Below are 72,089 nucleotides of genomic sequence, written 5' to 3'. Positions count from 1 at the left end.
TGGTATCAGAGCTAGGTTGCTCGTGCGATGATTGGTTTTCTAATTGTATGCTATGATGAATCGTGTAGAATCGGTTTTTTGCGTAAAGTAGTTGCGTTTGTTATCGATCCTAGATTTGTATAGCATATGTTATGGGGGCTGAAAGGTTCTGTCGGCTAGTTGTTTATCATCAAAACAATTGACAGAAAACTAGGAAAAAGGGCAACAATTGTTGTAGCCCTACAACATTGGCCGAGAGCAATACTTGCAACTCTCGGCCTAGCCAAAGGCTACAAAGCCGAGAGCAGCTAGCCTTGCGGCTAAGGATTCCTGACCGCAAGGGCAACCCTAGCAACCAAGGTTTCCTGGCCGATCAGGGGTACTTGGCGGCCATGGTTTCCTGACCGCTTGGGGTACCCTGCAATGTGGATATGGCAAGGTTTCTCAAATTGAATTATGGATTAATTTAATTAATTAATTAATTTAATTAATTAATTAATTAATTTAATTAATTAATTACCTAGTTAGTCCTATATATATACATATACATGTGATGTATGATGTGGACAGATGATTATGAGCCATTTGAGATGATGTGTATGCGTGTATGTGATTATTATTGGGGCTTACAAGCCTCCCTCTCTCTCTCATTATATCCAACATGTATTTCTATCTCCCTTAGTGTTGTACCTCCCCTTGATAAGATTAAGGTTTCTCATTTATGCGATATGTACATTTTTAGGCCTGCGTACCTATAATTAAGTTGTAATTGCACGAAACGACGCAATGGGAGTGTGGAGGTGCCAACGGGACCCAGGAGGACATGGAGATCATCGGGCTTGCAGATACGCCGAGGTGCCGACAGGACCGATGAGGATGAGATGGATGATCACCGAGCATCGAGATGCGCTCGCTGAGATACACATAGAGATTTTGTACATGATTATACCTTTTGGCTCAGGCCTTATCAGACTAGGTTCTGGTACATAATCATATAGTGTGGATGCCTATATGTGATATATGTTTATTTTTACACCTACTAGGTGTTTTTGTATATATATATATACATATATATATGTATACATATACATATTTATATATATATATATATATATACATATATATATATATATACATATATATATATTTATATTTATATATATACTTATATTTACATGTGATGTAAATATATATTAAATATATATATGTGACGCATCATATTTAACTACAAGACCATATTAAATAAAAAAAAACTCCAACAATAATAATATTAAGTCGGTAAAAGTGAGGCGATTAAATTGATCCACACGGCCTTTCATCATTATAGGTAAAAATCATTTTTCGATATGCGCTGAGTTAGTCAAATCCCTCAAGACTCACCTATATTGGGATTTGAGATCTTGCCTACGACACAAAGATGTCACCAGTGACCTGAGGGCATGGTATGCTTGGTCAAGTCCCTCGAGAGCATATCATCAAATCAAACTCATCTTGTAATGATGGTGCTGACTTAACCGAACATCATGGTCGATCGAGTCACTCGAGGTCATGATGGTTTGGAGGCCGAATAGGATGGGATTTTAGACTTAGTGTGATTGGTTGATCAGCAAGAGTTGCCTATATTTTGGACTTAGTATGATTGGTCGAGTCCCTCAAGGTCATACTAAGATGCCAACTAGATCCCGATCCTTAATAGAAATCCGTCGGAGATTTCCGATTCACATGTCGAAGGGTGTCGTGTGTTTTGAGAGAAAATAATAGGAGTAGATTAAGATAAAAGGTCATGTCTTAATTGTTCTTCGCAAAATCTAAAATCTGCATGTTATTTATTTTCTACTACATCTTTACTTTTTAGAAATATGTTGCTTGCAAATCCCTTACATGGCATACTAGATGTCAACCGTTTCACTGGTCCAAACTATACGGATTGGCCCCGCAACCTCAGAATTGTTTTCATGACGGAGAAAATTACGTATGTCCTTGACACATTTGTACCCGTGTATGCGAAAGGGGAAAATAAGGATGAGAATGCTCGCTACGTGAAGCATATAGATGATTCCACTTTTGCTCAGTATTATATGTTGGGTTCTATGACTCCCGAGTTATAGAGGCAGTATGAAAAGATGGATGTCGGATCCATCCTCCATCTCTGAAAATTGTTTGAGGAACAAGAAAGGACTCAACGATATGAGATATCCAAAAGTTTCTTCGGTGCAAAGATGACTGAGGGGACATCGGTTTAAAATCATGTCCTTAAGATGATTGAGTAGATTGAGAAGCTCACGGGTCTAGGAATGGTCCTAGAGGATAACCCATGTGTATATCTTATACTTCAGTCCCTTCTGGATTCCTTTTCATAATTCATAATAAATTTTAACTTAAACAAGCTTGAGATGACTCTCCTTGAGCTCCTCAATATGTTGAGGAAGGCTAAGAGCACTATCAAGAAAGAGAAGCCAATTCTCTATGTTAGTGAGACCAGAAAGAAAAGGAAGGTAGAGAAGCTTCTTAAGAAGAGCAAGGGCAAAGGTTGTTAAAAAGGACCCGGCAAAGGATAAAGGATAGTGCTTCCACTACAATAAAGACGAGCACTATAAGAGGAACTGTAAGAAGTACCTTACAGAAAAGGCAAAACAGAAGTTTGGAGAAACTTTAGGTATATTCATGATTGATCTCTATTTATCAGAAAGTTATGATAATGCATGGGTATTGGATAGCGACAGTGCATCTCATATCTGCAATTTGTTGCAAGTTCTAGCAAGGGCTAAGAGATTAACGAGAGGGGAGGTGGATCTCAGGATGGGGAATGGTGCAAAGGTTGCTGTTGTTGTCGTTGGCAAGGTTACCCTACAATTGCCTGGTGGAGTCATTCTTGCATTAAATACATGTTATTTCGTTCTTTCGATCATCAAAAACATTATTTTTATTTCTTGTTTGACAAATAGTTGATATAAATTAGTTTTCGAGAACAATGATTGTTTACTAATTTTAAATGATGAGATCATCAATAGAGGAACATTAAATAATGGTTTATTTATGTTAGATGTTATTCCACATGTCATGAATGTTGGTGTGTCTAAGAGGAAGCGAGATGAGGTGAATGATGCATACTTGTGGCATTGTAGGCTAGGTCATATCCACGAGGGAAGAATTCAAAGGTTATTAAAGGATGGATACTTAGATCCATTTGATTATAAATCATATGCAACATACGAGTCTTACCTTTAAGGGAAATTGACCAACTTTCCATTTAGTAGAATTAGAGAGAGAGCCATTGAGTTGCTATGACTCATGCATACTGATGTATATGGTCTTATGTCAACTCAGGCCATAGGTAGTTATTTATATCTCATTACATTCATTGATGATTTCTCTAGGTATAGACATGTATACTTAATGAAGTACAAGTCTAAAGCCTTCGAGAAATTTAAGGAATACAAGAATAAGGTAGAAAACCAGACTGGAAAGAGTATCAAGACTCTTCGATCAAATCTAGGAGGAGAATACTTGAGTACAAAGTTCACCCAGTTCCTCAAAGACCATGTGATCATATCCCAATGGACCCCTCCTTATATACCACAGCTCAATGGTATATCGGAAAGAAGGAACCGCACGCTGGTGGACATGGTGCGATCCATGATGAGTTTTGCCGACCTACCCGTCTCTTTCTAGGGCTACGCTCTAAAATTCGCAACTTACCTTTTGAACAAAGTTCCATCTAAAGCGGTAGTGTCTACACCATATGAGATATAGAAAAGAAAGAAGCGCAATCTTAAGGTTGTTAAGATTTGGAGCTACCCTACCCACGTTAGAAGACACAACCCCAATAAGTTGAAATCAATGATGAAACGATGCAAATTCGTGGGATACCCCAAGGAGACTTGTAGGTATTACTTATATCACCCCAAGAACCAAAAGATCTTTGTTGCCAAGAAGGCAGTGTTCCTTGAGAAGGAACGCATTCTTAGTGGAAACTGTGGGAGAGTGATAAAGTTGAGCAAGATTTGAGAACCTAGCTCAATCGTCATTCCGCATGACGAGTCTGTTCAAGTACTTAGCACACAAGTTTCAACTTTGCGTAGGTTCGGTAGAGTGTCCAACCCTCCTGAAAGATCTGCTGGACATATCAACGATGATGACATTGAGGATATCGATCCCGAAACCTATGAAGAGGCTATTATAAGCGTAGACTCCAAGAAATAGCAAGAGGCCATGAATTTCGAGAGGAATTTCATGTACTCCAAATAGGTTTAGAACCTAATTGATGCACCTGAGGATATTATACCCATTGATTGCAAGTGGATCTTCAGGAAGAAGATCGAAGTAGATGGATAGGTAGAGACCTATAGAGCAAGGCTAGTGGCTAAAGAGTATCGTCAAAAGCAACGTGTTGCCTATGATGAAACCTGCTCGCCCATGGCCATGCTGAAATCCATCCGAATTTTGTTAGTCATTACAGCATACTTTGATTATGAGATCTGGCAGATGGACATGAAAATTATGTTCTTCAATGGCAACATCGATGAGGAGGTATATATAATACAACCTGAAAGATTCATGTGGAAAGTTCAAATAAGGTATGCAGATTGCTCAAGTCCATCTATGGACTAAAGAAAGCTTCCCGAAATTGGAACATAAAATTTGATGAGGCAATTAGATCTTATAACTTCATTAAGAATAAAGAAGAAACTTATATGTACAGGAAGGTAAATAGGAGCACTATCATCTTCTTGGTGTTATATGTAAATAACATCCTAATCATTGGGAATAATAATATATGAATGCTCTCAACAATTAAGGCTTGGTTATCTCGACACTTCTCCATGAAGGACTTAAGGGAAGCATCCTACATTTTAGGGATTCGGATCTATATTGATAGATTCAAGAGGATGCTTGGCTTGTCCTAGTCCAGGTGCATAGATACCATTGTCAAAAGGTTTGGCATGAAAAATTTCAAGAGATAACTCATAACAATGAGATATGAAATATCACATACTAGGAGTATGTCCTTAAAGACTCCTGTAGAAAGGGCAGACATAAATAGGATATTCTATGCCTCTGCGATAAGATCTATTATGTATGTTATGTATCAAGCATAATATAGCGCACGCTCTAAGTGTTACAAGCAGGTATCAAGCAGATCCAAGTTTGGAACACTGGAAGGCAGTAAAGTATATCCTTAAGTACTTGAGAAGAACTAAGGATCTATTACTGATATACGGAGGAGGTAACATCAAGGTTGAGGGCTATATAGACTCAAGTTTCCAATCCGATGTCGATAACAGTAAGTCAAACTCAGGGTATGTGTTCACCCTAAATGGATGAGTAGTAAACTGGAAGAGTTTTAAGCAAGACACTACTACTGACTCGACCACTGAGGCGGAGTATATTACTACGATAGAAGCAGCAAATAAGGCAATCTAGATAAATAAGTTCATCGTAGATCTAGGAGTTGTGCCGGGTAACGAGTCGATTCCCTTATATTGCGATAACAATGGGGCGATTGCTCAAACAAAGGAACCCAAGTCTCATCAGAAGTCCAAGCACGTTCTGAGAAGGTTCCACTTGATCAAAGAAATCGTAGCCCATGGTAATATAACAGTGGAAAGAGTTTCATCCAAAAATAACATTGTAGATCCACTAACAAAACTATTGTCTCATATTATTTTCGAGCGTCACCGGAACCTGATGGGGATCAAGGTGATTGGCTTTAGGTCAAGTGGGACATTGATAGTTACAGGTGCCCTGCAAGTCAATCACATGAGTGATGGCACATGTGATACACTACACAATCTCTTTTGATTATTATTATTATTATATTTTCTCTCTTTATATTATATTATGAATATATATTATGATGTTTTTGGATCTATATAATGGGAATTGGATTATGATGAGATCATGATAATGAGACCAATTTACATTTAAACACATATCCTAAATATTCCTAATCATAAGTTACTCGAGAAGGACATCAAGATAACTGGACAAACCGGTATACTATATACTCATCCATATGATTGAGGCAACTGGTCTCATAGTTGCTTATATGGGGACACTAGGGATATAGTACAAGTGCTCATTAGAGAATGAGTTCACTAAATGATCCACTTACGGAATGCTAATTAGTTAACGATATCTCATCGTCAGACAGTAATTTTGTAATCATAGTTGTGTATCTGTTCCTTAGACTTGAGATACCAAGGTTGTCTTGTTTAAGTACTATATTCTTTTATACTAGACTTACAGGTATAAAAGTTCCGGATCTAGTACAGATGGTCACTAGGAATTGTAACCAACCTTACGAAGGTAATTGGGTGCCAATAGAGGATCATCCACTCTCGATATTATGAGAGGAATATCCTGTGTGTTCTCACTCCGGCAAATCCCTGGTCAGGGCCAATCGGATCGCGATGAATCCGATAAGCGTGAGATTTATATTGATAGAAAGAGTTATCCAAGAGAATCTGTTTAGAGTGAGACTCGGATGGATTCTATAGGCCTGACAACACCATGTCTGGTTTACGGATTCTGGGATATTAGATAGATGAAGGACTATAGATACAAGGTAACTGAGGGCAGACAGATCCAATGGATTAGATTCCCCTATATCATTTAGAGACTTTGGCGTAGTGGTCTAGTACGTCCATAGTCGATAAGTTGAGTGAATCATTATAGGAATAATAATTCACTGAGTCAGAAAGAGTTCTGAGTCAAAAAGAGTTCTGATAGGTGCAACTCACGGCCAGCTTAGCATTGAGCCTAAAGGGTCACACATATGGTGGACAAAGCAACGAATAAAGGATCAAGTATGGGATATCCACTAAGCCCCTATTTTAATAAATCCTTGGGAGAGACCTAATAGAGCTTAGAATGGTTATTGGATGGGCATCCAATATCCATTAAGACAGGGGTAATTGGATAGAGATCCAATACCCAATAAGAGGGATCCATTAGGGTTAGTTAAAGGAGGCTCTTTATAAATATAAGTTGCGACTAAAAGGGTCATAGGCTAGACCCCTATTGTCGCCAACCTCCTCATCTCCTCCCCCCTTCTTCCTCTAGCCGACTACCCCCTCTCTAGTGCGAGAGGATAACAAGACAAACTGATCCCTAATTGTGCGCTGCTACGTGGTGGTGTACAATCACGAGGAAAGAACGAGCCGTGCGAGCTGTGTCGTTATGGCATTCGTCGTATGGATCACTGCTAGAGAGGAGTTTGCGAGAGCTCCGTCAAACAAGGATCTACAATCTTAGGAGACATACGTGTTCCCCAAGGTGAAAACGTCTCAACCACTTTATGCAGTTTTCGGTTTCATAAGTTTTACGCTCCATATCTTCACACAACGATTCGATTAGATTATTTTGGGAAACCAATTTTTGTTTTTATACTTTCCACTGCACATGTGATCTCCCCAAGGTTTTCCAACACTTTGGCCCTTGGTTCATAAGTACTTAGCTCAGGGAAAGGGACAACTATAGCAATTACCACTCCAACAGAGATCCTTAGACTCATCTACTATGGGATTTGGTCTCCTTGGCTCAATAGAAATAAGGTCAAATTCCACAATCATGTCAAACCTCCATTCTTAGTATTCAAGGCGACTAGCCCTCATGAATGAGATTTATCAAGGTGATCCTGATCCCGAGGGGAGTAGAACTATGATCTCTATGAATCCACTAGGGAAGGAAATTTTGACTACATTTTATATTGTGATGGTTCTTTCACCTCTCCCGATTCTCTTGCAAGTATGGCTTCATCTTCATTTCCCCTCTTACTGGAACTATTGTTGTAGGATGCTCTTCCTACAATGCACAACTCAACGATAGCTGAGGCTATGCCCTTTTTTGAAGCTCTAAAACATGAGGAAGCCCAACAATGGAACCACCTATGGGTCTAAAGTCTAAACTAATGCTCACTCACAGGAAACCCCTTGGTTTCTTTGTGAAATTATATATGATGTTAAGCTTTTTTTAAACCATCTGCAAGTTTCATGTTTTTCCTATATCCCTAGAGCTATCAATTGCAAAGCTCACCAGCTCGCTTTTTGGGAGAACCTCTGAGTTCTCCACTTTTTGTAAAGTGGACGATGCTTGTAGATCATCCAACCCTCCAACTAAGTTCTCTAATTTTCAATGAAATTCCATACTTCAAAAATAAAAAACAATGTGTAGTATACTTTTTATGTTTCCTGTTATCTTACAAACAAAGTGTTATTTAGTACAATTTGGCAAAAGACCACTTCTTATCTTCTCCACTCTCTGACGGTGTCTGATACTCAATGCCCGCTCATTTATCTTCTCCGTCATGTACATTATTCTCTTTTGTCTATTTGAACAACAGACATTGCTTGTCTACTGATAGGAAAATAGCATGATAACCCTATATCTGTTCAGTTTTGGTCACTTTCTGTTCATAGCCCATTACAATAAACTCACACAATCCACTACTTATTGAGCACTAACTCAACTATCAGCATATAATTTCCAAAAGGATATGTTCTAATTGAAAATCTGCAGAAATATCAACCTTCTCAATAATCCATAGGTCATACAACTTAATTGGTATGGACTTACAAGAAAAAGTTGAAATGTAACAGACTAGATGCTCACTAACTTATTTGACCCAACCATCTGTTACTGAAATTAGTTTGGTTGGTGGACTTAAATAGATTGTTTGAGCAAGCAGGAGTACAATAATTTTTCAGGACCTTATCTATGTATGCAGAAGTTATGATAACTAGAAAAAGGAAATAAAATAAAATATTCAATTCACCTCTCTTTTGGTTCAGTATACTGAAAGAAGTTTTCACCATTTTAATAACATATGACCACATAATATAGCCTATCAATACATTGTAAAATGGAACCTAGTATATTAAAACAAACAAATAACTTATGATGCATGTATCAGTCATACTGGTTTCCCTTTGTGCAGAAGGGCAATAAGAGTACCAAACAAAGGTTTCCCTGCAAATCATAACAACACAGACGCATCAGCTCAAACACTCTCAAGTTTTCTCATATTTCTTGAATTGAAGATTTACTATTCAAGATCAAAGAAATCACCCGTAATGAAGCTTTTTGTGCCATCAATTGGGTCCAGAACCCAAACATAATCAGCAGACTTCTCCTTACACCTCCAACCATTCTCCTCGCCATAACTACACCAAAACATTTCCCACATCAAGAAACTCCTTTTCCCCCTCAACCGAAGCTAAACAACACCCAAGAAAAGAGGCGACTAACTAATCTTACACAGCATGCAAAGGAAAACTCTCCGATATGATCGAAACCATGGACTCCTCCGCTTCCCTATCGGCAATCGTCACCGGGCCTACGAAGAACCATTCGTTTACAACGAACAACCAAAACAGGTGAGAAAGAAAATGAAAAGTAATACGAAATCAGTAATCTTAGGAGACGGTGGACATACGTACTGAGATCCTCCTTGTCGATGATCTCGAAACTCTGGCGGAAGTACTTGCGCAGCACCTCGCCTGCGGCGTCGGCGACCGTGTTGGCCACCTCCGCGAACCGCTCCATTTCCGCCGTCACTGACATCCGCTTCGCCGGATCTGTTCTTGGGATGGAACAAGAAGCAGCGATCGGGCTTCTCTTCTGCACGGATGCAGGCCTCAGGAAGGAACCGGAATAAATGTGGAGGGAAGGGAAGGGGAGAGGGGAAGAGTTAAGGTTAAGGCAAGGAGAGCGGAGACGGATATGGGAAGAGGAGGAGAAGACGAGGGAGGGCTGGGGTCGGGCGGCGAGCGAGCGGTGGGTTTGAGAGGGCAGCATCGGTCGCAGTGGGGTTTAAAGAGAGGAGAGGGAGAGACCGAGAGTGAGAAGTGACGGCCACAACCAACAAATGGAGACGGACGTGGAGAGCAATGGCTGCCCGTGAATGGAAACAGGCAATTCAGGCTATTTTTCGTCGAACCGGGGAGGGCTACACCTAATAATAATAATAATAATATACCAACAGAATAAAAAGCAAAACAAAAACTTAGCAACACTATGGATTCTGTCTTATGATTACTGATAAATATTAACAAAGATATTTTTTAGTTAGGGCACTTAGATATATTAGATATATTTACAAAAGCAAAGACATAATTTTGTTGATAATAGGCTAAAGATCGTTCCACCAGCTAACAAAGTGCCTGTTGAGGTCATTGAAGACTTCAATGTCATATCAAGTTGAATGAGCCTTACATACTGTTATGCCTTTTCCTAGTACGAAAAAGTTAAATCTAGCAAAGTTGAAGAAGTTTCTCCTGGTACTCTAGACAGTAAAAGCACGAGGTTAAATCAAGTTTCTAATCTAGCAAAGACGCTCGACACTTCCAGCGGCACCTCATCTGGCAAGCAGGAGCAATTCATTACTTACCTCTACCTGAACCAACATAATGAACACAATTTTGAACCACATGTTCACCTTCGCCGAGATGGACATATCTATCCAAATTGAAAACATCATTTACCCACAAGTTGTTCTGCGATCATTAGATAGGAGGCAAAGATGAAGTGTAAACCAAAACAAAAAGAGAATTCAAGGAAACTACTAAAGGGTAACTCCATTATCATATATTTTTATTTTTTTACCAAAAGAATGATCTGTATAAGAGAACCCAAGACATGCAAGGCCTGAGGCTTGAATGCCATTTCTATTTATTGTTGCCATAGCTTTCCCTTTTACACATTCCATAAGTCAATATAACAAGGCAAATTCAAACCACGCTGAGCTCGACGAGGCAAAAATGTGAGTCTGAAAATGCAATGATCTTCAGTATTGGAGAATGTGAATAGGCACAGAGAAAATCAGAAATTCATTGCTTGTGCTTGTGTTTAGTGCCTAAAGATATCTCTTGTTAAGTGCTTCTCTTACCAATTAATGGTTTCATAAGGTTCTGCGCCTAATTTATTAGAAGCTTTATTCTTTCACCTCATCTGATTTACTAATAATTATAAGTGACTACCATTTCAGACAAGAGTCCTTTAACCCTTCTCCAGGGGTAATTTTGTCATGTAACTGTGTTAATGACCTTGAGCTTAATGTAGACCTCATCTGTGGTCATATTTTTTCGATGGATTCTCAACAATCACCTCTATTATATGCATCTTCCCTCTGCCTAACACTGAGTGAGTCTATTTTCGAACAATTACGGCTGTAGTTGGTCAGATATCTATTTACAATTGTGCTAAAGCTCATGATCCAGGGTGTAGTTGGTAGAAGAATTATTTTTCATCTGCGCTCTGTGACAAACTCTTTTTTTCCCTAAATGCTGGCTAAATCATCCAGCTTTTTAGTGGTCACCTCTTCATAATCACTCTGAATACCAACTTCTGCTTCCTAATCACTAAGCTGAAAGTCTTTCCTCCAAAACAAAAGCAAAATATGTGCTCATGTATAATTGTACTTTTATATCCTCCTTGCACTCACCACTGGAAAATGCAGGTTTCTCTTAATCAGCAGCACCACTATTCAATCTTCCAGACTATTCTCATGTTTTTTTTTTTGGCTCGTTGTGTTTGGCAGTCATTTCACAGAGTGCCCCAGGAAAACAAAGAGGTTTATGACTCATCAGGCTTTAGACAAATGAAACAGTAGCCAGTCACCTTTGTTTGAACTTTTTCTACAACCTGTAAGAGCTTGCCCCCACCATTCTATTATTCCAAAGTATTCTGAAGCTCCCTTGTATCCCAGCCACCATTCTATTATTCCAAAGTATTCTGAAGCTCCCTTGTATCCCAGCTCATTGTCTTTTACACGCATTTCAACAACTGCTTGAGGAAAACAATGAAGCCCCTTTGCATCAATCAGGCTTTAAGTACAAATGAAATGGTTCAACCAGTCATCTTCGTTTGATCCCTCTCTCCATCCTGTAAGAACCTACCACGGTCAGAATTTTCGATAGCTAGTGCTACTACTCCTGAGGTACTTGGCTCACAATATTGGCCTATTTTGGTATTTGTGAGGTGTGCATTATCATCCATTATATCCTCAAAAAGATCAAAAATTGAATGCAGATAAATCTTCCTGCAAGAACTTCCCAGAATCATGCTTCAGGAGCTGAGGTTTTATGCCATTTCAAAGTGATGACTGCTAAGTTGTGGTGCAGTCAAAACATATATAGCTGAGCCTATATGATATACTAGTTAGAACTGAGGGACTACGTCAGTTTTCAAGTAACCTGAATCACCTCATACAGAATAAGGATTTTAATCATTAAGTCATGAGGTCAAGATACAGAATAAGCTTGTTCAACAGTATTTAAACAATGGCATAAAAATTTTGATAATGTTATATTTTCCTTTGGTTTTCAAGCTAGCAAGAGTTTGTGACAAATTTCTTCTTCTTTATCTTTATTTATTTTGATGAAATTTTCTTCTTTGTCTTCATGTGGTAGTTTTATCTCCTAGCAATCCACTAAGCAATCTATTATTACTAGAGATACCAAGGAAGCAAAATTGATTGCATTAGATACATTACATACCACATGTTCAAAAGCTGAATGACTAAAAGATTTTTTATTAAATCTATCTTTGATTTCATTGCCTTTGCCACATTTTAATCCACTGTAACTCAATTGCCATAGTAGAACTTTGTAAAAAAAAAACTTGTAAATTCAAATGTCAGTACAAACATTAAAGTTATAAAATGGCAGAATGTTCACTAAACTTTTGCATTGCATTATATTAAATCTAAGCAAAATCTAGTTGATTGTCTTAATAAAGATTTAAATAAGGCAAAGGTTTTAGAATCATTGGAGGGGATGAGTCTTTGCCTATAATAGATTTTTTTTAATAGTGAAAACCCAATCTTCATATTAGGCAATCTCTTGAAGGAGGTTTAATATGATAATAATAAGTTGATTAGTTGACCAAGAAGTACACTTGTTAGCACTTTTCAAGTGTATAATATATATTATGGTGAATAACTCTAAACCCATCCAAGTGGTGATTATTGTTCGTATGTACAAGGATAAACAAAGTATTACTCTGAAATAGATCCGAAGTAATATTTTCGATGAGATGTAACTTTACACTTATCCCTAATAGGAGCTCTCGTATAAGAGTATCTATAGATAGTCATAGCTAGGGATTTGGATAATATCTAAAAATTCTCAAAAATAAATCAATATACAAGTGTATGACCATATATATGCAACCCTACGAAAGGATATTCTATATTATATATGTAATAGTAAAAGCTTGAGTCAAAAAATATAATTCAAGACTTATTTTACTTTGTTTCCTTCGTATATACATAATTTACACTAAGATTTAAGACTATAAAGGTATCTCACTGAGCATACAGTATAAGTTCAAATAGTACTTCTTAATTGTATCTTGGGGTATCTTCTCGACACCATCCTACATGATTCCAAATTATTTTTTAAAATTATTTATTTATTTAAAATATTATTGGTTTATGTTCTAACAGAGAAATCCATATCTAACATCAGGAGAACTTAACCAAATATTTTCTTGTCAGCTGTAGTTTGTCAAACATTGTGCCCAAGACATCTGGCAAGTGTGTCAAAGATATAACACATGGTAGTGAAAATAGAGGAATAGAGTGCTGTAATATGTCAAATGTTTCAGATTTAGGGAACAAGTTGTGGAAAGTGTTGTGACATCAAAACCAGCATTAACTCTTCGTTATCAATCTATGCAAACAAAGAATGCACAGAATTCAGTGGTGTTAGATCCTTTAATGACCTCTCTAGGTACTGGACTCCCTTTAGACTCAAGGGTGGTAGTGTCATATGACGTGTAGATGGTTTTGTAGCAGAATATGAGAGGTACAAACGCTAGATAACATATGTGAACTGCATATATTTATTTATATTTTAAGAGTGTTTAACTCCTATTGTACTTTGATATGAGAATAAATCAGAATATCATAATCTCTCATATTTAAGAGTGTAACTTTCTTATCAAATCATAATATACATTTTCATTATCCAACTTTATATGATAACTGATTCGTTAACTTTTTGAGTCAACCGTTTTGATACTTAAAACTAATAGAAGAAGTAGATTTCATCTTCTACATCAAATATGAGAGTAAATTAAGCTACTAGAATGTTTGGCATGGTGATGGGCATGACAGATGGAGGTAAAGGGAGTGTGGCAGCACTTCAAATACCTCCCTCTTATCAATAGTGTTGGCCCTTGTCGCACTCAATTTGGTTTAAATGTGCATGTTGGGATCTTCTTGTTTAGTTTCTTATCAACAATTTACAGTGAAAACTAGAGAACACTGATGAGCAGATGTTATTACATGTTGATGTTGGACAGTAGGGGGTTGTGCTTATGGTTGTAGTTTGTCTTGTTGGTTTCTCTCCCTCACCCAATGCTTCTGTCTAGTTTCATTAACTTTCTTTGTCCTACTTCTTTCGCTTTCCTTTGGTAAAGCATGTTTCTAAAGTTAAAAAGGGAACTTCCCCCAATTTTTCTCTCACAAAAGGAGCCGGCAATTAAGACATGATATGATCAAATTTCCTTTGGTAAAGTATGTTTATGAAGTTGAAATATAATTTCCTCGTCTTTCTCTCACAAAAGTTGACAATTAGGATGTGATAGGATCAAACTTTAATCATCGTTAAGAAAAGAGAGAGAAGTTTGAAGGATAATTTCACTTTATGACAAATAAATACTTATTTCTCATATTTCATATCTCGATCCAATGCATACGCGTTAAGTCAAATTTTAATTGTCCAAGTGGGTGAGGAGAATTGGATCCAACCAACACCCGTTCCAAATTTATATAAAGTTCAATTTGAAATTTTTTGATGAGCCAAACCTAAGAGACTGAGTGAAAGGTATTCCTAACAATAACTCCTCCAATGATCAAATCAGTTTTTGAAGTTAGAAAGTTTAAAACTAATTAGAGTGGTTAGACTCGTTAGACTAATCGATAAGATCGAGTAGGTGAAGAATATTTATGATGCATACATTGGGTTCCTTTTTATAATTGGTTGAGGCACGATTATATCCAAGATCATCGGGTATTAAGAGGGGACGTGCGTTGTTTTGGGTGAGGGTACGATATAACGTTTGCTATTCTTGCAACCTAGACCATGCCTTTTGTAGAGTCGGGCATTTGGCCACATGTGATCGATAGAAGCCATGTGTCCTAAGATCTGACTGCCACTTGTTGATGGGACATGATAGATATGCCGCTAGGATAGCTAATCTATCAGCCACATTTAGGCTTATGTATTTGCCATGTCAACTTTTCTCTATCACTAACCCCTCCACTCTAGAGTTGCTAGGTCATAGAGTCATCAATATATGGAGCATATCAATCTTGGATCTTTACTCGAACATTGGGTTGTTAGTTTCGAGGATACTTAGCCAAGTAATGGCGCATAGTAGATTTTAAGAGATGCAAGTTTGAGTCGATTATTGTAGTAACGTGTTATTAGCCCGTGGGTTGTGCGTCATCGTAGTGTACACTTAGTTTATGGGCTATGCGTAATCAAAATGTGCATTTGGGCTATAGGCTACACATCTTCAAAATGCATGTTTGGCCTATAGGTTGCAGGTTATCGAAATGCATGTTCGGTCTATAGGCCACATATTGTCCTTCAACCTGTCTACATGAGGGCCAAGCGATCAAGTTCTCGATTGATCGACACTAGGGCCCTCATCCAGATAAGGGCATTCGAAAGTTTATATCCTTGTTGTTTTCTCCCCTCTAGGATAGTGACATATATGACTGCATTTGTCATCTCTACCTTGATTCTCGATGGGTGCATCGATTCTATCACCCAACAAGTTTGGTTGAATATGATGTTTTGATCATCAAACTACCCACATAGCACTCATAAGAGGGGGCCACATGGGGGTTGCATGTATTGTTAGGGATTCAATGGATTATGATAATTTTGGTTGATTATCTATTGCCAATGGTGTAGAGCCATGCATCCAATCAATTAAAGTGTCGATCAGTGAGGCGGTAAGGTAAATGGTCACTCAAGCATGATAAATAGCCCCGGGGTCTACTAGCCATTCCCATGCTTTCAAGCCTGTTCAGAGCCCTTGGACCCTTGAGCATACACAAACTCCTCGAACCTTTCACTAGTCTTTTGACTTCTTTATTAGATTCATCTTCAATAATCGACCTGCGATCGAAAAATTCTCTGATTCTCTCAATGGCTTCAACGTAACCTCTGCTACTTCCTCCTCCAGTGAAGGGGTAGAAATCAATCCCAAAAGGAGATTGTCTCTTTTGAGGAGAGACCCTTGAGTGGTCAAACCTCACAATCTATGGCAAGGTCATGTAAGAAATTCTATGAAGCCAACTTGTGTTTCTAAATCATTGTAATAGAAACACAATAAACTAATGCGGAAACGAAATAGCGTACCTCCAGCCATTGTCGCCAAGAATTTCTGCAGAGATTTCTTCTTGAACTTTGGTTCTTCTCGGCTCAGAACTCTCGCTTTAGATGGTGTAGGAAAGCCTTTCGCTTCAAAGAGATGATTGAGCCAAGGGACCAAAATCCTCATGTATATATAGATGTTCTCCCATCAAGAACATTTATCATCACCAACTCATAACGTTCAAGAATTAATTCAAATTTGTAACGTTTGGACCATAATGAAGAACTTAATGATATTAAATATTTAATTTATTAATAACGGTTTCATGCATAAAGAATAAGAAACTGAAATCATTTAAACAATAATAAATGAAGAAATTCATGATAATGAATTATGAATCTTAATAAGAACGGTTACGTTATTATTAAATAACATATTTAATAATAACCGTTACATTCTCCCACTTGGTCCATACGTTTATCTTAATAATTTGAATTAATCTTTCTCGAACAATTTTCTTAAGAAATAAATACATGAATCATAGCGATAAGTCCTCTAAGAGCGAGTATTATCATCCATGTATCACGATGTATTTAGTTTCTTAATCTTAATGTGGTAATATTACTTTATGAATAAACCTTATGTTTATTCTTGGTCCAACAACAATATATTTTCTCAAAATAATATGCACATAAATGAGAAAATTTCACAATATATAAGAGTTTCAATATCATTACAAAGTGGAACTAAGTCCCATTTTCTTTACATGATCCTTGAATTTTAGATGTGGCATGCCTTTAGTCAAAGGATCAACAATCATCAATTCAGTGCTAATGTGCTCAATGACCACTTTCTTTTCTTTTACACGTTCTCTTATGGCTAAATACTTAATGTCGATGTGTTTACTTCGACTTCCACTTTTATTGTTTTTAGCCATAAAGACAGCAGCTGAATTGTCACAGAAAATTCTTAATGGCCTAGAAATAGAATCCATGATTCTAAGCCCAGAAATGAAACTCTTAAGCCATACACCATGTGAAGTAGCCTCAAAGCAAGAGACAAACTCAGCTTCCATGGTAGAAGTAGCAGTCAAGGTCTGCTTAGCGCTTCTCCAAGAAATAGCTCCACCAGCCATCATAAAAATATATCCTGATGTTGATTTACGAGAATCAACACAACCGGCGAAGTCTGAATCTGAGTAACCAATCACATCCAGATTGTCTGTATGTCTATACATAAGCATGTAATCTTTGGTTCCTTGTAGATACCTCATCACTTTCTTTGCAGCTCTCCAGTGGTCCATACCTGGATTACTCTGATATCGACCTAGCATCCCCACAATAAATGCAATATCAGGTCTAGTACAGACCTGAGCATACATAAGGCTTCCTACGATAGAAGCATATGGGATGTTTTTCATTGATTCCCTTTCAAAATTGTTCTTTGGGCATTGGTTCAAATTGAACCTATCACCTTTCATAATGGGAGCAACACTTGGTGAACAATCATTCATCCGAAATCTTTCTAAAAGTTTATCAATATAGGTTTCTTGTGATAGACCTAAAATGCCTCGAGGTCTATCTCTATAGATCTTAATGCCAATGACATAAGATGCTTCACCCATATCCTTCATGTCAAAATTTTTAGAAAGAAATTGTTTCACCTCATGCAGCAAATCCTTATCATTGGTTGCAAGCAAAATATCATCTACGTATAAAACAAGAAAACATATTTTACTCCCACTAACCTTCTGGTATATGCATTGATCCATGAGATTTTCAACAAATCCGAACGAAGAAATTACTTCATGAAATTTAAAATACCATTGGCGGGAGGCTTGTTTTAAGCCGTATATAGACTTCCTAAGCTTGCAAACCAAGTGCTCACCAACACTAGAGGAGAAACCTTCAGGTTGTTTCATATAAACCTCTTCCTCTAGATCTCCATTAAGAAATGCTGTTTTCACATCCATTTGTTGCAACTCAAGGTCAAAATGAGCAACTAATGCTAAAATAATACGTAGAGAATCTTTCTTAGATACAGGAGAAAATGTCTCCGTATAATCGATTCCCTATTTTTGAGTAAATCCCTTTGCAACAAGTCTTGCCTTGTATCTCTCAATGTTACCTAACGAATCTTTCTTAGTTTTAAAGACCCATTTGCAACCAATGGCCTTTGCTTCATTAGGCAACTCTACAAGATCCCAGACTCCATTGCTCATCATGGAATTCATCTCTTCTTTCATAGCATCATGCCACAAATTTGACTTTTTGCAACTCATGGCTTGTAAAAATATTTCAGGATCATTTTTGGCTCCAATATTATAGTCAGATTCTTGTAGATATACAACATAATCACTAGGAATTGCTGATCTTTTATTTCTAGTAGATCTTCTTAATGTTGTACCAATGGTTCCTTGAGGAACTTGTGGTTCAACTAGTTGTTCAGGAGCTTGTTGTAATTCCTGAACTGCTTGATCTATTAGAATACTATCAACAACTTGTGGAATTTCAATGATTGGTTGTTCAGCACTAGTTTGTACTTGAGGAGTGCTATGAACTATAACCAATCTATCATTTGATGTGGAAGGTTGAGATTCTATATGATCATGTGCGGAAACTATGTTCCTGAAATGTTCGCTCCCACTAATCACATCATCCTCAAGAAATTTAGCGTTTCTTGATTCCACAATCCTAGTTGTGTGAGATGGACAATAGAACCTGTAACCTTTGGACTTTTCGGCATATCCAATGAAATACCCACTAACAGTCCTCGGGTCCAGTTTCTTCTCTTGTGGATTATATATCCTAACTTCAGACGGACATCCCCAAACGCGCATATGTCGCAAACTGGGTTTCCAACCTTTCCATAGTTCAAATGGTGTCTTTTGGACAGCCTTGGTTGGAACTCGGTTTAATATATACACAGTCGTTTTTAATGCTTCAGTCCACAAGAACTTAGGAAGATTGGAGTTGCTAAGCATACTCCGCACCATGTCCAATAATGTTCGGTTTCTTCTTTCTGCAACACCATTCTGGTCTGGAGAACCAGGCATAGTGTATTGGGCAATAATCCCATGTTCTTGAAGAAACTTAGCAAAAGGACCAGGTGCTTGTCCATTTTCAGTATATCTACCATAATATTCTCCACCCCTATCTGATCTCACAATTTTAATTTGCTTACCACATTGGTTCTCAACTTCAGCCTTAAAGACTTTGAAGGCATCCAATGCTTCATTTTTATTATGAAGCAAATATATATACATATATCGTGAGTAATCATCTATAAAGGAGATGAAGTATTTCTGACCATGTATGTCCATGTCTGGACAACATATATCAGTATGAATTATTTCTAATGAGTCTGAACTTCTATTAGCACCCCTTTTGGACTTATTGGTTTGTTTTCCTTTAATACAGTCCACACAAGTCTTAAAATTAGTAAAATCAAGAGTACTAAGTACCCCATCTTTAACTAATCTTTTAATTCTCTCTATGGAGATATGTCCTAATCTCCGATGCCATAATATAGAGGAGTCCTCATTAATATTACACCTCTTAATGCCAGCGTGAACATGCATTGAACCTTGAGTATTATCATTTTGTAATAAAATACGGTAAAGACCGTCAGACAAAATACCATTCCCAACATAATCAGATTTATATAATAAACGAAATGATGTGTCTTTAAAATTAAAGGAATATCCAAATGGTACGAGTCTGGAAACAGAAATTAAGTTTCGTGAGAAACTTGGTACATAAAAGGTTCTTTCCAATTTTAAAACAAAACCACTACTTAAAGTTAAAATGCATGTTCCAATTGCTTCCACATGTGAGCCCATCTTATTTCCTGATAAGATGCTTTGCTCACTTCCCACTGGCTTCCTTAGGTTTTGCATACCCTACAAAGAGTTTGCAATATGGATTGTTGATCTAGAGTCAATCCACCAGGTGTTAATATTAACATTGACCATATTAGATTCATAACATACATATGAGGTTGGTTTACCTTTCTTTTCAAGCCATTGTTGGAATTTCGTACATTCCTTCTTCATGTGTCCCTTTCTTTTACAAAAGAAACACCTTGCTTCTTTCTTGATATCAGCTTGGGATGGTATTTTACCTTTTCCCTGCTGATAAGCTTTTTGATTGGCTTGATGTTTGTCAGTTTTGTTCTTCCCTCGAGTGGTTACCATCAATGCACTCTCACCCAATTCCATTACTAGCCTCTCTTCTTCTTGAACACACATGGTCATTAATTCATTAATTGACCATTTGTCCTTATGTGTATTGTATGAAATTTTAAAAGGGCTATATTGTGGTGGAAGGGTGTTCAGAATATAGTGCACCAGGAAGGATTCTGACATATTAACCTCAAGTTTCTTAAGTTGAGCCGTAATATCTCGCATTTGCATTATGTGCTCACGCACACCCTTTATGTTGGTGAGTCTAAGGGATGAAAATTTCATTATAAGGGTGCTTGCTAGTGCCTTATCCGAAGTGATGAATTGTTCATCGATAGCCTTTAGCAAGTCTCGGACATTTTCATGCTGGTCAACAGAACCACGTATGCCAGCAGTTATCTTAGTTTTGATAAACATCACGCTGAGCCGATTGGATCGCTCCCATCGCTCATATAACGCGATCTCAGTTAGAGTGCTGGTATCAGTGACTATAGGTGGTTCGTCTTTTCTAATAGCATAATCAATATCCATCCACCCTAAATGGAGGAGAACCCTCTCCTTCCATATCTTATAATTATCACCACTAAGTTCGGGAATATCACATCGAATATCAGAGAAATTAACAGTTCGAGAAACTGCATAAAATCAAACATGCTTATGTCAAAATTTGAAGCTTAATAGACTAAATTACATGTTTTACCAATGTGAAACATGCCAAAAATATGAATCTCATGACATAAAAATTGCCTGTGGGCTAAATTCTTAATTCAAATAGATTCATATGGTCTTTATGATAAAACTATCAAATTATATTCCAATTCATAATCCCTATGGGTAAATTATGAAAATAATCTGATATTTTATCCTGATTAATTATATTAAATATAATAAAAGATCCTGTGGGATAACAATTATTATACGAAATATAATCAATCACAATATGATGTCTAATTACTTATGTGATCCTTATTTTAACTTTATATATAATTTTAATTAATTAAGGATGCTGTGGCTAATTCTTAATTAATTAAGATTATATGGATCACTAGACATTTTAAACATAAAAAATTTGCTCATAAACATAATTTAATATAACTAAATATGCATACTTAATATGAGCATTTTACCGACTAAAAATGTTGAAAATGATATTTCCTCATGATTTTCAACAAAATGTATCAACAAGTTTTCAAGAAGAAACCAAAATCAAATCATTTTCATGGCATAAAAATGAAAACTTTTTCATATCAAGGCAGAGGTCATTCGGCTCTGATACCAAATGTAAGAAATTCTATGAAGCCAACTTGTGTTTCTAAATCATTGTAATAGAAACACAATAAACTAATGCGGAAACGAAATAGCGTACCTCCAGCCATTGTCGCCAAGAATTTCTGTAGAGATTTCTTCTTGAACTTTGGTTCTTCTCGGCTCAGAACTCTCGCTTTAGATGGTGTAGAAAAGCCTTTCGCTTCAAAGAGATGATTGAGCCAAGGGACCAAAATCCTTATGTATATATAGATGTTCTCCCATCAAGAACATTTATCATCACCAACTCATAACGTTCAAGAATTAATTCAAATTTGTAACGTTTGGACCATAATGAAGAACTTAATGATATTAAATATTTAATTTATTAATAACGGTTTCATGCATAAAGAATAAGAAACTGAAATCATTTAAACCATAATAAATGAAGAAATTCATGATAATGAATTATGAATCTTAATAAGAACGGTTACGTTATTATTAAATAACATATTTAATAATAACCATTACAGGTCATACAACTTCAACTCTAAGATCTTTGAAGTCGACTTGTTTCACATCATGAATGCTTTCAACTTCCCTTTTAAGTTCAAATTGATAGCCCCTTAATATGGTGACCGACTATATTGTTGAATCTCAGATTTTGATGATGAAACCAATTAATAAGTGTTTATGAATTGATCTACGTTTTGAGTGATGCAAGATGCTTCGATCTGGATGAGATAATTAAAGCAGGAAGAATCATGTTGGGCCGGTGGAACATGTCAGAAGATTGGATGTCTAGCCAGAGGATCGGATGATGTATCGACAGAAGGCTTCAAGCCATGGATTCGGGCATCGGGCTAAGAAGAGCAAAAATTACGTCAAGGATATCGGAGTTGTGGAGGTCAACTGGCCGATTGGGCAATAGACCGTAAGAGAGGACGATGGGTCGAAGAATCGGTCAAAGCGTCGATGGACCAATGACATGCCGGACAACATGATTCACGCTTAGTAATAATTGTCTAGATTGAAGTGTATTTTTACATATGTAGGATTAACTACGATAGCAAGACATAAAGCAAAATAAAGTCCTAGAATTAAGAATACGATTTCATTAGGAGTTTGAGAGTTCGTCGAAAGTCCGGACGTTCGTCGGAAGTCTAAACGTTCTTCGAAAGTTCTATCGGAATTAACCGAGAAGTCCTAGAGCTTGCTAAAGAAGCTCATTGGAACTCACCAAGAAGGTCATTATGAAGTCCAGGAGCTTGCTAGGAGTCCATTGGAACATTGTTGAGAGATCGTCGGAAGATCGCCGGAAGCTCATTGGAAGAAACCTAGACTTACAGAATTTGTTTAGCTTAGTAAATATCTTAAAATTTGTAGTTAGCACATAATAGGAATTATAATTGGGCTAAACCAATTAGAGGACAGTTGGACCAAGTTTGGGTTATGTTAGGCTAAGAGAAAGACCCAAACAGTGACCAAACAGGTGAAACCATCATGGCACAGTCTCCGAGACTGTGTCATGCGATGGAACCACTAGTCTGGGAGGTGGTACCACCCAGACTCAGTCTCCAAGACTGTTTGGGCTGTGGTACTATCATTTTGGATGGTGGTACCATCCAGTGTCAGGATACAGGCTGTGGTACCGCCTAGTGCAGGCGGTGGTACCGCTCGTACCTTGAAATTTTGGGCTCCAAATTTGAATCCATTTGGGGCTTATAAATACTCCAGCTATTTCTACATAGATTAGTAAGAAATATTGAGCAAAACCCTGTGATTCTAAAGTTGTAAACCTTAGAAAGTTAAGTTTCCTCCTCCCAAAGCTTGGAGAGAGTTCTAAGGGAGGTGTGAGAGGGATACCTTGTAAAAGAGGGTTGTAAAAGGTTGTCTCCTAAACCTATAAAAAGGAGAAAAGGGGTGTAAAAGGGTAGTTAGTCTTCACCCATTAAAAAAAGACCGATAATGGATGCCGATGGCCTCGACAGAAGAGGAATCGGCGAAGTGGATGTAAGTCACGACGACTGAACCACTATAAAAATCTTGTTTGCGTTTCTCTTGTGTAATTTACTTTAGTACAAACCACTTTACTTGCTTTACATCCACTATGCTCTTTTGTACGCTTTCAAAGTTAATACCTCTATGAAATGGTTTTTCGTCGGAAACAGATTTAATCACAACGAAGTTTTGCACCGACGTATTTTTTACCGCTGCACTAATTCAGCCCCCCTCTTAGTGTCGACTCTTTTCCTAACACATATGAGTCGTGTGACCCCTATACTTTCCTTGATGCCTTAAAAGCAGGGATTAGATTCTCTCTCCATCCTTTTTTTTATTGAAATATAAAATTTTTAAAAAATTTCTCCCACCCAAGTGATACTGAACTTATGGCGCTATTTAGTTGTCTTTGTTAGAGAGTGTGCGACTCAGTATCTCCCTATTGCCAATCTTATTACATGATTGTTTTATCATAAACCTTATGGATTCAACTTATTTTCTCTTAGTCACCTTGTTTATCAAGTTATTAAGTGCCTTCTTCCAACAAAAGTTAGAAGTAAAGATACTTTTTTTGTTTCTTCACAAAGGGGGTGACTCGTTAACTTGATGTGGTCCACTAGGAAGTTTTGGAATTTGAATTTCAAGTTAAGTGGATCAGAGCAAGAGCAACGCCATTAGTGTTAGGATCAAGAGCAGTACTAAGAGGGGGGGGTGAATTAAATTCTTCAATTTCGTAAAATATTCATCTTGATTCAAATCGTTTCGAAAAGATGTTGAGCTGAAAACTTTTGTATGAATGTAAGGAGAAGCTCAAGGAGGTTTGTAGTAATGTAAATTATACAAAAGAAAAGCAAACCAAAATTTAGAGTGGTTCGGTCAATGAGACCTACATCCACTTTCGGATTCCTCCTCCGTCAAGGTCACCAGCGTCCACTAATGACCTTCCTTCAATAGGCGAAGACCAACCACCTTTTACAGCACTTTCTCCTTTTGTCGAGTTTATGAGATAACCCTTATAAGCCTTACTCCTCTTTCTTGAATGGTTACAAAGTTAAGAGAGGAAGGAGGAAAACTTCAACACTTTTACACCCCAAAGATTCAAGATTATAATCACACTTAGGTACCCTTTCATGCAAAAAAGGATGGGGTATTTATAGGCCCCTGTGGCTTCAAAAATGGAGCCAAAATGTGTCTCATCCCGGATTTTTGGAGTACCACCGCTTAGTTTGGGCGGTACTACCGCCTGACAGAGCTCGAAGACTGAGCTCTGGCGATACCATCGCTTGCAGGTAATAACTGCCGACGGTACCATTGCCCAGACTACTTAGGAGTATAGGTCACCAGGCGGTGCCACCAGCGGCCATTATTTCAGGTGCTAAATGGGCTATTTCAATCCGGCCCAATTCAGCTCTATTAAGGGCCCAATTGGCCCCTAATTAAGTTAGTAAGATCACCTCCCAATCCTAACTTAATTTATGATTCTAACTATGATTAAGACAAGCAATTAGTCTGATACGTCGATTTCTCTTTCGGCGATCCTCCGGTGAACTTCTCGGTGAATCTTCCGACATGCTTTTAGTAAACTCCCGACGAACTCTCGGTTAGTCTTCTGGCATGCTTTCGGTGATCTCCCGATGAGCTTTCGGTGAGTCTTCTAGCATGCTTCTAGTGATCTCACGATGAACTCTCGGCGAGCTCCCGGTATATCGTCCAAATTTTTTACTTCGGCCCATCATCTGCTTTACGCCTTATTGCTATCATAGTTAATCCTGCACACTTATCTCAACACATGGATTGGATCAAATAATTTACCAATTGATTTTAGTATCAAAATCTGAGATTCAACAATTAGTTGTCTATTGCTTTGTTTGAGTTTATAGCCATCTTATAAATGAGCAAGACCTAACTCAAAGAAGTTGGAATCAGTCCCTCTCCTTGGGTCAGTGTTTGACTCTCGCACTCTATTCTTTGTTTAAGTGGGTGAGACCAACAACCTTTTATCTTATAGAAATAAATCTATGCAGTATTATTTTTTGGGTAAACAAAGCATTCAAGACTCCTTAGCGCCAAGGAAAAAAGAGAATGGCAAACCGACCACCCCCAACCAGAAGGGCTGAGGTGGTAATCCAAAGTCAAAGAAGGGATGAACATCCCCTAGAGGTTTATGAGGTAGCCCATCCGATAATAAATAGCTAGCACCATACGACTATCACCAAGGCATGCCTCAATAAGCATCCTGCCATTATCGCCTCGCCCCTCTACTACCATTATCGAGCCAACGATGGATGGAAGCTAGAGCTCCTTCATTCTCGAGCCCCCGAAAGATCCCAAGATGGAGTCAAGAGGGATAACGTCACTCAACTCCAACACAGGGCAACCAATCAACATCACCCCATCCCTGTGTCTGGGGAAGCGTCCCTGATCAATACATATGACATTGTCCCATTGACCAAGGCTCCCTCTAGTGCGAAGTTGTCACCGCTTGGCTCAAGAGGAGGGAGGGATTTCCCTTGGTCGACCTGGTGATTATTGAATTTCATATTTTGATGATGAAACAAATTGATAAAGTTATGATCTAATGTGCATTTAAGTGATGCAAGACTAGCTTCGATCATGAAGAGACAATTAAAATAGGAAGAATTAATGTTGGGTTGAAGTGGAACATGTCAGAAGATTGGACGTTGAGCCGGATGATAGGTTGACATATCGGTAGAAGGCTTCATGCCATGAGTTCAGGCATCGGGCCAAGAAGATCGAACATTGTGCCAAGGAGATCAGATATTGCGAGAAGGCAACATACCGATTGGGCAATACATCGAAGGAGAGGACGATGCACCGAAGGGTCAAACGAAGCGTCGAATGAATCAATGACATATCGGATAATATGTGATTAATGCTTTATAATAATGGTCTAGATCAAAGTAGTTTTAGTTCTAATTAGGTTGGTTTAAAATATAATTAGGTAAACTCAATTATAGGCTAATTGAGCCTATGTTGAGGCTATTTTGGGCTAAGAGAAAGCTCATTCAGTGAGCCAAAAGTTAGGTCAAGCGGTGGCATCGCTAGAGGCTCAATCTCCAAGACAGTCTCCAAGACTATGTTAAGCAGTAGTACCGCCAGATTTGGTGGTACATAGTCTTCTAGACTATGTCAGGCGATGGTATCATCAGTCTTAGCGGTGGTACCACCTAGTGTCAGTGCTACAGGTGTTAGTACCACTCAGCACAAGCGATGGTATCACTAGGACTCGGGAAACCCGAGATGAGACCTTTTTTTGCTCCATTTTTGAAGCCATTTGGGGTCTATAAATACCCCGGCTATTCCTATATGGAAAAACATGAAATTGAGTTGAAAAAGAGGGAAATAATTCTTGTAAAAAAGTTATAAATCTTTTAGTATAGAGTCACCTCTTCCTAGTATTTAGAAGTTCTTCTAAAAGGAGAAATGAGGTCTAAGTGTAAAAGAGAGAAGTGTACAGTTCTCTCTTGAACCTATGAAAAGGAGAAAGATGTATAAAAGGGTAGTTGATTTTTGTCCATTGAAAGAAGATCAGTAGTGGAAGCCGGTGGCCTCGAGCGAAGAGGAATCGAGAGTGGATGTAGGTCACGATGACCGAACTACTATAAAACTCGATTTACATTTTTTTTATGCTTTTCATTTATATTGCAAACTGATTTACTTACTTATTACTTTCACTATCTTACGAACATGCTTTCAAGTCAAGCATCTTTCCGATCGGTTTTTATCGAATGAGAATTTAATTTTATCGTAAGCACTAATTCACCCCCGCCCTTCCCATTTAGTGTGACTTGGTCCTAACAACAGCGATAGATGCCGATCAAGTTTGGGAGATTCCTTGAGAGGTAGCTACCTAAAATTGTGACATGCTCCTCCTGAGTCTAATCAAAGGGGTGTCCATGAGGTAGACCGACAACCTCATCAGTGATGCTCACAATTCCTTTGTTATGGTAAGCGCTAGTGATGCATATGACCTTTATGGTTCTTTATCACCCTAACAATGGGTTCTGCTTTGCAAGGACAACTTCTGTCATTGACTCTCTTGAATCAGGTCAAGGATTCCTCAACTACCCTAGCTTGAGTAATGAGAGAAAGGGATGACTTCGTAATGAGGGCTACGAAGACGAATTGCTTTGTTGACAAAGCCGAGATGCTCCGAGTGCAAACAATGGACGTGGAGAGAGAGCTAGCAATAAAGAATCATCAGTCAACAAATCTGGCCAATCAACTACATTTGATGCTTCGAACTGTCAACAAAGTGAGAGCCAATTGCCTCCAACTCAACAAGGTAAAATTAAAGTCAACCGAGGAGATGGTGATTCTCTGCATCAAGAATGTCAACTTGTAGCAAGCAGTGGAGTGGGTGATGGGGCAACTTAGGATTGAGGAAGAGCGAAAGTTAGAGTATGAGGCGATAAGGGTCACCAAATAGAAGGTATCTAAAAGGTTTGAGAAGGGTCTAACCCAAGTCTCATTTAATGTCTGGCACTTTAGGTATCAGCTTGTGATATCTCAAACGTTTTATGACCACCTTGGCCTCAAGCTCTTAGAAAGCTACAATAGCAAGTGGCCCACTAATGAGGAGTTTGTCTTCATTGAATCCAATGGACTCGATGACCATAAGGAATATAAGTGACCATAAGGAAGTTGAGGGATAGCTTCTCGAGGAGGGCACCGAGGTAGCTAATCCCGAGGGCGTTCCTCCAAACCTTGAAGGTGACAAAGCTGTTAAAAGGGGCTAAAGGAGCTCTGGTGGATCCTCCTACTATCGCACCTATTGAGATCGAGGATGCCGCCCAACCCACCAATCTCGCTGACGTCGAGATTTATGCATTGCGGGTCATAGCTATTGCTGCAATAGGAATCAAGCTAATCCAACCTCTTTCTTCCAATCTCTCCCCTTCGCCGTCGTCAGAGGATGGTGACATGGTTGAGGTCAAGATTGAGTAAGTATTGAGATTAGGCTTGGCCTTTACGCTCCTTATTATTTTTTTTCTTTTCCTCTTTAATCGATGGATCTTTTTAATGTAACGAACTAATGAGCATAATATAGAAGCTTTTTTTTTTTTTTTTTATGAAAACCAGTTTTATTTTATTTACAAAGCATGTAAGTTACTATATTATTGAATTGGGTTTTTCTTCATGGGTAATACTTTTGAAGATGTTGAATATTCCAAGTTTAAGGGATGTCCGAGCCCCCTAGGGTCTCGGTCAGACTTCCTTGGTAACTTGATAGAGATCTTCTCAAGTTGGTGCCAACTTTTCTCAAGAGTAAGTGGGATCACTAACTTTGGCCCAAGTCCCAAGGCCTTATATGTCATTTTAGAGCATTTTTATCTCACATCTTAGGTCCTCCATTTCTATAAGATATGCATTTGACAAAAACCCCTTAAATCAATTTTGATTTTGTACTTATTGATCAAAAAATCCATAAGCAACTTAGGAGCTCGATTTCAGCCCAGTAAGTTCAAAATAAAGATATTTTATATAGTGTCAATTATATAAAGATAGGTTTAACGAGACTATTGCATTTAACATTACAACTTGCAGCCAGCTTTTGCAAAGCCTCACGCAGACATGATTTAGCCGTAGGCAGTACCGCAAGCAAACATATCAGTTGGGTTTACAGACGACGAACAAACACATTTACAAAACATTGCATTTGGATTTGCAAGTGCAAATCGAACTATTAGATCAACTACGACAGCTCAGAGAAAGAAGACGAATAAAGGTAGAAAGTGAGAAAAGTAAGAAGAATACGAAAAAGAAGAGTAAGAATAAAATGAAAAAGATTAAGAAGATGATAAAGTGGAGAAGAAATATGAAAAACAGAGAATGAGTAGAAGAAAAAGATGAGGAAGAAAAACAAGAGGAAAAAGAGGAACAATAGAAAGAAGAGGATGAAGAAGAAAAGGAATCTTAAATAGTAGTAAAAGAGAGGAAAGAAGAACGAAGAGAAGTACAAATGAAGTCATTTATAATGTTTCCATGGGTTAGTTGACCGTATGTTACTACGGCTCCCTCAAAAATTGCTTCCACTTTATTTGCATAAGCTGTAACACAGTCGGATGTAGCAAACAGAGTTAAAAGAATTTGTTACCATAAGCATAGCAAGTAACAAATGCGATCTCCATACTGATCCCGATTGCCCTTTATCCTAAATACCTTTCAAATGACTTAAGTATGTCCTAAGCCAATAAACAATTCTTCAGATTTAGCAGCCATGAGCCTTACTGCCAGTGTAGCTCTTCCAAAGCCTGTCTGTGGACCTTAGGGTCCCCTGCTGCTACAACGTTAAAACCTGAAATGAAGTTACAGCATCATTTGTTTATTAATTGGAAACAAAACAAGCTGAAAATGTCAGAGATGCATAAGAATATGAAAAGTTCTAGTTCCCTAAACACACTACTTGGATTTGAATTGCTTGGATGGAAGGTACCAAGACTAGTAATTGTATCAGAAAAGTTATGGGTTCACCACAAACAAGAATAAAATACACAATTGTGTCACAGGAACGAGATGAAACAGCACAACAGCAAAAGAGCCATACTTGTTGGACGTGACTCGGGGGAGACCTTCCAGTAAAGCATATGTCCTTTCCAATCAGTTATTGATCCCCCAGCACCTTCTATTACAGGTACCAACGAGAGAAAGTCATAGGGCTGTCAAGCAGTAAGATTTTACATGAGCAACAGGCAGTTGAAAGATATATTCTTGAAAATGACATTAGATATATATGTTTTCATTTACTTTCTAATGCTAAAGTGACTGGAAGTTATGAACCCCAATACCACAATGTTATAGGATGAAAACACTCCATTTGTTTCAGGAGTTCAAGTTGGAATACAGAATCCATCCTGTCATCCAGATAGGGGTAACGAGATTCTGCTTCACTATGTCATGATTACTAGTCCACATTGATCACATCAGGATTGACAGAGACCTCAAGTCCAAAAGAGGACCAAGCTTGTAGTACCCCAATCGGTACTACATTAAAAGTGGATGATGGGTTGAGTTGGTTTCTAAGACTAGATAGATCTGGTAATACTGAGCTTAACCATTTCAAACCATGTGGTAAAGTTCCACCAATGTTCTAAGCCAGTTAAGTCTATTGTTTTAGATTGTGACATAACTTCGATTAAGCATGACTTGGGACACCAAGACGGTATTACCATAATGGCTTATGACTGATGAGTATATGACAAGTCGAATCTTGAATACCCAAGAAAAAAATGGGCCTAGCAGTATAAATGGAAACAGTAAACCAAGGTTGTGCACTATTAAATATTGAAGCAAATAGACTACCCAGTGGAAAAAGCTGAACTGATATTAAGGTCATCCTAAGAGAGTTATTCGGACTAGATATCTCACCTTTAGCCCAGACTCAATTACAAGATCAACATATCCAGAAGCCAGAAGAGCATAAGCATAACAATCGCAACCATACAGTGGAACTTTGACCTAGAATTAAAATATATAAACAAAGAGGAAATGAGCAAGTATCAATAAGTGTGCGTCACATGGACTTTGACACATTTAATATTTTTCTTATCCACTGAAAAATCAAGCAAAAAATACAGTACATGACCAATTCGCATTGCTCACCTTATCTCTTACACGACAGAAAGCTTTTTCAGCATCGCCGCTAAAGAGATGTGGACTTGTTGTATACCTGAGAAAAGAAATAATATAATGACAAAATATTTTCATATCAAGGTAGAAAACCCATAAATTTCACACAACTGAATGTAAAATCACTGTGATTCAACTAATATTCTATCAAAGAAAAGAACCCATACAAGTAAGCTTGTGAAAGTTTGTTACAATCACGTGTTGAAACTTCCCGTCCATTCATTGTTGTTGTTCTCCCATCAATCCCAACCCATCTTTCTCTTAAGACAGGTTGATCAATGATGCCAATAATCTGAATGAAAAATAAAGATGAAAAGTAATTCAGTGTGTGGAAACAAAACAGAGACCTACAATAAGTACGTAATAACAACAAATATAAGTTATTCCATGTTCATTCGTCACAAACTTGATAATATAAATGTGAGAAAAGTCTGTATAGAAATTATATAGAAATGCATTGGCATACAACAGAGATATGTTGATTTGCTTACAAGTAAAATAGACATTGTATTAAAGCCACATTTATAAGGTGTTTCTCAAGCAGCCAACGAGAAATGGGACTTATTCGAGTAAATTGTTTAATAAATAAATGAAAATTTGCTGATATATCCCTGCATATATCCTATTCACCTCTTCAAAAATTGCAACTACCAATCAGGGCACTTCAAATTTTACAATTCTTTACATAGCTCCTTAAAGTTAAAGTCAGTTGTTGACTTACTAGACTCTGACACTTGTACCACGAAATGATTAGATACCTTCAAAGAATTTAAAAGATTAGAATGATGTGGAACAAAACCTTCAAGAATAATTTGCAGAAATTGGTTTCTGTATGCATACAGTTGAAGATAAAACTATCATTGTTCCCTCTCTTTAGTAATAATATATTCAACAAATATAACAATATAGGTAATTTATTTAACATAAGTCTTTATGCCCAAACCTAACTCAGCTACCTTCTTTTACCACTTTAAGTCTCCACCGAGATTTCACACATCTGCAAATGGGTTTTGGAAAGAATCCTGGCCACAACTGCTTCAATGTCGAATTACATCGACATTTCTAGGATGTTCTCAAGTATCCCATTCCTTATCTGCTTTCCACACCTCCAGGCATCTCCCCCAGTTGAGGAAAAACTCTTTTTGTCTTTATTCCTAAGAAAGACAACCCCTACGTGGTCAAGGACCTTAGACCTATCGCCCGGTCAAAGACTTTGGACCCATTGCTCTTTGTGATGTGGTTTATAAACTCCTATCTAAGGTTCTTGCCAACCGGATCAAAACTTCCTTCAAAATCTTATCAGTCTTGAGCAATCTGCTTTTGTCTAAGGTAGGACTATTCACAATTTGGATCAATTATTCAATAAGATTGAGAGATCGATAAAGATATTATTCATAGAATAAAAGCAAGATGGTTAAAATGATGAGGGGCAACAGTCTTGTGTGATTATCGAATATCTTTGAAATAAAAAAAAATTTATAAAACAATTATGAGACCAATAATGCTTTATGGGTCTGAGTGTTAGGTAGTTAAGAAAAAAAAATACAAAAAGTTTATGTTGTCGAGATAAGAATGTTGAAATGGATGCGTGGAGTTACTAATCAAATATAGGATAAAAAATATTTTTATCCGTGAACAACTAGGTATTGATTCGATATAAGATAAGATGAGAGAAAATCATTTAAGATAGTATGAGCATATGCTGAAGAGATCTCTACATACGATAATCAGAAGAGGTGAAATAATTAATGTTAATGATACGAAAAAAGATAGAGGAAGACCTAAAGAGACTTGAATAGAAACTATAAACAAAGATTTAAGCACTCTGAACTTAACTAAACATATGACTTTTTACAGATCTCAATAGCGACAAAGGATCCATGTAGCCGACCCCAAATAATTGAGACTTACGACTTTGTTGTTGTTGTTAAGGACTATTCATAATAACATCCTTATAGTCGACAAACTAGTTCATACACTTTCTAAAATCCAAAGGTTAATCTCCTCTTATCCTCCTGAAGCTAGATATAAGAAAGGAATTTGACCCCCTCTCCTAAGAAGCTATTCACAAAGCACTCCTTACTAACTTCCCCCTATTTACAAAGGGACCCCCTTTCCCCTTGTCTATTTATTTTCGCACAACAGATCCTCTTCTCTTTAATCACATCTTTTGGAGCTCAAAAGCTTATTACTCCTTTTAATCTCAAGAGGGTGCATTTGTCATATTTAGTGTTTGTTGGCAACCTACTTTTAGCTTTTTGTGCTAATTCACAATCTTGTGTCAACATCCTTAAGGCCCTCGATATCTTCCAAAATCTTATTAGTCTGAAAGTCACTTTGCACAAATATAACATTTACTTCTCTAAGCATGTGTCCCTTACCTCCAAATACTCTACTTGTAACTCTTTGGGTATTAGGGCAAGGCGTTGGCTTATGAAATACCTTGGCTCCTTCCTTTCTCTTGGTCACCTCCCACAAAACTATCAAAATATCTCTATGGATAAGACCCTCTCCCATGTCCAAGGATGGTATAAGGGTCTTATTTCTCAGGCTAGGTGGATGGTTTTTATTACCTCTGTATTTAACTCTATTTTGACTCATCTCCTCAATTACAACATTAAGATTCCATATTTAACCATATGACCCGCGTTACTAGGAATTTTTTTTCTGAAATACGAACTCCTCCGCTTCTCATATGATGATTATTAGTTGGGACACCATTTCTAAACACAAATACTACGAGGGTCTAGGTTTACGTGATCTTGTTACAATCAAGGAGTCAATTTATGCCAAGTGGATTCTGTCGATCCTTAATAAGTTTGATTCTCTCTAGGTTGGCATCCTTAAAGCTAAATATGGGGATCTTCACCCTTGGATTAACCCTTCTAATAATCTTTCTTGGTCTAGGTGCAATATCAACAATCTTACCAAGAGTATTAAAGGAGGATTTAGGAAGATGATTAGCAATGGTACTAATACCAACATATGGAATGATTTATGAATTGATAACATTCATCATAGTTTCTGACCTACCTTGATTAATGTGGGGGAAATCTCTAATTTTTGTGTTGTTTTCAAGTTTCTGATTACTAACTCTTAATATGTTTCTGTCCTCGAGCGTCTTTTTCATTCCTCCTTGTTTGAAATGATTCTTAAAATTCATATTCTTAGGTGCCCCGATGAGGACATATGGATTTAGAAGACCAATCATTTGGGCTCTCTCTCTACCAGCGGTGCCTATCAGTATATTAAATCAGACTATAAGGTTGAGGTTTGATAGGGCTGGAAAGCAACATAATAACTTTCTATTTCACTAAAGGTCAAACTTTTTCTTTTCAAATTATCCTGGAATCATCTTCCAACATTTAATTTATTTGCTTATCTTTACCATCACAAATTAGATAGTTGTTTTGTATGTAATCTCCACTGCTCCATGTTGACTCATCCATGCACAGATTCCTTGAATGCCCTTTCGCTATTACCTTTTGGAATCTGCTTCGATGTACAGTTGGTCTTCGTTTTAAATTCTTTATACAAATGCCCTACAAGTCAATCACGTGAGTGATGGCACGTGTGATACGCTGCACAATCTCTTTTGGTTATTATTATTATTGCATTTTCTCACTTTATATTATGTGATGAATATATATTGTGATGTGGATCATGATAATAAGACCAATTCGCCTTTAAACACAGATCCTAAATATTTCTAATAATAGGTTACTCAAGAGGGGCATCGAGATAACTAGACGGACAGGTGTACTATATACACGTTCATATGATGGAGACAATTAATCTCATAGCTACTTGTATGGGGATACTAGGGATATAGTACAGGCGCTCATTGGAGAACGAGTTAACTGAATGATCCGCTTACAGAATGCTGGTTGGTTAATAATACCACATCGTCAAACTAATTCCGTAGTCCCAATTGTGTATCCGATCCTTAGACTTAGACACCAAGGATGTCTTGTTTGAGTACTTCATTCTTTGATACCGGACTTATAAGTATGAAAATTTCGGATCTAGTACAAACGGTCATTGGGAATCAGTGATTTAAAAAGCACTAGGCGCTTTTTGGCGCCAAGGTCCAAAAATCGTCCGAACAAAGCGAGACGCTAAAATATAAAAATACATAATATAATTAATAAATATAATTATTTAAATAAAAATATGATATTAAACTAAGAAAATCTTGTAAAATTACAATATCACATTAACAAAAAGTCTCAAAATTCAAAACAATAACAATAATTTCAAATAAATAAAAATTAACAGTATTAAAATCAAAATAATATATTATTAATCTAATAAATAAAAATATTGTTACTAGTATACAGTTAGTAGCATACTGTTAATATACTGTTAACAATATACAAAGTGAGAAGAGTGTGAGTAAGAGGAAGATCGAGGCTGCTGACTGAGAGCAACGGGAGCGACGAGCGACGGTAGTGGCAGCGGTAGCAGCAAGCAGCGGCAGTAGGAGCGAGAGCGACGACAGTGGCAGCGGCAGCGGCAGCGGGAGCGAGAGCGGCGAGCGACGATAGTGGCAACGACAACGGTAGTAGTGAGCAGCGGGAGCGGGAGCAGCAATAGCGGTAGAAGCGAACAACGGCAGCGGCAGCGGTAGAAGCGAACAACGGCAGCGACAGCGGTAGCAGCAGGAGCGACGAGCGACGACAGTGGCAACGACAACGGTAGCAGCGAGTAGCGGCAACGAGAGCGGGAGCGGCGAGCACGGTTAAGGTTGGGAAGTCGTGAGAGGAAGGCTGATATCGATGCTTTAGTTGGTTCGATTGAACCAATTAAAGCACCGGAGACCGAACCAGACCTAAAATGCTGGTTTGGTCACCTAATTTAACTCGGGCGCTCGCCCGAAGTGCCCGACGATTGAGCTCAGGCGAGCGCCCAGGCGACGCCCGCGTTGCCTGGAAATGAAGCGAGGCGTTCGGGCCTCGCCTCGCCCGAGCACCTAAGCCAGCGCTCGAGCGCCTATTGAAATCATTGTTGGGAATGTTAGCCAACCTTACGAAGGCAATTGGGTGCCAAAAGAGGATCATCCACTCTCTGTATCATGAGAGAAATATCCCGATGTTTTCACTCAGGCAAATATCTGGCTAGGGTCAATCGGATCGTGATGAATTCGATAAGCATGAGATTCGGATTGAGAGAGGAGTTCTCCAAGAGAATCCAATTAAAGTGAGACTCGGATGGATTCCACATAGTCCTGACAGCACCATGCCCGGCATACGGATTCTGAGATATTAGATGGATGAGGGACTATAGATACACGGTAACTGAGGGCAAATAGGTCCAACGAATTAGATCCCCCCTGTATCGTCTGGGGACTATGACGTAGTGGCCTAGTACGTCCATAGTCGATGAGTTGAGTGAATCATTATGTGGATAATAATTCACCGAGTCAAAAAGATTTCTGAATCAAAAAGAGTTCTGATAGGTGCAACTAACAGCCAGCTCGGTATTAGGCCTAGAGGGTCATACACATATGGTGGACAATGTGACGAATACAGGATCGGGTATGGGATATCTGATAAGCCCCTGTTTTAATAGATCCTTAAGAGAAACCCAATATAACTTAGAATGGTTATTGGATGGGGATCCAATATCCATTAAGCCAGGGGTAATTGAATAGAGATTCAATACCTAATAAGAGGGATCCATTAGGGTTAATTAAAGGAGAGTCTCTATAAATAGGAGTTGGGACTAAAAGGGTCATAAGCTAGACCCCTATTGCCGCCAACCACCTCATCTTCTTCCCCCTTCTTCCTCCAGCCGACTACCCCCTCTCTAGTCCGAGAGGACAGCAAGAGGGACCGATCCCTCGTGTGCTACTACGTGGTGGTGCGCGATCGCGAGGAAAGAACATACTGCGCGAGTAGGTATGTCGTTGCTGCGTTCATCATGTAGATCATCGCTAGAGAGGAGTTTATGAGAGCTCCTTCATCTATGAACTAGGATCTGCAATCTTAAGGGATATACGAGTTCCCCTAGATGAGAACGTCTCAACCACTTTATGCAATTTTCAGTTTCACGAGTTTTATGCTCCCTATCTTCGCACGATGATTCAATAAGATTGTTTTGGGAAATCAGTTTTTATTTTACTTTCCGTCAAGCATTTGATGCACCCAAAGTTTTCCCAATAGTGGTATCAGAGCTAGGTTGCTCGTGCGATTATTGGTTTTCTAATTGTACGCTATGATGAATCGCGTAGAATCGGTTTTTTGCGTAAAGTAGTTGCGTTCGTTATCGATCCTAGATTTGTACAGCATATGTTTTGGGGGCTGAAAGGTTCTGTCGGCTAGTTGTTTATCGTCAAAACAATTGACAGAAAACTAGGAAAAAGGGCAACAATTATTGTAGCCCTATAGCATTGGCCGAGAGCAATACTTGCTGCTCTCGGCCTAGCCAAAGGCTACATGGCCGAGAGCAGCCAGCCTTGCGACCAAGGATTCCTGACCGCAAGGGCAACCCGAGCAGCCAAGGTTTCCTAGCCGCTTGGGGTACCCTGCAATGTGGATATGGCAAGGTTTCTCAAATTGAATTATGGATTAATTCAAGTTTAATTAATTAATTAATTTAATTAATTATTACCTAGTTAGTCATATATATATATACATATGATGTATGATGTGAACAGATGATTATGAGTCATTTGAGATCATGTGTATACGTGTATGTGATTATTATTGGGGTTTACGAGCCTCCCTCTCTCTCTCATTATATCCAACATGTATTTCTATCTCCCTCAGTGTTGTATCTTCCCTTGATAAAATTAAGGTTTCTCATTTATGCGATATGTACATAATTATATATATACATGTGATGTATGATGTGGACAGATGATTATGAGCCATTTGAGATGATGTGTATACGTGTATGTGATTATTATTGGGGCTTACGAGCCTCCCTCTCTCTCTCATTATATCCAACATGTATTTCTATCTCCCTCAGTGTTGTACCTCCCTTTGATAAGATTAAGGTTTCTCATTTATGCAATATGTACATTTTTAGGCCTGCGTACCTATAATTAAGTTGTAATTGCACGAAACGACGCAATGAGAGTGTGGAGGTACCAACGGGACCCAGGAGGACATGGAGATCATCGAGCTTGCAGATGCGTCAAGGTGCCGACAGGACCGACGAGGATAAGATAGATGATCACCGGGCATGGAAATGCGCTCGCTAAGACACACATAGAGATTTTGCACGTGATCATGCCTTTTAGCTCAGGCCTTATCAGACTAGGTTCTGGTCCATAATCATATAGTGTGGATGCCTATATATGATATATGTTTATTTTTGCACCTACTAAGTGTTTGTATATATATATATATATATATATATATATATATATATATATGATGTAAATATATATTAAATATATATGTGTGACGCAACATATTTAACTACAAGACCATATTAAATAAAAAAACTCCTCCAATAATAATATTAAGTCGATAAAAGTGAGGCAATTAAATTGATCCACGCGGCCTTTCACAATTATAGGCAAAAATCATTTTTCGATATGTGTTGAGTTAGTTGAATCCCTCGAGACTCACCTATATTGGAATTTGAGATCTTTCCTACGACATAGAGATGTCACCAGTGACCTGAGGGCATGGTATGCTTGGTCAAGTCCCTCGAGAGCATATCATCAAATCAAACTCATCTTGTAATGATGGTGCTGACTTAACCGAACATTATGATCGATTAAGTCGCTCGAGGTCATGATGGTTTGGAGGCCGAATAGGATGGGATTTTAGACTTAAGTGTGATTGGTCGATTAGCAAGAGTTGTCTATATTTTGGACTTAGTATGATTGGTCGAGTCCCTCAAGGTCATACTAAGATGCCAACTAGATCTCGATCCTTAAAAGAAATCCGTCGGAGATTTCCAATTCATATGCCGAAGGGTGTCGTGTGTTTTGAGAGAAAATAATAGGAGTAGATTAAGATAAAAGGTCATGTCTTAATTGTTCTTCGTAAAATCTAAAATCTGCATGTTATTTATTTTCTACTACATCTTTACTTTTTAAAAATATGTCGCTTGCAAATCCCTTACATGGCATACTAGATGTCAACCGTCTCATTGGTCCAAACTATACGGATTGGCCCTGCAACCTCAGAATTGTTTTCATGACGGAGAAATTTGCGTACGTCCTTGACACAGTTATACCCGTGTATGCGAAAGGGGAAAATAAGGATGAGAATGCTCGCTACATGAAGCATATAGATGATTCCACTCTTGCTCAATATTACATGTTGGGTTCTATGGCTCCCGAGTTATAGAGGCAGCATAAAAATATGGATGTCGGATCCATCCTCCTTTATCTCCGGAAATTGTTTGAGGAACAAAAAAGGACTCAACGATATGAGATATCCAAAAGTTTCTTCCATGCAAAGATGACTGAAGGGACATCGGTTTAGAATAATGCCCTTAAGATGATTGAGTGGATTGAGAAGCTCACGGGTCTAGGAATGGTCCTAGAGGATAACCCGTGTGTATATCTTATACTTCAGTCCCTTTTGGTCCCTTTTTACAATTCATAATGAATTTTAACTTGAACAAGCTTGAGATGACTCTCCTTGAGCTCCTCAATATGCTGAGGGAGGCTAAGAGCACCATCAAGAAAGATAAGCTAGTTATCTATGTTGGTGAGACCAGAAAGAAAAGGAAGGTAGAGAAGTCTCTTAAGAAGGGTAAGGGCAAAGGTTGTTAAAAAGGACCTGGCAAAGGATAAAGGATAGTGCTTCCACTACAATAAAGACGAGCACTAGAAGAGGAACTGTAAGAAGTACCTTCCAGAAAAGGCGAAACAAAAGCTTGGAGAAACTTTAGGTATATTCATGATTGATCTCTATTTATTAGAAAGTTATGATAATGCATGGGTCTTGGATACCGACAATGCATCTCATATCTACAATTTGTTGCAAGTTCTAGCAAGGGCTAAGAGATTAGCGAGAGGGGAGGTGGACCTCAGGAATGGGGAATGGTGTAAAGGTTGTTGTTGTTGTCGTTGGCAAGGTTACCCTACAATTGCCTGGTGGAGTCATTCTTGTATTAAATACATGTTATTTCGTTCTTTCGATCATCAAAAACATTATTTTTATTTCTTGATTGATAAATAGTTGATATAAATTAGTTTTTGAGAACAATGATTGTTTACTAATTTTAAATAATGAGATCATAAATAGAGGAATATTAAATAATGATTTATTTATGTTAAATGTTATTCCGCATGTCATGAATGTTGGTGTGTCTAAGAGGAAGCGAGATGAGGTGAATGATGCATACTTGTGACATTGTAGGCTAGATCATATCCACGAGGGAAGAATTCAAAGGTTGTTAAAGGATGGATACTTAGATCCATTTGATTATGAATCATATGCAACCTACGAGTCTTGCCTTTAAGGGAAATTGACCAACTTTCTATTTAGTAGAATTGGAGAGAGAGCCACTGAGTTGCTATGACTCATACTTACTGATGTATATGGTCTTATGTCAACTCAGGCCATAGGTAGTTATTTATATCTCATTACATTCATTGATGATTTCTCTAGGTATAAACATGTATACTTAATGAAGTACAAATCCAAAGCCTTCAAGAAATTTAGGGAATACAAGAATGAAGTAGAAAACCAGATTGGAAAGAGTATCAAGACTCTTCGATCAAATCTAGGAGGAGAATACTTGAGTACAAAGTTCACCCAGTTCCTCAAAGGCCATGTGATCAATATCCCAATGGACCCCTCCTTATATATCACAACTCAATGGTATATCGGAAAGAAGGAACCGTATGCTGTTGGACATGGAGCGATCCATGATGAGTTTTGCCGACCTACCCGTCTCTTTCTAGGGCTACACTCTAAAATCCGCAACTTACCTTCTGAACAAAGTTCCATCTAAAGCGATAGTGTCTACACCATATGAGATATGGAAAAGAAAGAAGCGCAATCTTAAGGTTGTTAAGATTTGGGGCTGCCCTTACCCACGTTAGAAGACACAACCCCAATAAGTTGAAATCAATGACAAAACGGTGCAAATTCGTGGGATACCCCAAGGAGACTTGTATGTATTACTTATATCACCCCAAGAATCAAAAGATCTTTGTTGCCAAGAAGGCAGTGTTCCTTGAGAAGGAACGCATTCTTAGTGGAAACAGTAGTAGAGTGACGTCAAAGGCAATGTGTTGACTATGATGAAACCTGCTCGCCCATAGTCATGCTGAAATCCATCCGAATTTTGTTGGTCATTGCAGCACACTATGATTATGAGATCTGGTAGATGGACATGAAACCTATGTTCCTCAATGGCAACATCGAGGAGGAGGCATATATAATACAACCTGAGGGATTCATGTGGAAAGTTCAAATAAGGTGTGCAGATTGCTCAAGTCCATCTATGGACTAAAGAAAGCTTCCCGAAATTGAAACATAAAATTTGATAAGGCAATTAGATCTTATAACTTCATTAAGAATGAAGATGAAACTTATGTGTACAGGAAGGTAAATAGGAGCACTATCACCTTCTTGGTGTTATATGTAAATGACATCCTAATCATTTGGAATAATAATGTAGGAATGCTCTCAACGATTAAGGCTTGGTTAACTCGACACTTCTCCATGAAAGACTTAGGGGAAGCATCCTACATTTTAGGGATTCGGATCTATATAGATAGATCCAAGAGGATGCTTGGCTTGTCCCAGTCCAGATGCATAGACACCATTATCAAAAAGGTTTGCCATGAAAAATTTCAAGAGATGACTCATAACAATAAGACATAGAATATCACATATCAGGAGTATGTCCCTAAAGACTCCTGCAGCAAGGGCAGACATGAATAGGATATCCTATACCTATGCGATAGGATCTATTATGCATGTTATGTACCAAGCATGATATAGCGCTGCTCTAAGTGTTACAAGCAGGTATCAGGCGGATCCAGGTTTGGAACACTGGAAGGCAGTAAAGTATATCCTTGAGTACTTGAGAAGAACTAAGGATCTTTTACTGAAATACGAAGGAGGTAATATCAATGTTGAGGGCTACACAGATAGAGTTTCCAATCCGATGTCGATAACAGCAAGTCAAACTCAAGGTATGTGTTTACCCTAAATGGATGAGCAATAAGCTAGAAGAGTTCTAAGCAAGACACTACTGCTGACTCGACCACTGAAGCAGAGTATATTACTACGATAGAAGCAGCAAATAAGGCAGTCTGGATGAATAAGTTCATCGCAAATCTAGGAGTTGTGCCGGGCAACGAGGAGTCGATTCCCTTATATTGCGACAATAATAGGGCGATTGCTCAAACGAAGAAACTCAAGTCTATCAAAAATCCAAGCATATTCTGAGGAGGTTCCACTTGATCAAAGAGATCGTAGCCCATGATAATATAACAGTAGAAAAAGTTTCATCCAAAGATAACATTGTAAATCCACTAACAAAACTGTTGTCTCAGATTGTTTTCGAGCGTCACCGGAACCTGATAGGGATCAAGGTGATTGGCTTTAGGTCAAGTGGGACATTAATAGTTACAAATGCCCTACAAGTCAATCACGTGAGTGACGGCACATGTGATACACTACACAATCTCTTTTGATTATTATTATTATTATATTTTCTCACTTTATATTATGTGATGAATATATATTATGATGTCTTTAGATCTGTGTAATAGGAATTGAATCATGATAATGAGACCAATTCACATTTAAACACATATCCTAAATATTCCTAGTCATAAGTTACTCGAGAAGGACATCAAGATAACTGGAAAGACCGGTATGCTATATACTCATCCATATGATAGAAGCAACTGGTCTCATAGCTGCTTATGTGGGGACACTAGGGATATAGTACAAGTGCTCATTGGAGAATGAGTTCACTAAATGATCCACTTACAGAATGCTGATTGGTTAATGATATCTCATCGTCAGACAGTAATTTCGTAGTCCCAGTTGTGTATCTATTCCTTAGACTTGAGACACCAAGGATGTATTGTTTAAGTACTATATTTTTTGATACTAGACTTGTAGGTATAGAAGTTCCGAATCTAGTACAGATGGTCACTAGGAATTATAGCCAACCTTACGAATGTAATTGGGTGCCAATAGAGGATCATTCACTCTCGATATCATGAGAGAAATATCCTGTGTGTTCTCACACCGGCAAATCCCTGGTAAGGGTCAATCGGATCGCTATGAATCCGATAAGCATGAGATTCAGATTGATAGAAAGAGTTCTCCAAGAGAATCTGATTAGAGTGAGACTCGAATGGATTCTTTAGGCCTGACAGCACCATACCCGGTTTACGGATTCTAGGATATTAGATAGATGAGGGACTATAGATACAAGGTAACTGAGGACAGACAGATCCAATGGATTAGATCCCCCTATATCATTTAGGGACTATGGCGTAGTGGTCTAGCACGTCCATAGTCGATAAGTTGAGTGAATCATTATAGGGATAATAATTCATTGAGTCAGAAGGAGCTCTGAGTCAAAAAGAGTTCTAACAAGTGCAACTCACAGCCAGATCAATATTGAGCCTAGAGGGTCACACATATGGTGAACAAAGCAACGAATAAAGGATCAGGTATGGGATATCCGATAAGCCCCTGTTTTAATAAATCCTTGGGAGAGACCTAATAGAGCTTAGAATGGTTATTGGATGGGCATCCAATATCCATTAAGCCAGGGGTAATTGAATAGAGATCCAATACCTAATAAGAGGGATCCATTAGGGTTAGTTAAAGGAGGCTCTTTATAAATATAAGTTGGGACTAAAAGGGTCATAGGCTAGAACCCTATTGTCGCCAACCTCCTCATCTCCTCCCCCCCCTTCTTCCTCTAGCCGACTGCCCCCTCTCTAGTGCGAGAGGACGACAAGATGGACTGATCCCTCCTTGTGCGCTGTTGCGTGGTGGTGTGCAATCGCGAGGAAAGAACGTGTTGCGCGAGGTGTGTCGTTATTGCATTCGTCGTATGGATCACTGCTAGAGAGGAGTTTGCGATAGCTCCGTCAAACTAGGATCTACAATCTTAGGAGACATACGAGTTCCCCTAGGTGAAAACATCTCAACCACTTTATGCAGTTTTCGGTTTCATAAGTTTTATGCTCCCTATCTTTGCACGACGATTCGATAAGATTATTTTAGGAAACCCCTTTTTTTTTTTGCTTTCCGCTACGCATGTGATACTCCCCAAGGTTTTCCAACACTTTGGCCCTTGGTTCATAAGTACTTAGCTCAGGGAAAGGGACAACTATAGCAATTACCCCTCCAACTGAGATCCTTTGTGCAAAACGGCAATAAGAGTACCAAACAAAGGTTTCCCTGCAAATCATACCAACACAGACGCATCAGCTCAAACACTCTCAAGTTCTCTCATATTTCTTGAATTGAAGATTTACTATTCAAGATCAAAGAAATCACCCGTAATGAAGCTTTTTGTGCCATCAATTGGGTCCAGAACCCAAACATAATCAGCAGACTTCTCCTTACACCTCCAGCCATTCTCCTCGCCATAACTACACCAAAACATTGCCCACATCAAGAAACTCCTTTTCCCCCTCAACCGAAGCTAAACAACACCCAAGAAAAGAGGCGACTAACTAATCTTACACAGCATGCAAAGGAAAACTCTCCGATATGATCGAAACCATGGACTCCTCCGCTTCCCTATCGGCAATCGTCACCGGGCCTACGAAGAACCATTCGTTTACAACGAACAACCAAAACAGGTGAGAAAGAAAATGAAAAGTAATACCAAATCAGTAATCTTAGGAGACGGTGGACGCACGTACTGAGATCCTCCTTGTCGATGATCTCGAAGTTCTGGCGGAAGTACTTGCGCAGCACCTCGCCTGCGGCGTCGGCGACCGTGTTGGCCACCTCCGCGAACCGCTCCATTTCCGCCATCACCGACATCCGCTTCGCCGGATCTGTTTTTGGGATGGAACAAGAAGCAGCGATCGGGCTTCTCTTCTGCACGGATGCAGGCCTCAGGAAGGAACCGGAATAAATGTGGAGGGAAGGGAAGGGGAGAGGGGAAGAGTTAAGGTTAAGGCAAGGAGAGCGGAGACGGATATGGGAAGAGGAGGAGAAGACGAGGGAGGGCTGGGGTCGGGCGGCGAGCGAGCGGTGGGTTTGAGAGGGCAGCATCGGTCGCAGTGGGGTTTAAAGAGAGGAAAGGGAGAGACCGAGAGTGAGAAGTGACGGCCACAACCAACAAATGGAGACAGACGTGGAGAGCAATGGCTTCCCGTGGAAACAGGCAATTAAAGCTATTTTTCGTTGGGAAGGGTTACACCTAATAATAATAATAATAATAATAATAATAATAATAATAGAATCTAGTAATATAAAATTCTTAGAAAATAACGAAATCAGTGGGAGTGAAAAATCTCGAAGGATTAATTTTGATATCGAGGAGATTCAGGTTAATTCTCCCATATCATCTCCTATTCGAAAGATTTTTGTTCTTCAAATCAATGAGTATTGATGAGGGTGAACAACAAATTAACATCGAAGAACTCTCACATAATGTTGATGTCGCTGTTGATAATCTTGTAGAACAATCACAATTGGCATATTTAAGAATATCTCAAAGGAAAAAAGAAAACATGTCATTTCTGATGATTATGTGGTATACCTACAAGAATCAGATTATGATATAGGAATAAAAAGAGACCCCTTGAAGACGAGGGAGGGCTGGGGTCGGGCGACGAGCGAGCGGTGGGTTTGAGAGGGCAGCATCGATCGCAGTGGGGTTTAAAGAGAAAAGAGGGAGAGACCGAGAGTGAGAAGTGACGACCACAACCAACAAATGGAGACGGACGTGGAGAGCAATGGCTGCCCGTGAATGGAAACAGGCAATTCAGACTATTTTTCGTCGAACTGGGGAGGGCTACACATAATAATAATAATAATAATAATAATAATAATAATAATAATAATAATAATAATAATAATAATAATAATAAATAATAATAATAATAATAATAATAATAATAAATAATAATAATAATAATAATAATAATAATAATAATAATAATAATAATAATAATAATAATAATAATAATAATAATAATAATAAAATAATAATAATATACCAACAGAATAAAAAACAAAACAAAAACTTAGCAACACTATGGATTCTATCATATGATTAATGATAAATATTAACAAAGATATTTTTTAGTTAGGGCACTTAGATATATTTACAAAAGCAAAGACATAATTTTGCTGATAATAGGCTAAAGATCGTTCCACCAGCTAACAAAGTGCCTGTTGAGGTCATTAAGACTTCAATGTCATGTCAAGTTGAATAAGCTTTATATACTGTTATGCCTTTTCCTAGTCCGAAAAAATTAAATCTAGCAAAGTTGAAGAAGTTTCTCCTGGTACTCTAGACAGTAAAAGCACGAGGTTAAATCAAGTTTCTAATCTAGCAAAGACGCTCGACACTTCCAGCGGCACCTCATCTGACAAGCAGGAGCAATTCATTACTTACCTCTACCTGAACCAACATAATGAACACAATTTTGAGCCACATGTTCACCTTCGCCGAGATGGACATATCTATCCAAATTGAAAACATCATTTACCCTCAAGTTGTTCTGCGATCATTAGATAGGAGGCAAAGATGAAGTGTAAACCAAAACAAAAAAAGAATTCAAGGAAACTACTAAAGGGTAACTCCATTATCATATATTTTTATTTTTTTACCAAAAGAATGATCTGTGTAAGAGAACCCAAGACATGCAAGGCCTGAGGCTTGAATGCCATTTCTATTTATTGTTGCAATAGCTTTCCCTTTTACACATTCCATAAGTCAATATAACAAGGCAAATTCAAACCACGCTGAGCTCGACGAGGCAAAAATGTGAGTCTGACAATGCAATGATCTTCAGTATTGGAGAATGTGAATAGGCACAGAGAAAATCAGAAATTCATTGCTTGTGCTTGTGTTTAGTGCCTAATGATATCTCTTGTTAAGTGCTTCCCTTACCAAGTACTGGTTTCATAAGGTTCTGCGCCTAATTTATTAGAAGCTTTATTCTTTCACCTCATCTGATTTACTAATAATTATAAGTGAGTTCCATTTCAAACAAGAGTCCTTTAACCCTTCTCCAGGGGTAATTTTATCATGTAACTGTGTTAATGACCTTGATCTTAATGTAGACCTCATCTGTGGTCATATTTTTTCCATGGATTCTCAACAATCACCTCTATTATATGCATCTTCCCTCTGCCTAACACTGAGTGAGTCTATTTTCGAACAATTACGGCTGTAGTTGGTCAGATATCTATTTACCACTGTGCTAAAGCTCGTGATCCAGGGTGTAGTTGGTAGAAGAGTTATTTTTCATCTAAGCTGTGTGACAAACTCTTTTTTCCCTAAATGCTGGCTAAATCATCCAGCTTTTTAGTGGTCACCTCTTCATAATCACTCTGAATACCAACTTCTGCTTCCTAATCACTAAGCTGAAAGTCTTTCCTCCAAAACAAAAGCAAAATATGTGCTCATGTATAATTGTACTTTTATATCCTCCTTGCACTCACCACTGGAAAATGCAGGTTTCTCTTAATCAGCAGCACCACTATTCAATCTTCCAGACTATTCTCATGTTTTTTTTTTTTGGCTCATTGTGTTTGGCAGTCATTTCACAGAGTGCCCCAGGAAAACAAAGAGGTTTATGACTCATCAGGCTTTAGACAAATGAAACAGTAGCCAGTCACCTTTGTTTGATCTTTTTCTACAACCTGTAAGAGCTTTTGCCCCCACCATTCTATTATTCCAAAGTATTCTGAAGCTCCCTTGTATCCCAGCTCATTGTCTTTTACACGCATTTCAACAACTGCTTGAGGAAAACAATGAAGCCCCTTTGCATCAATCAGGCTTTAAGTACAAATGAAATGGTTCAACCAGTCATCCTCGTTTGATCCCTCTCTCCAACCTGTAAGAACCTACCACGGTCAGAATTTTCGATAGCTAGTGCTACTACTCCTGAGGTACTTGGCTCACAATATTGGCCTATTTTGGTATTTGTAAGGTGTGCATTATCATCCATTATATCCTCAAAAAGATCAAAAATTGAATGCAGATAAATCTTCCTGCAAGTACTTCCCAGAATCATGCTTCAGGAGCTGAGGTTTGATGCCATTTCAAAGTGATGACTGCTAAGTTGTGATGCAGTCAAAACATATATAGCTGAGCCTATATGATATACTAGTTAGAACTGAGGGACTCCGTCAGTTTTCAAGTAACCTGAATCACCTCATACAGAATAAGGATTTTAATCATTAAGTCATGAGGTCAAGAATACCAAGCATTAGTTACCTTTCCAAGAATGATAATGACATTCCTTGCAAAGAAGAACAAGATGGTGGCAGATTGTACAAAGCTGATTTCAGACACATTATTAATTCTTCCACAAGGCATGTTGTCATATACACCTCTTCGGCATGATTTCTGGTTGACCAATCCTCAATAATTCTGCAGATGCAATATATACAGACTTGTTAAGAAAGTGCATGATTACAAGCATGGAAAGACATTTTATTAGGTAATATAGAATATGAATTTTTAAAATGGCAAAATTCTTGTATCCTCCTTAGGAATAAAATGTGTCTATGGATGAAATGTGTCAACTAGAATCCAAATTCATTTCAAGCCAACATACTTGGATAAAAATAACTAGGTCTCATATTCATAGGCTGAACCCAGTGACCCCAGTGCACACGACTCCTGCCAATGTGGGGGTCTGGGAAAGAGTTTACCCCTATGAACATAGAGACTGTTTTTGTGATTTGAATTTTATTAGGTAATACAGAATATGAATTTTTAAAATGGCAAATTTCTTGTATCGTCCCTCGGAATAAAATGTGTCTAGGGATGAAATGTGTCAACTAGAATCCAAATTCATTTCAAGCTGATATAGTTAGATAAAAATAACTAGGTCTCATATTCATAGTGTGAACCCGGTGACCCCAATGCACCAGGCTCCTGCCGACGTGGGCATCTGGGAAAGATTTTACCCCTATGAACAGAAAGCCTATTATGGTGATTTGAAGTTTTGAACACAAATTCATGTCTATATTTAAAGTTTTCAATTTGAGGTCTTGTAGACACAAATAATATGGGTTCAGTTCTAACCATATTGTATATATGGAAATTCATATTTCAAAGTGATTAGTTAGAGTACTCACCTACGTTAAAGTTTAAACTACAAAAAGATGCCACTACATTGGCTTTTTCCAAGTCTGGCATATTTTCTTCTCATAATTTTTTTTCATTTGCTTTAGCCAAAAATATCATTTGTGTTTGAAATACTGACTTCACTACTCGTAGTCATATCTTTGGTTCATGCAATATTTACATCCATATCTGCCTCATACATAATTCAGTTGATATATGTCAGACAACCAACTTGCTTTGTATTTGCTTAGAACAACAAAATTAAAATATATAGCATTCATTTAACATATATACTTAAATTTGTACCCCCAAGTGTCCAGATTCCATTCTGTACCGGATTTATTTTCACCCCATGCTCTAACACAACTTCACTCGATTTAGAATAGTCTTCACAGTGGCTATGTTTCACCAGCAAACTCAACAGGATCAAATTCATTATATCTAGATATATAAAAGCACAGAACCACCCATTCACCCTGAAGAATACAAGAGGAATACTTATTAAATGACCAAAATAACCTGAAACCTTCTTTTTTTTTTAAGACACTGATAGACTCCTCTAAAATCCAGTACATGCATGTTATTTTCACTGAAGGAGTACTATTGTGCACAACCAAAAAAACCCTTTCCTTTTGCTAGTTTTGGCATGATTACCAGATAACATTGATGGGAACTATACAGGTCACCAGCCTAATGGACTGGTTTCAAAGTTCCTGCTGCCATTAACGGACAACTAGTTGACATCAAGAACTCTACAAAGTACAACAAGATAAATGAAGTCCTAGCAGTAAAGGAAACTGGTTCAATAGTGGAATCAAACATTCATCTTAAATCACAAAGACACAAACAATACCTACATAGAGTAAATCAAATAACAATAAGAATATATTATGGATTTCATCCGCATGCTCATTACATATTACTATCAGTACAAATGAAGGTGATAGGACAATACAATCAATATAGAACAGGGAATAATATACCTTGAATTTGCTTCGGAAGCAATACTACAATCCGAATAAAGTACTTTCAGAACAGGTTGCAGATCTGCTGCAGAAAGTGATCCCATGCTATCTTCTGAGCAGTAGCCACTGGAGATCCAGGCTTTTGAATTTAAAAGAACTAACAGCAGCATTGGAGATTTCAACTTCAAATCCTTGACAATTATTCTGTATGAAAGTTCCTCTTCAGCGCCTTCAAGAAACACATTGGCAAGAACTCTTTGCAATGTGTGATTCCTGCCCAAGAAGGATAGTTCAGCAAATAAGCACACATCACTTAAAGGGAAAAATAATTAAGAGCAATACAAGTCACAAGTATTAATCAGAACAAGCTACTAAATAGCAAACAGTTTAATGTAACAGAAGTTCACTTAATGAACGCACAGACAATGACAGGTTCCAGTATATGCACCATAAAAGTCTAACAGTTTTTAATATCCAAGTTGTTTGGTATCAAATACAAACACAGTATTTTGGCAATATAAAAATTGGAATCGTGCCAAATTCTCGTAGTCTAATAACATCCTTGACATCCATTTGGAAACTAGAGAACTCACAAAAGGAGTCTTTAAATCACTAAGTTTATGGGTCCAAAATACCCAAATAATGGTGAATGCAGACATGCATAAATCAATCTAGGAATACAAAATAATTCTTGATACAAGGTTTGGAAAACTGATTGTGTAAGTTCAAAGAAAAAGGTAACTCAAATTTTTAAGGTTGCATTTTAAATCTGTAATCTACAAATAACACAAATGAAGAAAAATGGATAGCATACAACGATGGATAATAAAAACATGTACTTAGACATATTCTTGTCCAAAGCTTCTTTTATGTATACTGAGGAATGTTAATTGTGTAATGGCCTGAATGGATGCATAGAAATAGAACCTCAACTCTTCAGATATATCAAACAATTATCTCTACATTTCACAAGGATTAAAACTTTCGGTTGCATATGCCAATTTTACAAAAACATTAGCAATTTCAGATACTTGAAACCAATTTATCTTCAGAAGCTTCAGCAAGTGCTTTGTGCTTATGTTATAATGAGAAATAAGATTTACAGTTTACTTTGTATCTCATATTGCTACAAATTGCCAACACTTTGTGCATTGTATGATTGTATCAGAGCATGTGAAATGAAGATAAAAACCACTGATGTACAATTTTCTACGAAGAAAATTATTGGGTTAGATTCTGTTAGGTCCGGGAGGTGTCTGGAACTTTTTTGATACGTAAGAAATACTTGTTCCCAGTTGTACAAATTTTAGGATATCCCATCTAGTAAGTCTTTACAATCACGTCCCAGAACCCTTATAGAATGTGAGCTGAAACAGATCTCCACCAGACATGATATCCAAAAGAATATTGAATAAGCATTTAAAATATTAATGTGCAGTTACATCATTGTGTAATTATAAAATGTGTCCATTCCCACAGTCATGTTGATTCAAGATATTTCAGATACAGAATGCATCCAGAAGGAAGCTGACCTGAATATGTCACAAGGTCCACCGGCAGGAACAGATGTAGAAATGTAGCACTTAAATAGCCGGATTCCTCCATCTACAGGGATATTTGTGCTTTTAAAAGAAGGATAGCACCCAATCATAGATAAGCATTTTTTGCATGAGAATCCAACCCATTCTATATCATTTGAAAGGTTGGATGTTCTAACAATAAAACCACCTCCAAGAGAACTATTATGTAGCCACTTCTGACTTCCTGAAAGGCCTGAACTCGTCATAGACTCTTGGACTTTGGCAGGCATAATTGGCACATCGAGCATAGATCCACCAGAAGCATAATTTACCAAATTGTTTGATTTATGATCACAAATATTGCAATGAGCTTCCGAAGGAAACCCATCAGAAGGCTCTGGAAGAGGCTTCCCAGAACTCCCACAGCAATGATCTAAGTTAAGATTCAAGAAATCTGCATGTTGGGGACTTTGTATCTCATCTAAGCTTGATCCAATAGGATTAGAACATCCCTTTAAGCCACATTCAGTTCTTCGTCGCACATTGTTACAGATATCTGATGATTTAAGTATTGGGCTAGATAAAAGATCAGTGTTCTTTCTAATAGGGAGTTCTGTTGCAAGATCCATACACACATCTTCCTTGCTAGAAGAACCTGGCATCACACCGACATCAGCATTGTCTTCAACAAAATCTTGACCACTACCCCCTTTTACTGAATCATTTATAACAATACAAGCTACTTGGTCCTTATTTTTGTGGTCAGAAAATCCAGCTAAGAGCTCCTGAAATGAATAGCCCTCTAGATCATCTTGGCATATGATTATTGAAGCACCATCTAGTAGACATGTACCTTCATGACAGCTGTATCTGTTAACATACTGACGTACTAATTTCTCGCTGATACCTCCAAAAGAACAGCAGCAAGTTCCAAACCAATTGTCTGCCACCTCTCGCCAATTCACTGATGGCATTTCCACAAAGTGTCTGTGAAAAGATCCATTATGTTAACTATTATAAGATAAGAATGACATTACGAGGTTCAAAAGCTACAAGCAGCAACCACTTTAGTGGGAAAAAAATTTAAAGTACAAGGAAAAGTTAAACAAATTTGAAGAAAAAGAAACATATAATATTGTTCACAGTAAATATAAAGGAAATTGCAATTCCAGTAAACTAATTCCAACCGGCACAGCTTCCATAAGTAACATCAAAGCTACCTTACAAAGTTATCCTGCTTTACATTCTCATGATCAATTTATCAATAATCTAGATTTGTAGAGAGTTCCGGCAGGAAACATGGCTCTAACTTTTCAATTCATAATTGTAACATAGAGTTAATGTCAACTTGTACCTAAAGACAGACCTTCATGCATGTTAATGGAAACTTAAAGCAATAAAAAAAACTAACTTCTCGCCCTTTCCATTCATTAAACTATTCATCTAACATTGCTTCCAATTAGCTCCTTTCTCTCCAAAAATTCATTTTTTTCTTTTTTAACTGAAGTTCTACGTTATCTGAGCTAACACCACAATTGCAAGGGTAACATGAACCCTTATTTTTATAGAGTATCCTACTCAAATAAAGGAGAATAAAGCAATTCTATGAAAAAAATCAAAAAAACTTTCTAGATCTCTCAAAATTACAGCTGCATGACTACATAGATATCTAACACAAGGCAAAAGGTTTTGGACAAGCATCAACATCCCAGTCCTGATTAGTCAATTAGATGCAAATGAACATAAGCACATCCTTGAAATCTAACCATGACATAACTAAAGATTGTTCTCCGACCAGCTTCAGCTAAGCACCATAATGGATAATTGAGAAGATGAAGTATATCATCTTTTCACAGGAATTAAGTTGTCAAGTCTGTATGGTCAGATGTAATGGTCCTTGTTAATTGGGCATTCCCCGGGATAAAGATCCAAATGTCCCTCTATTTATCAAATTTCATATTAAGTACAATAAACCAGGATTTGCCTTTTCAAGTACCGGACCCGTGTCAGCAGACTACAAGAATAATGCATACCAATCTGTACCAGTGTACCGACACACAGTATACCGGTGTGTACTAGTGGCTCGGTGATGAAGGAAACGAAAGAGAAGTAGAAGGAGAGGTAGAGGAACAGAGGAGGAAGGAGGAAGGAAGAGGGAAGAAGTGGAAGAAGTGGAGCAAGAATAAAGAAAAAGAAAGAAGAGGAAAAGAACAACAACAACGAGGCAACACCATCTTACGTGATGACGAAGCGATAACAGCAGCGGTGGCAGTAGTGGGGAAGCGGCGATGGTAAGGCCGCAGCATCTTACACGACGATGAGGCAGCAACGATAGCAGAGGCGAAGCGACGATGATGAGGCGATGGCACCTTACATGATGGCGAAGTGGCAATGGCAGCAAAGACAAAACGACAACAACGATACCTTACGCGAGAAGAGGGCTTGCATTCACGAGCCCTAATCTCTTTTTGTTTTCATTTTTACACTGATTTGGACATGGGCCCCACCATTTCTTTGAATATTTTATTAATTTAACTGGACCGTTCAATACAGGGTGGTTCGCGTACGCGGTATGCCGCATACTGGTATACCACCGCACAACAAACCCTGTAATAAACCAATAGTGCAAGCAATTAAACCAATTATATAGCATGCTACAAATCTCTAGTCTATTCTTGGTGCTTCCAAACAAGCTTACAAAGATAAGTGAGGTAGCATCAGCAGTAACGATCATATTGTAAATGATCACCATAGAGCTGTCAGTATTCCTTATATAATATCTGAGGTTGCAACAGTTATAAGCATAATTTCAGTTACCTGGTAGACTAGAAGATCAACTGTTAATATCACACCACCAATAGAAACACGTTTTGTAGCAGCAACATCATCATCCATTTAGAAAAAGCTTTGTTTAATTACAACAAAGAAGCATAGGACAACAACAACTCAATATTTCTACAAACTCATGGCAAAGGATTAAAGACCAATTTAGCAACTTCAAGTTTTGTTCTCAACTATGATATTGTCAAAAACTACTTGAGCTAAATCTCCATAAGAAATTTGAACATATATGCTGAAAAAATAATTGCATAGGTTATATAATGCGCAAAATAGGATTTTACTGTGTTACAACTCTTAAATAGATTCTGATCAAACATGATAATGAGCAATTGCAACAATTAATACATCACATATATTGGTATTCATGCAACTAAGAACACATTTATGGTGGTTGGTGGTTCAATCTGGAAAAAAGGCCACAATTCACCTCAGAGGTTGCTTTGTCAGCTTTGTCGAGCAGGATTTGCAAAAGAAATGTACACCACCGGCAGAAAGATTCTTTATATCTGGATTGCATTGAGGAACAGTACTATTGATGAGCATTCCCACATGTATCAAAGGTCTTTCTCAGCGAACTGACAAGAACACAAACCTAAAAGATAACCAGACTAACCTAAATCCAAAGGGAGCGGAACCAACGGATCCGAAAGCCCACCTTCTTGTCTGCCCATCTCGCCCATATAAGAATCGAGGACCCCGCGCAAATCCATCATGACCGGATGATCTACCGGGAGGACCAACGCCAGCTTGATCTCGATATGATCGTCCATAGCCCGGCATTCCACGGGGCAGCTCGGGTCGATCAAGATCTTGGGGACGGGAGCCTTGAGAGAGACGACATCTCCCGTTCCCCCTCCGTTTCTGTCATCGATCCAGGAGACAAGGAGCAGGGACTGGTCGAGGCGGAGGGAAGCGGACAGGTTTCCGCACAGGGCGGACGGGTGGACATCCGGGTGGAAGAGATAGAGGCGGAGGGTCGGGATGTGGGCTAGGGTTTCCCAGGTGAAGCGCCACCGCCGCGGGCTAGGGTTCTCGAGGACGTCCAAAGACATTTCCCGCTCGCTCCAGTAGTCGAACCTCACGTCCTTGTATTGTCATTTATGGTCGGCAAACCTCGGTCATCAGGCCAAGGTTTAAGCTCGGTCTGCAACCGGCGCACAAAGCACGGCCCGATCCGATGCGGTCTGATGCGTAATGAATGCAGACCCGCATGCGAGACTTGGGTTGTATTTAAATAAAAATTACATATTTTTTATATTTAACTATTATCTAATATACACTAGACTCACTTAATAAAAATTAAAAATCTAAAATATGTTTTTACATTATATATATCAGACTCACTTAATTAAAACTTAAAATATTTATTTACATTACAAAATTAAAAAGTTTTCTCTTATATAAAATTAAAATTTAAAAATTATATCTGACTCAATTTTTGTTAGGATCAAGAGCACTAAAGGGGGGGGTGAATTAGTGCAGCGAAAAACTTTCGATGATTCAAATCGAAATTGTGTTTGTTCGATAAAATTGATTTCGGTATGAAAGTAGATTCGTAAACCACTTTATCTTGAGATGAAGCGAGATGTAGTTAAAACAAAGATACAAAGGCAGTTTGCAGTTTATGATGGAAATCAGAATATAAGCGCAAACTGAAATACGACGTTCGTACGATAAAAACGATTTCGGTATGAAAGCCGATTAGTAAACCACTTTAACTTGAGATGAAGCGAGATGCAGTTAAGGCAAAGATACAAAGGCAGTTTACAGTTTATGATGGAAGTCAGAACTTAAGCGCAAACTGAAATATGACGTTCGTACGATAAAAGCGATTTACGTCTAAACGCTGATTTGGAAAGCACTGAACTTTGAAACACGTTCGTAAAAGCACAGAAGGCAGTAAGCTATTGAGGAGGTTTGCAGTAAAGATAAGATGCTCAAAGTAAATGCAAACCGAGATTTAGAGTGGTTCGGTCAATCTTGACCTACTCCACTTTTGGCTTCCTCCACCGACGAGGTCACCGACGTCAACTAGAGGCCTTCCTTCAATAGGCGAAGGCCAACCACCATTTTACAGTTTCACTCCTTTTGACGGGCTTAAGAGACAACCCTTACAGAAATTTTCTCTCCTCTCTTAAAGCTCAGAACTTGGAAGAAAAGAGGGAGAAGAACTTTTGGCCTTTACAACAATTTTGAACTCTCAAAATCACATAACAAGATTAGAATTTCGGTGTTTGTCTGTGCTCTTTCAGTGCTGAATGGGTGGGGTATTTATAGGCCCCAACCCAATTTGAATTTGGAGCTCAAAACTGTCAATTCTCGGAATTCCGGGACAGGCGGTTGCACCTCCTAACTAGGGCGGTTGCACCGCCTGGCAGAGCTCGAAGACTGAGCTCAGGCGGTGCTACCTCCTGACTGAGGTGGTTGCACCGCTCAGCCAGAGCTCGGAGATTGAGCCCAGGCGGTGCAACCTCTGTTAGGAGCGGTTGCACCGCCTAGTCTCGCTCGGAGACTGAGCCCAGGCGGTGCCACCTCCTGGCTGGGGCGGTTGCACCGCCCAGTCTCGCTCGGAGACTTAGCCCAGGCGGTGCCACCTCCTGGCTTGGGCGGTTGCACCGCCCAACAGAAATCAGGGTCCGAATGGGTTGATCCATTCGACTCAATTTGGGTTTTTCAGGGGCCCAATTGCCCCAAGATTAAGTTAATGGGATCACCTCCCATTTCCAACTTAATCCTTGTGCTAACTACGATTTTTACTAAGATATTTACTGCAACTTGCTCCGGTGCGTCAATCGCTTCTTCCGGCGAGCTTCCGGCGAACTTCCGTCAATCATCCGATGAACCTTCGGTGATGCTCCTGCGGACTTCCGGCAAACTCCTGGACTTGTGACGATCCACTTGGCGAGTTCCGACGAGCTTCTTTTGGTAAGCTCATGGACTTCTCGGATTCGTTCCCGCAGAACCTCCAATGATTGTCTGAACTTCCGTCGAACTCTCGAACTCCCAACATGATCATTGTCTTGACTCCGGCGTAACTCCTGCTGCATATCTTACTTTCATCGTAGTTAATCCTGCACACTTATCTCAACATATAGATTAGATAACAAATGACAATTGACTTCATCATCAAAATCCGAGATTCAACAATCTCCCCCTTTTTGATGATGACAATCAATTGATAATGGAGTTAACCTTAACTCCCCCTGTCTATATGCTATACTTGAGATAAGTCATTCTTGAATTCAAAACCTTTGAATTCAACAGATATATTGATAGGTTAAAATCATTTAAACTTATCAATACTCCCATCATGATTCCCATCATGATGTTTCTCTCTGAAGATGATGTCAAGGCTTGACATACATTTTCAAATTTTACATAACAGGTTTGAACGATGGTAATAGTAGCAATTCATCAGATTGTAAGATATCAAGATGTAAAACTGTGAAGTAAGATTTTGATATCATTACATGATACAACCAAGGCATAATGCAAATTATAGTAATCATAGCATCAATTCATATATCTCTTGGTGATGCAAGCATGGCATTATATATTTCTTGGTGATGTAAGCAGCATGGCATTAATACTCATATATTTGGCATTAATACTCATATATTTCTCCTCCTTTGTCATCAACAAAAAGCATAGTAATTGTGATAGCAGGAGAACAATAAGCGAATTTTGAGCGTGATAGTTGTTCATGCCTTTTACATTCATTTTCAAAGCATATAAGGGAAGGCATGATATATAGATTGCCTTGAATACCAGCTATTTGTGAGTTTATTTTGAGTGAAGTTAAAACCAATGAGAGATTCAATCAAGCTTTATTTTTACAAGGATCAAGATATGTATGTTAAACAAATCCTTGTAAGTAAAAACACTATCATTCATATTTCAAGATGGAATTCATAAGCAGGAATCATTTCATCAAATATATTTCAGAAAAATATTTTTCATAAGTGTATGAGAAAATCCAATTGTTAAGCGAATCCGAAAATGAAATTAACACTTTCATTCATTCGGACAAGACTATGTTATTGATTTTCAAAAACAATTATGAAGACGAAACATGCTTATTGTTATGAAAATTTTTGTATTCAGCACATACTTTCCAACATGTTATTTAGGCATGTAATGACAATCAAGTGATTTTGATTATTCAATAGAGTCCGAAAGATAATTTTAACTAGTTTATGTATTCGGAGACATCAACATTCCTAATTCTCTTCTTATCAAATCAAATTGTTCTTCACTCAAAGGTTTTGTAAAAATATCAGCTAGTTGATGTTTAGTATCAATGAACTCTATGATTACATCATGATTAGTAACATGATCTCGTATAAAGTGATGTCTAATATCAATATGTTTTGTTCTTGAGTGTTGTATAGGATTCTTCGTTGAGCATATTGCACTTGTGTTATCACATTTAATGGGAATATTTTTAAGATGAATTTTATAATCTTCTAAGGTGTTTTTCATCCATACAACTTGTGCATAGCACGCACTTGCTGCAATATATTCAGCTTCGGTTGTTGATAGTGCAACCGAGTTCTGTTTCTTAGATGACCAGGAAACAAGGGCATGTCCTAAAAATTGACATGTTCCTGATGTGCTTTTTCTATCTAGTTTACAGCCAGCAAAGTCCGCATCAGCATAAGCAATTAACTCAAGATTCTTTGATTTTGGGTACCATAATCCTAGATTTGTGGTACCATTAAGATATCTAAATATTCTTTTAACTACTTTGAGATGAGATATCTTAGGGTTTGATTGAAATCTAGCACAAAGTCCTACACTGAACATGATATCTGGTCTAGTTGCAGTGAGGTAAAGTAAACTTCCTATCATGCCCCTATAAGTTTTTTGATCGAAGCTTTCTCCACTTTCATCGATTTCTAACTTAGTGGAGGTGCTCATAGGAGTGTTAATAGCTTTTGAGTTATTCATATTAAACTTTTTTAGCAAATTCATAGCATATTTAGTTTGACTAATAAAGATGTCATTGCTTAGTTGTTTGATTTGTAAGCCTAAGAAGAATGTTAATTCTCCCATTAAGCTCATTTCGAATTCAAGACTCATAGTTTTAGCAAAAGATTCACAAAGAGATTCATTCGTAGAACCAAAGATAATATCATCAACATAAATCTGAACAATGAGAAAATCATTTTCAAAATTCTTGATGAACAATGTAGTATCAACCTTGCCTTTTGTGAAATTATTTTCGATAAGAAAAGATCTAAGTCTACCAAGCCCTCGGAGCTTGTTTTAAACCGTAGAGAGCTTTAGTTAATCTAAACACATGATTAGGGAGGCTATTATTTTCAAATCCAGGAGGTCGTTCAACATAGACTTCTTCGGAAATAAAGCCATTAAAAAAAGCGCTTTTAACATCCATTTGAAATAACTTAAAATTATTACTACTAGCGTAGGCAAGGAGCATCCTTATGACTTCTAATCGAGCCACAGGAGCGAAGGTTTCTTCGTAATCGATACCTTCTTCTTGGTTGAAACCTTTGGCCACTAATCTAGCCTTGTTTCTAACCACGATACCATATTCATCTTGCTTGTTTCTAAAAACTCATTTAGTACCAATAACTAAATGGTCATTTGGCCTAGGAACAAGCTTCCACACCTCATTTCTCTCAAATTGATTTAATTCATCTTGCATTGCGATAATCCATGAATCATCTTTCATGGCTTCGTCAACACATTTGGGTTCAATTTGAGAGAGAAAAGCGACGTTGGAACAAAATTTTTTAAGAGAAGAACGTGTTTGAACCCCCTTTGATGTGTCTCCTAAGATTAGTTCCTTAGGATGAGCATCTACATACTTCCAATCCTTGGGTAAGGATGTTTCGGAAGTGGATGCATCCAAGTTGCTAGTTGGAGAAGGGGTTTCATTTAAATTCAAGGAATCAAAATTAACATCATCATCAAAATCATTTTTCCTGATTTCGAAAATCTCATTGAAAACAACATGAATGGATTCTTCGATAATTAAAGTTCTTTTATTGAAGATACGAAAGGCTTTAGAAACCGAAGAATAACCAAGAAAGATTCCTTCATCGGATTTAGCATCAAATTTTCCTAAGTTATCCTTTTCATTCAAGATAAAACACTTACACCCAAAGACTTTAAAATATGAAACATTGGGTTTTTTGTTGTTCCATAACTCATAGGGAGTTTTGGTGAGTAAGGGTCTTACTAGAACTCTATTCAAAATATAGCATGCAGTATTTATGGCTTCGGCCCAAAAATATTTGTGTAGGCTATGTTCATTCAACATGGTTCTTGCCATTTCTTGTAAATTTCGATTTTTTCTTTCTACTACTCCATTTTGTTGAGGATTTCTAGGAGTAGAGAAATTATGGTTGTATCCATTGAGTTCACAAAATTCCTGGAAATCATGGTTTTGAAATTCACCACCATGATCACTTCTAATTGACGAAATCATAGAACCCTTCTCATTCTGAACAAGTTTACAAAACTTGGTAAAATATCTAAAGCATTCACTTTTCTATTTTAAGAAGTAAGTCCATGTGTATCTGCTATAGTCATCCACAATGACGAAGGCGTATTTGCTACCTCCTAGACTTGATATAGAGATTGGTCCGAACAAGTCCATATGGATCAATTGTAAGGGCCTAGAGGTGCTTATTTGATTCTTAGATTTGAAACTGCCCTTAATTTGTTTACCTAATTGGCAAGCATCACATACATTGTCTTTGATGAACTTGATATGAGGAATTCCTCTTACAAGTTCTTTAGATGATATTTGAGTGATTAGTTTCATGCTAGCATGACCTAATCTTCTATGCCATAGCCAAGCATCCTCATTCAAAACAGAAAAACACATTTCATTACACAAATCATTGATGTCAATAGTGTATACGTTATTTTGTTTCAATGCAATCATAGACATGTTTTTGTGTGATTTTTCAATGATGTAAGCATTAGATTCAAATATGACAATATATCCTTTATCACATAATTGACTAATGCTCAAGAGGTTATGTTTTAAACCATCAACTAACAAAACATCTTCAATAAAGAAGTTGGATTTGTTACCTATGGTTCCTTTGCCAATGATTTTACCCTTGTTGTTGTCTCCGAAGGTGACATAGCCTTCGTCTATGCTAGTGAGCTTAGAGAATTGAGATGGATCTCCGGTCATATGTCTTGAGCATCCACTATCAAGGTACCATCTCTTGCTCCTAGCTTGCGATGGTTTAGTTTTCTACAAGAAAGGATGATCTTTAGGTACCCATTTGCTTTTGGGTGCCTCACAAATAGATCTACATTGTCTATCATGTTGCATAGAATTTATCATGGTTCCTTTAGGAACCCAAATTAATTTGTTTGGACTAATTTTCTTAAATGGACAATAATGTGTTTTGTGTCCAAGTTTGCAACAAAAGTTGCATTTGTTTTGGTGTTGAACATGTAAGATGGGGCCTTTTTTGAAGGTGGTTGGATTTTGGTGAGGACTTCTCACAAATCCGATTCCACTTCTTTTGGGAACGTGACCCTTGTTTGCAAGGATCATGTTCAAGGATTTGCTACCAACTTCGAATTTCTCCAAAGTGTCCTTAAGTAGCAAGTTTTCTTTTTGGAGAGTTTCTAGATCATGGCATTTTATGCATGAACCTAAACTATCATGATATTCAGCTTTTAACTTATCGAAATTACAAGTAAGACTATCATGCTCCTTTTTTAGCAATTTGTATTTTCTATTAATAATCTTGCATTCATCAAATAAATTATGGAAGGCATTTAATAATTCATCAAATGATAAATCTGCATCTATTAAGTTCGTTACCTCCTCTCCGATGGCCATTAAGGCGTAATGAGCAACTTGCTCGGTGTTGGACTCCTCTTCTTCGGACGCGCTCGAGACATCCCATGTTGCTTTGAGCGCCTTCTTCTTTGATGTTCTCTTTTTGACTTGGGGACAATCACTCTTGTAGTGTCCTGGCTTTTTGCACTCATAGCAAATAACTTGGTCCTTCTTGGGTTCAAGTTTATTTTTTGTGTCATTCTTAAACTTGTTTCTTTTAATGAACTTTTTAAAATTTCTTGTTAGAAGTGCCAAGTCATCGTCACAGTCTTCATCACTTGAGTTTTCTCTCAAGTGGTCTTCTGAAGTTCTAAGTGCCATATCCTTCCTGTTCTTTGGAAGGATGTCTTCTTGCTCTTCATGAGCTTTGCAAGTTATCTCGTAGGTAATTAATGATCCGATTAGTTCTTCAAGAGGGAAGTTGTTCAGATCTTTCGCCTCTTGAATAGCAGTGACTTTAGGATCCCAACTCTTAGGAAGGGATCTTAGGATCTTATTTACGAGCTCAAAATCTGAAAAACTTTTTCCGAGTCATTTTAGACCGTTGACGACATCCGTGAAATGGGTAAACATGTCGCCAATGCTAGTCATAGGTGCCCAGCAAGCCAATCACGTGAGTGATGACACGTGTGACTTGATACAGAATCTTTTTGCTTATTATATTTTGGCGTATATCACTTTATAACTATTGCATAAATGCATATATATATTGTGATGTCCTTGGATTTGTGCAATGGGAATCGGATCGTGATGAGATCACGATAATGAGATCGATTCACCTTTAAACACATATCCTAAATAATCCCGGTCATAGGTTACTCGAGAGGGACATCGTGATAACCGGATAGACTGGTGTGCTGTATACCCGTCCATATGATGGATGCAGCTGGTCTCATAGCTGCTCATGTAGGGACACTAGGGATACAGTACAGGTGCTCATTGGAGAATGAGTTCACTGATTGATCCGCTTACGGAATGCTGGATGGTTGATGATGCCTTATTGTCAGACAGCGATTCCGTAGTCCTAGTGGTGTATCTGGTCCTTAGACTTGAGACACCAAGGATGTCCTGTATGAGTGCTCCACTCTTTGATACCAGACTTATAGGTTTGGCTGTTCCCAGATCTAGTACAGCTGGTCATTGGGAGTGGTAGTCGACCTTACGAGGGCTATTGAGTGTCGACAAAGGATCATCCACTCTCGGTGTCATGAGAGGAATATCCCATGTGTTCTTGCTTAGACAAATCCCTGGCTAGGGTCATTCGGGTTGAGAGAGAAAGAGTTCTCCGGGAGAATCCGATTAGAGCGAGACTCGAGTAGAAACCGTATGGGTCTGACAACACCATGCTCGATATACGGTCTCTGGGATATTAGATGGATAAGGGACTATAGGTACATGGTAACTGAGGACAGACAGGTCCAATGGATTGGATTCCCCTGTATCGTCTGGGGACTACGGCGTAGTGGCCTAGTACGTCCGTAGTCGATGAGTCGAGTGAATTATTACAAAGATAATAATTCACTGAGTTAGAAGGAGTTCTGACAGGTATGACTCACGGCCAGCTCGATATTGGGCCTAGAGGGTCACACACATATGGTAGGCATTGCGATGAGTAGAGGTTCGGATATGAGATATCCGACGGAGCCCTTGTCTTATTGGATGCAGATCCAATATGTTAGGATCGAGAGCACTAAGAGGGGGGGGGTGAATTAGTGCAGCGGAAATCTTACAGCGATTTAAAACCAAAAGCTGCGTTCGTTCAATAAAAACTATTATCATGCAAAAACTAATTCTCAGTTTGTATCTAAGTGCAGTTTGCGTCTAAGCGCAAATTGCGTCTAAGCGCAGTTTGCGTCTAAACACAGTTTGCGTCCAAGCGTAGTTTGCGTCTAAGTGTAGTTTGCGTTTAAATGCAGATTGACGTCTAAACGCAGTTTTACGTCTAAACGCAGATTTACGTCTAAACGCAGTTTTACGTCTAAACGCAGTTTTGCGTCTAAACTCAGTTTACGTCTAAAACGTCTAAACACAGTTTGGACAGTTTTACGTCTAAACGCAATTTTACGTCTAAACGCAGATTTACGTCTAGACGCAGTTTTACGTCTAAACGCAGATTTACGTCCAAACTTAGTTTACGTCTAAAACGTCTAAACACAGTTTGAGCAGTTTTACGTCTAAATGCAATTTTACGTCTAGATGCAGTTTCAAAGGGAGCTGAACTTTAGAAACTGGTTCGTATGAGCGCAGAAGACAGTTTTGCAGAATCAAGGCGTAAACGTAAACTGCAATGTAAATATCGTACGAAAACACTGGTTTATGTCTGAAAACAGATTCGGACAGATCAGCACTTAAAGACTTGTTCATGAAGGCGTAGAAGACAGTTTTGCAGAATTAAAACGTAAGCGTAAACTGTAATGTACGAAAACACCGATTTACGTCTGAATGCAGATTCGGAAAGAGCAGCACTTAGAACTTGTTCGTAAAAGCGCAGAGAGCAGTAGTAATGAAGGAGGTTTGCAGTAAGGATAAAGTGCTCAAAAGTAAACGCAAACCAGAGATTTAGAGTGGTTCGGTCAGTCTTGACCTACTCCACTTTTGGCTTCCTCCACCGATGAGGTCACCGACGTCAACTAGGGGCCTTCCTTCAATAGGCGAAGGCCAAACTGCCCTTTTACAGTTTCTCTCCTTTTGACAGGCTCAGGAGACAACCTTTACAGACCTTTCTCTCCTCACTTTACAACTGAAAACTTGAAGAACAGAAGGAGGAGACTTTAAGGCTTTACAACACTTTTGAGCTCTTAGAATCATAGAAAAGATCAAGATTTCGGTGTAGGTCTGTATCTTTTCAGTGCTGAATGGGTGGGGAATTTATAGGCCCCAACCCAATTCAAATTTGGAGCTCAAAACAATCAAATCCCGGAATTCTGGGATCAGGCGGTTGCACCTCTTGACTGGAGAGGTTGCACCGCCTGGCAGAGCTCGAAGACCGAGCTCAGGCGGTGCCACCTCTCTGCCAGGGAGGTTGCACCGCCCAGTCTTGCTTGAAGACTGAGCTCAGGCGGTGCCACCTCTCTGTCAGGGAGGTTGCACCGCCCAGTCTAGCTCGAAGACTGAGCTCAGGCGGTGCCACCTCCCGGCTGGGGAGGTTGCACCACCCAGTCTCGCTGGAAGGCCTAGCCCAGGCGGTGCCACCTCCTGGCCTGGGCGGTTGCACCTCCTGGTGCAATCAGGGTCCGAATGGTTCATTCCATTCGGCCCAATTTCAGTCTTTCAGGGGCCCAATTGCCCCAAGATTAAGCCAATGGGATCACCTCCCATTTTTCAACTTAATCAACGTGCTAACTACGATTAAATCTAAGACAATTTCTGCAGCTTTGCTTCGGTGCGTCAATCGCTCCTTCCGGCGAGTTTCCGGCGAACTTCCGTCGATCATCCGATGAACCCTCGGTGATGCTCCTGCGGACTTCCGGCAAACTCCTGGACTTTGCGACGATCCACTTGGCAAGTTCCGACGAGCTTCGCTTGGCAAGCTTCTGGACTTCTCGGATCTGTTCTCGCAGAACCTCCGACGACCGTCCGAACTTCCGTCGAACTCTCGAACTCCCAACGTGATCATGAACTTGACTCCGGCGCAACTCCTGCTGCTTGTCTATCTTTCATCGTAGTTAATCCTGCACACTTATCTCAACACATAGATTAGACAACAAATGACAATTGACTTCATCATCAAAATCCGAGATTCAACAATCTCCCCCTTTTTGATGATGACAATCAATTGATAATGGAGTTATCCTTAACTCCCCCTGTCTATATGCCATAGTTGAGATAAGTCAACCTTGAATTCAAGACCTAAGAATTCAAGTGACGTATTGATAAGTTAGATCAGTTAAACTTATCAATACTCCCATCATGATACTCATCATGATGTATCTCTTCAAGGATGATGTCAAGGCTTGACATACATCATTAAGTTTGTATGATAGTGTTTGTAACTATTCATCATGTAGTTTGAACATTATCATATAAAGCTGTGAAACAATATTACATGATGCACACATTTGAAATATTCTAGCAAGTTTTGCATTTTCTTCACATGATAAGATATCAACTTAGGGCATAATGCAAACTTTAGCACATGTTCATATATCTCTTGGTGATGCAAGGATGGCATAATCATAGCAGTGTTTATAGCATCATTCATAGTATTTCTAATCATGGCAGTGTTTATCAATTCATATATATCTCCCCCTTTGTCATCAACAAAAAACATAGTAATCATGATACCAGAAAATAATAATAGCAAGCTTATAGAGGAATTTTACATAGATTGCTTTAAATACTTCTTCCCCTTTGTGTTATAATCCATTGTCTCTGTAAAGATTTTGCAGGATGGAATACATACACATGAATCACTTCATCAAATCTATTTCAGAAACTCATTTTTTATGAAAGTGTACGAGAAAATCTGTTTCATAAATAAGATGCATTCGGACAAGATTTTGTTGCAGATTTTCACATATAATCATGGAAATCAAGTGATTTGATCATACAATATAGTCCGAATAAAAAATGATTTTAACAAATCTATCTGTTCGGACACATCAACATTCCTAGTTCTCTTCTTATAAAATCAAATTGTTCTTCACTTAGAGGTTTTGTAAAAATATCAGCTAGTTGATGTTTCGTATCAATGAACTCTATGATTATATCATGATTCGCAACATGATCTCGTATAAAGTGATGTCTGATATCAATATGTTTTGTTCTTGAGTGTTGTATAGGATTCTTTGTTAAGCATATAGCACTTGTGTTATCACATTTAATTGGAATATTTTTGAGATGAACTTTATAATCTTCTAAGGTATTTTTCATCCATACAACTTGTGCACAGCATGCACTTGCTGCAATATATTCAGCTTCGGTTGTTGATAGTGCAACTGAGTTTTGTTTCTTAGATGACCAGGAAACAAGGGCATGTCCTAAAAATTGACATGATCCTGATGTGCTTTTTCTATCTAGTCTACAGCCAGCGAAATCCGCATCAGCATAAGCTGTTAACTCAAAATTTTCTGATTTTGGGTACCATAATCCTAGATTTGTGGTTCCATTAAGATATCTAAGTATTTTTTTAACTGCTTTGAGATGAGATATCTTAGGGTTTGATTGAAATCTAGCACAAAGTCCTACACTGAACATGATGTCTGGTCTGGTGGCAGTGAGGTAAAGTAAACTTCCTATCATACCCCTATAAGTTTTTTGATCAAAGCTTTCTCCACTTTCATCAATTTCTAACTTAGTGGAGGTGCTCATAGGAGTGTTACTAGCCTTTGAGTTGTTCATATTAAACCTTTTTAATAAATTCATGGCATATTTAGTTTGACTAATAAAGATGCCATTGCTTAGTTGTTTGATTTGTAAACCTAAGAAGAATGTTAATTCTCCCATTAAGCTCATTTCGAATTCAAGACTCATAGTTTTAGCAAAAGATTCACAAAGAGATTCATTTGTAGAGCCAAAGATGATATCATCAACATAAATCTGAACAATGAGAAAATTATTTTCAAAATTCTTGATAAACAATGTAGTATCAACCTTGCCTTTTATGAAATTATTTTCAATGAGAAAAGAACTAAGTCTCTCATACCAAGCCCTTGGGGCTTGTTTTAAACCATAGAGAGCTTTAGTTAATCTAAACACATGATTAGGGAGGCTATTATTCTCAAATCCAGGAGGTTGTTCAACATAAACTTCTTCGGAAATAAAACCATTTAGAAAAGCGCTTTTAACATCCATTTGAAATAACTTAAAATTATTACAACTAGCGTAGGCAAGGAGCATCCTTATGGCTTCAAATCGAGCCACAGGTGCGAAGGTTTCTTCGTAATCGATACCTTCTTCTTGGTTGAAACCTTTGGCCACTAATCTAGCCTTGTTTCTAACCACGATACCATTTTCATCTTGCTTGTTTCTAAAGACCCATTTAGTACCAATAACTAAATGGTCATTTGGCCTAGGAACAAGCGTCCACACCTCATTTCTCTCAAATTGATTCAATTCATCTTGCATTGCGATAATCCATGAATCATCTTTCATGGCTTCATCAACACATTTGGGTTCAATTTGCGAGAGAAAGGCGGCGTTGGCACAAAATTTTTTAAAAGAAGATCGTGTTTGAACCCCCTTTGATGTGTCTCCTAGGATTAGCTCCTTAGGATGAGCATCTACATACTTCCAATCCTTGGGTAAGGAAATCTGGGAAGTGGATGCATCTAAGTTGCTAGTTGGAGACGGGGTTTCGTTTAAATTCAAGGAATCAAAATTAACATCATCATCAAGATCATTTTTCTTAATTTCTGAAATCTCATTGAAAACAACATGGATGGATTCTTCAATAATTAAGGTTCTTTTATTGAAAATACGAAAAGCTTTAGAAACCGAAGAATAACCAAGAAAGATTCCTTCATCAGATTTAGCATCGAATTTTCCTAAGTTATCCTTTTCATTCAAGATAAAACACTTACACCCAAAGACTTTAAAATATGAGACATTGGGTTTTTTGTTATTCCATAACTCATAAGGAGTTTTGGTGAGTAAGGGTCTTACTAGAACTCTATTCAAAATATAGCATGCAGTGTTTACAGCTTCGGCCCAAAAATATTTGGGTAGGCTATGTTCATTCAACATGGTTCTTGCCATTTCTTGCAAATTTCGATTTTTTCTTTCTACTACCCCATTTTGTTGAGGATTTCTTGGAGTAGAGAAATTATGGTTGTATCCATTGAGTTCACAGAATTCTTGGAAATCATGGTTTTGAAATTCTCCACCATGATCACTTCTAATTGACGAAATCATAGATCCCTTCTCATTTTGAACAAGTTTACAAAACTTGGTAAAGTATCTAAAGCATTCATTTTTCTGTTTTAAGAAGTAGGTCCATGTATATCTGCTATAGTCATCAACAATGACAAAGGCGTATTTGCTACCTCCTAGACTCGATGTAGAGATTGGTCCGAACAAGTCCATATGGATCAATTGTAAGGGCCTAGAGGTGCTTATTTGATTCTTAGCTTTGAAGCTACCCTTAATTTGTTTACCTAATTGGCAAGCATTACATACATTATCTTTGATAAACTTGATATGAGGAATTCCTCTTACAAGTTCTCTAGATGATACTTGAGTGATTAGTTTCATGCTAGCATGACCTAATCTTCTATGCCATAGCCAAGCATCCTCATTCATAACGGCAAAACACATTTCATCACATAAGTCATTGATGTCAATAGTGTATACGTTATTTTGTTTCAATGCAATCATAGATATATTTTTATGTGGTTTTTCAATGATGCAAGCATTAGATTCGAATTTGACAGTATATCCTTTATCACATAATTGACTAATACTCAAGAGGTTATGTTTTAAACCATCAACTAACAGAACATCTTCAATAAAGAGGTTGGATTTGTTACCTATGGTTCCTTTGCCAATGATTTTACCCTTGTTGTTGTCTCCGAAGGTGACATAGCCTTCGTCTATGCTAGTAAGCTTAGAGAATTGAGATGGATCTCCGGTCATATGCCTTGAGCATCCACTATCAAGGTACCATCTCTTGCTCCTAGCTTGCGATGGTTTAGTTTTCTACAAGAAAGGATGATGTTTAGGTACCCATTTGCTTTTGGGTGCCTCATAAATAGATCTATATTTTCTATCATGTTGCATAGAGTTTGTCATGGTTCCTTTAGGAACCCAAATCAATTTGTTTGGACTTATTTTCTTGAATGGACAACAATGTGTCTTGTGTCCAGATTTGCAACAAAAGTTGCACTTGGTTTGGTGTTGAACATGCAAGATGGGGCCTTTTATGAAGGTGGTTGGATTTTGGTGAGGACTTCTCACAAATCCAATTCCACTCCTTTTTGGAACGTGACCCTTGTTTGTAAGGATCATGTTCAATGACTTGCTACCAACCTCGAATTTCTTCAAGGTGTCCTTAAGTAGCAAGTTTTCTTTTTGGAGAGTTTCTAGATCATGGCATTTTATGCATGGGCTTAACTTATCATGATGTTCAGCATTTAACTTATCGAAATTACAAATAAGACTATCATGCTCCTTTTTTAGCAATTTGTATTTACTACTAATAGTCTTACACTCATAAAACAGTTCATGGAAAGCATTTAATAATTCATCGAAGGATAAATCTGCATCTATTGAATTTGTTACCTCATCTTCGATGGCCATTAAGGCGTAATGAGCAACTTGCTCGGTGTTGGACTCCTCTTCCTCAGATGCGCTCGAATCATCCCATGTTGCTTGGAGCGCCTTCTTCTTTGTTGTTCTTTTCTTGACTTGGGGACAATCACTCTTGTAGTGTCCCGGCTTTTTGCATTCATAGCAGATTACTTGGTCCTTTTTGGGTTCAAGTTTATTTTTTGCATCATTCTTAAACTTGTTTCTTTTAAAGAACTTTTTAAACTTTCTTGTTAGAAGTGCCAAGTCATCATCACAGTCCTCATCACTTGAGTTTTCTCTCAAGTGGCATTCTGAAGTTTTGAGTGCCATATCCTTCCTGTTCTTTGGAAGGATGTCTTCTTGCTCTTCATGAGCTTTACAAGTCATTTCGTAGGTCATTAATGACCCGATTAGTTCTTCAAGAGGGAAATTTTGCAGATCTTTTGCCTCTTGAATAGCGGTGACTTTAGGATCCCAACTCTTAGGAAGGGATCTTAGTATCTTATTAACAAGCTCAAAATCCGAAAAGCTCTTTCCGAGTCCTTTTAGACCGTTGACGACATCCGTGATACGAGTAAACATGTCGCCAATGGTTTCACTCGGTTTCATCCAAAAAAGTTCGAAAGAATGTAACAGCAAATTGATTTTTGACTCTTTTACTCTACTTGTGCCCTCATGGGTCACTTCGAGCGTGTGCCAAATATCAAACGCAGTCTCACAAGTTGAAACACGGTTAAACTCGTTTTTATCAAGTGCACAAAATAAGGCATTCAGAGCCTTTGCATTAAGAGCGAAAGCCTTCTTCTCCAAATCATTCCAATCGATCATTGGAAGAGAAGACTTTGAAAAACCATTCTCGACAAGATTCCAAAGATCAATGTCCATAGAAATAAGAAAGATTCTCATTCGGGTCTTCCAATAGGTGTATCCGTCCCATTAAACATGGGTGGACGTGTAATGGAATGGCCCTCTTGGTTTCCGGCGTAAGCCATCTCTCTTGGGTTTTAATCCTTTTGAGAGTTAACCGGGCTCTGATACCAATTGTTAGGATCGAGAGCACTAAGAGGGGGGGTGAATTA

The 72,089-nt window shown here is 38.2% G+C and overlaps 3 protein-coding genes across 3 annotated transcripts in view; all 3 read right to left on the bottom strand.

Annotated features, from left to right (window-relative positions):
* The window catches only part of LOC135645598 (bifunctional phosphatase IMPL2, chloroplastic-like), a 17,815-nt gene extending 7,925 nt beyond the window's left edge, over positions 1 to 9,890 (bottom strand). Inside the window, exons 1-4 of the mRNA XM_065164138.1 lie at positions 9,420 to 9,890; positions 9,238 to 9,316; positions 9,049 to 9,143; positions 8,900 to 8,949 (exon numbers count right to left, since the gene is read on the bottom strand). Coding sequence (XP_065020210.1) covers positions 8,900 to 8,949; positions 9,049 to 9,143; positions 9,238 to 9,316; positions 9,420 to 9,777 — 582 coding nt within the window. The 5' untranslated portion in view covers positions 9,778 to 9,890. The remainder of the gene's footprint in view (positions 1 to 8,899; positions 8,950 to 9,048; positions 9,144 to 9,237; positions 9,317 to 9,419) is intronic.
* Positions 9,891 to 29,783: 19,893 nt separating this feature from the next.
* LOC135645599 (bifunctional phosphatase IMPL2, chloroplastic-like) lies at positions 29,784 to 45,640 on the bottom strand. Its single transcript, XM_065164139.1, has 10 exons — positions 45,222 to 45,640; positions 45,040 to 45,118; positions 44,851 to 44,945; positions 44,703 to 44,751; positions 35,149 to 35,155; positions 31,561 to 31,685; positions 31,367 to 31,433; positions 31,133 to 31,222; positions 30,312 to 30,423; positions 29,784 to 30,062 (listed from the first exon to the last, which is right to left on the bottom strand). Exons 1-10 carry the CDS (start codon positions 45,577 to 45,579, stop codon positions 29,992 to 29,994), a joined length of 1,053 nt encoding a protein of 350 aa, XP_065020211.1. The 5' UTR covers positions 45,580 to 45,640; the 3' UTR covers positions 29,784 to 29,991.
* A 3,061-nt stretch (positions 45,641 to 48,701) lies between these two features.
* Positions 48,702 to 56,053, bottom strand: LOC103994945 (uncharacterized). Its single transcript, XM_009415412.3, has 5 exons — positions 55,558 to 56,053; positions 55,372 to 55,450; positions 52,116 to 53,090; positions 50,602 to 50,856; positions 48,702 to 48,916 (listed from the first exon to the last, which is right to left on the bottom strand). Exons 1-5 carry the CDS (start codon positions 55,994 to 55,996, stop codon positions 48,757 to 48,759), a joined length of 1,908 nt encoding a protein of 635 aa, XP_009413687.2. The 5' UTR covers positions 55,997 to 56,053; the 3' UTR covers positions 48,702 to 48,756.
* Between the last annotated feature and the right edge of the window lie 16,036 nt (positions 56,054 to 72,089).

This window comes from Musa acuminata, chromosome BXJ3-8 (genome assembly GCF_036884655.1).
Source record: "Musa acuminata AAA Group cultivar baxijiao chromosome BXJ3-8, Cavendish_Baxijiao_AAA, whole genome shotgun sequence".
In the NCBI taxonomy this organism is placed as follows: Eukaryota; Viridiplantae; Streptophyta; class Magnoliopsida; order Zingiberales; family Musaceae; genus Musa; species Musa acuminata.
Note: the sequence above shows the minus strand (reverse complement) of the source record. Positions and strands in the feature narration are given on the sequence as shown.

Coding starts and splice junctions, on each gene's coding strand:
- LOC103994945 (XM_009415412.3), bottom strand. CDS start 55,996: ATGTCTTTGGACGTCCTCGAGAACCCTAGCCCGCGGCGGTGGCGCTTC. Junction 53,091..55,371: donor CTGACAAAGCAACCTCTGAG/GTGAATTGTGGC, acceptor ATCTTTTCACAG/ACACTTTGTGGAAATGCCAT. Junction 50,857..52,115: donor GGACCTTGTGACATATTCAG/GTCAGCTTCCTT, acceptor CTTCTTGGGCAG/GAATCACACATTGCAAAGAG.
- LOC135645599 (XM_065164139.1), bottom strand. CDS start 45,579: ATGCTGCCCTCTCAAACCCACCGCTCGCTCGCCGCCCGACCCCAGCCC. Junction 45,119..45,221: donor CATCGACAAGGAGGATCTCA/GTACGTGCGTCC, acceptor GGTTCTTCGTAG/GCCCGGTGACGATTGCCGAT. Junction 30,424..31,132: donor TAATTGAGTCTGGGCTAAAG/GTGAGATATCTA, acceptor ACTGCTTGACAG/CCCTATGACTTTCTCTCGTT.